General features: G+C 38.9%; 1 protein-coding gene, 1 long non-coding RNA gene and 1 other non-coding gene across 4 annotated transcripts; 2 read left to right on the top strand and 1 right to left on the bottom strand.

The window, feature by feature from the left end:
- The first annotated feature begins 50,561 nt into the window (after positions 1-50,561).
- LOC140183821 (uncharacterized) lies at positions 50,562-52,807 on the top strand. 2 transcript variants are annotated; one of them, XR_011880068.1, is made up of 2 exons: positions 50,562-51,889; positions 52,227-52,807. It is a non-coding gene; the product is annotated as an uncharacterized lncRNA (long non-coding RNA). The 2 variants fall into 2 exon arrangements; XR_011880069.1 differs by having other exon boundaries at positions 50,585-51,884.
- A 3,744-nt stretch (positions 52,808-56,551) lies between these two features.
- Positions 56,552-57,145, top strand: LOC112779312 (uncharacterized). The gene is made up of 2 exons (XM_025823559.1): positions 56,552-56,824; positions 56,915-57,145. The coding sequence occupies exons 1-2, from the start codon at positions 56,552-56,554 to the stop codon at positions 57,143-57,145; spliced, it is 504 nt and encodes a 167-aa protein (XP_025679344.1).
- A 13,187-nt stretch (positions 57,146-70,332) lies between these two features.
- Positions 70,333-70,439, bottom strand: LOC112793655 (small nucleolar RNA R71). The gene has a single exon (XR_003198357.1). It is a non-coding gene; the product is annotated as a small nucleolar RNA R71 (small nucleolar RNA).
- Between the last annotated feature and the right edge of the window lie 1,650 nt (positions 70,440-72,089).

Below are 72,089 nucleotides of genomic sequence, written 5' to 3'. Positions count from 1 at the left end.
TCCAAGTGAAAAGCTTGAGACTGAGTGGTTAAAGTCGTGATCCAAAGCAAAAGAGTGTGCTTAAGAGCTCTGGACACCACTAACTGGGGACTTTAGCAAAGCTGAGTCACAATCTGAAAAGGTTCACCCAGTTATGTGTCTGTGGCATTTGTGTATCCGGTGGTAATACTGGAAAACAAAGTGCTTAGGGCCACGGCCAAGACTCATAAGTAGCTGTGTTCAAGAATCAACATGCTTAACTAGGAAAGTCAATAACACTATCTGAAATTCTAAGTTCCTAGAGAAGCCAATCACTCTAAACTTCAAAGGAAAAAGTGAGATGCCAAAACTGTTCAGAAGCAAAAAGCTACAAGTCCCGCTCATCTAATTAAATTAATATTCATTGATATTTTGGACTTTATAGTATATTCTCTTTTTTTTATCCTATTTGATTTTCAGTTGCTTGGGGACAAGCAACAATTTAAGTTTGGTGTTGTGATGAGCGGATAATTTATACGCTTTTTGGCATTGTTTTCATATAGTTTTTAGTAAGTTTAAGCTACTTTTAGGGATGTTTTCATTAGTTTTTATGCTAAATTCACATTTCTGGACTTTACTATGAGTTTGTGTGATTTTCTGTGATTTCAGGTAAATTCTGACTGAAATTGAGGGATTTGAGCAAAACTCTGAAGAAGGCTGACAAAAGGACTGCTGATGCTGTTGGAATCTGACCTCCCTGCACTCGACATGGATTTTCTGGAGCTACAGAACTCCAATTGGCGCGCTCTCAACGGCGTTGGAAAGTAGACATCCAGGGCTTTCCAGCAATATATAATAGTCCATACTTTATTCGAAGAATGACGACGTAACTTGGCGTTGAACGCCAAGTACACGCTGCTGTCTGGAGTTAAACGCCAGAAAAACGTCATGATCCGGAGTTGAACGCCCAAAACACGTCATAACTCAGAGTTCAACGCCAAGATATGCCTCTACACGTGAATTCATCAAGCTCAGCCCAAGCACACACCAAGTGGGCCCCGGAAGTGGATTTATGCATCAATTACTTACTCATGTAAACCCTAGTAGCTAGTCTAGTATATATAGGACATTTATCTATTGTATTAGACATCCTGGATTGTATTTTGATCCTGTGATCACGTTAGAGAGGGCTGGCCATTCGGCCATGCCTGAACTCTTTGCTTATGTATTTTCAACGGTGGAGTTTCTGCACACCATAGATTAAGGGTGTGGAGCTCTGCTGTACCTCAAGTATTAATGCAATTCTGTTATCTTTTATTCAATTCTCTCTTATTCTTATTCCAAGATATTCATTCGTACCCAAGAACATGATGAATGTGATGAGTCAGATTACCCTCATTATCATTCTCACTTATGAATGCGCGTGATTGACAACCATGTCCGTTCTACATGCAACAGAGCTTGAATGCGTATCTCTTAGATTCCCCAACAGAATCTTCGTGGTATAAGTTAGATAGTTGGCGGCATTCATCTGGATCCGGAAAGTCCAACCTTGTCTGTGGTGTTCCGAGTAGGATCCTGGGAGTCCGGAAAGTCCAACCTTGTCTGTGGTGTTCCGAGTAGGATTCCGATCATGAATGACCGTGACGTGCTTCAAACTTTAACCTGCTGGGCGTTGGTGACAGACGCAAAAGAGGGATTCTATTCCAGTAGGAGCGGGAACCAACCGGTGATTAGCCGTACTGTGACAGAGTGCGTTAGCATAGTTTTCACTGCGAGGATGGGATGTAGCTATCAGCCATGGGTGATGCCTCCAGACTGGTTAGCTGTGCGAATGACAGCCGCACAGGTTATTTCCCCGTGAGGAATGAAAGTAGCCACAGTTGATGGTGAACCCCTATACAAAGCTTGCCATGGAAAGGAGTAAGAAGGATTGAGTAGAAGCAGTAGGAGAGCAGGCGTGCTTGAGCCATGCAGCAGCTGTATATACTTAAAAGATACCTCTACCAATGAATCTGCATAAGTGTTCTATCCCTTTTATTATTCCTTTTTATTTATTTTGAATCTAATCAAGTATCATGTTTAATCTGCCTGACTGAGATTTGCAAGGTGACCATAGCTTGCTTCATACCAACAATCTCTGTGGATTCGACCCTTACTCACGTAAGGTTATTACTTGGACGACCCAGTACACTTGCTGGTTAGTTGAACGAGATTGTGAAGACAATAAACAATGCCTTCAGAGTATACATCCTTTATAAATACATAACAAGTGATCACAATTTCGTCCACCAAGTTTTTGGCGCCGTTGCCGGGGATTGTTCGAGTATGGACAACTGACGGTTCATCTTGTTGCTCAGATTAGGTAATTTTCTTTTCAAAAATCTTTTTCAAAAATTTTTCTTTTATTTTTCGTTTTTCCAAAAATGTTTTTCGAAAAAATTTTATAAAAAATACAAAAAAATTAGAAAATCATAAAAATCAAAAATATTTTGTGTTCTTGTTTGAGTCTTGTGTCAATTTTTAAGTTTGGTGTCAATTGCATGATTTTTAAATTTTTCTTGCATTGTTTTCGAAAATCCATGCATTCATAGTGTTCTTCATGATCTTCAAGTTGTTCTTGACAGGACTTCTTGTTTGATCTTGATGATTTCTTGTTTTGTGTCTTTTGTTGTTTTTCATGTGCATTTTTGCATTCATATTTTTCATGCATTAAAAATTTCTAAGTTTGGTGTCTTGCATGTTTTCTTTGCATTAAAAATTTTTTCAAAATTATGTTCTTGATGTTCATCATGATCTTCATAGTGTTCTTGGTGTTCATCTTGACATTCATAGCATTCTTGCATGCATCTTGTGTCTTGATCCAAAATTTTCATGTTTTGGGTCATTTTTGTGTTTTTCATTCAAAATTTGATTTCAAAAATATCTTTTCCTTATTTCCCTCCAAAATTTCGAAATTTTGGGATTGACTTGGTCAAAAATTTTCAAAATTAGTTGTTTCTTACAAGTCAAGTCAAAATTTCAATTTTAAAAATCTTATCTTTTCAAAATCTTTTTCAAAAATCATATCTTTTTCATTTTTTTAGCATTTTCGAAAATTTCAAAAATATTTTTCAAAATATTTTCAAAATCTTTTTCTTATCTTTTTATCAAATTTTCGAAAATTTGCTAACAATTAATGTGATTGGTTCAAAAATTTGAAGTTTGTTACCTTCTTGTTAAGAAAGGTTCAATCTTTAAATTCTAGAATCTTATCTTGTAGTTTCTTGTTAGTTAAAGTAATTTTTAAAATTAAATCTTTTTTTCAAATATCTTTTTCAAATATATCTTTTTATCTTTTATCTTATCTTTTTCAAAAATTTTATCTTTTTCAAAATTTGATTTCAAAATATCTTATCTAACCTCCTATCTTCTTATCTTTTTCAAAATTTGATTTCAAATCTTTTTCAATCAACTAACTAACTCCTTGTTTGTTTCTTATCTTTTTCAAAACCACCTAACTACTTTTCCCTCTCTAAATTTTCGAAAATTCTCCCCCTCTTTTTCAAAAATTCTTTTTAATTGTTTTAAATTTTAATTTTAATCTCATCTTATCTTTAATTTTCGAAAATTACTAACCTCTTTTTCAAAATTATTTTCGAAAATCTTCTTTTCTTTTCTTCTTCTATTTTAATTATTTAATTACTAACACTTCTCTTCACCTCTCCTCATCCAAAAATCTGAATCCCCTTCTTCATTCTTCTACCTCTTTCTTCTTCTACTAACATAAGGGAATCTCTATACTGTGACATAGAGTATTCCTCTTTCTTTTCTTGTTTTCTTCTCTTTCTTATGAGCAGGAACAAGGATAAAGGCACTCTTGTTGAAGCTGATCCAGAACCTGAAAGGACTCTGAAGAGAAAATTAAGAGAAGCTAAATTACAACAATCCAGAAGCAAACTTTCAGAAATTTTCGAACAAGAGAAAGATATGGCAGCCGAAAATAATAATAATAATAATGCAAGGAGAATGCTTGGTGACTTCACAAAGCCAACATCCAAGTTGATGGAAGAAGCATCTCCATTCCTGCCATTGGAGCCAATAACTTTGAGCTTAAGCCTCAACTAGTTGCTTTGATGCAACAAAACTGCAAGTTTTATGGACTTCCATCTGAAGATCCCTATCAGTTCTTAACTGAATTCTTGCAAGTCTGTGATACTGTAAAGACGAATGGAGTTAATCCTGAAGTCTACAGACTCATGCTTTTCCCTTTTGCTGTAAGAGACAGAGCTAGAATATGGTTGGATTCACAACCTAAGGATAGCCTGGACTCCTGGGATAAGCTGGTCACTGCTTTCTTAGATAAGTTCTTCCCTCCTCAAAAGCTGAGCAAGCTGAGAGTGGATGTTCAAACCTTCAAACAAAAAGATGGTGAATCCCTCTATGAAGCTTGGGAAAGATACAAGCAGCTGACCAAGAGATGTCCATCTGACATGTTTTCAGAATGGACCCTATTAGATATATTCTATTATGGTCTCTCTGAATTTTCGAAAATGTCACTGGATCATTCTGCAGGTGGATCTATTCACCTGAAGAAAACGCCTGAAGAGGCTCAAGAACTCATTGACATGGTTGCAAACAACCAGTTCATGTATACCTCTGAGAGGAATTCCGTGAATAATGGGGTCCCTCAGAAGAAGGGAGTTCTTGAAATTGATGCTCTGAATGCCATACTGGCTCAGAACAAAGTGTTGACTCAACAGGTCAACATGATCTCTCAAAATCTGAATGGATTGCAATATGCATCCAACAGTACTAGAGAGGTAGCTTCTGAAGAAGCTTATGATCCTGAGAACCCTGCCATGGCAGAGGTTAATTATCTGGGTGAACCATATGGAAATACCTATAACCCATCATGGAGAAATCATCCAAATTTCTCCTGGAAGGATCAACAAAAACCTCAACAAGGTTTTAACAATGGTGGACGCAATAGGCTGAATAATAGTAAGCCATATCCATCATCTTCTCAGCAACAGACAGAGAATTCTGAACAAAATAATTCTAATTTAGCTAATATAGTCTCTGATCTGTCAAAGGCCACCTTCAGTTTCATGAATGAAACAAGATCCTCCATTAGAAATTTGGAGGCACAAGTAGGCCAACTGAGTAAGAAAGTTATTGAAACTCCTCCCAGTATTCTCCCAAGTAATACAGAAGAGAATCCAAAAGGAGAGTGCAAAGCCATTGACTTAGTCAACATGGCCGAAAGCACAAAGGAGGAGGAGGACGAAAATCCTAGTGAGAAAGAACTCCTGGGACGTCCTCCAAGCAAGAAGGAGCTTCCTAATAAGGATCCTGAGGAATCTGAGGCTCACACAGAGATCATAGAGATTCCACTAAATCTCCTTCTGCCATTCATGAGCTCTGACTATTATTCATCCTCTGAGGAGGATGAAGATGTGACTAGTGAGCAAGTTGCTCAATATCTAGGAGCTATCATGAAACTGAATGCCAAGCTGTTTGGTAATGAGACTTTGGAAAGTAAACCTCCCTTGCTCATTAATGAATTAGAAACTTGGATTCAGGAAACTCTACCTCAAAAGAAACAAGATCCTGGCAAGTTCTTAAATACCTTGCACCATTGGCACCATGAGCTTTGAGAAAGCTCTATGTGATCTTGGGTCAGGGATAAACCTTATGCCACTCTCTGTAATGGAGAAGCTAAGAATCATTGAGGTACAACCTGCCTTGTTCTCATTACAATTGGCAGATAAATCCATGAGAGAAGCTCATGGGATAGTAGAGGACGTGCTAGTAAAAGTTGAAGACTTTTACATCCCTGCTGATTTCCTAATCCTAGATACTAGGAAGGAAGATGATGAATGCATCATCCTAGGAAGACCTTTCCTAGCCACAGCAGAAGCTGTGATAGATGTCAACAGAGGAGAGTTAGTCCTTCAATTAAATGGAGAATACCTTGTGTTTCAAGCACATGGCAATCCCTCTGTGACAAAAGAGAGTAAGCATGAAGAGCTTCTCTCAGTTCAAGGTCAAGAAGAGCCCACACAGTCAAACTCTAAGTTTGGTGTTGTGAAGCCATAACCAAACTCTAAGTTTGGTGTTCAAACCCCATATCCAAACTCTAAGTTTGGTGTTGGGACTAGACAACATTGACTTGATTGCTCTGTGGCTCCATGAGAGCCACTGTCAAGCTATTGACATTAAAGAAGCGCTTGTTGGGAGGCAACCCAATTTTATTTATCTAATTTTATTTTATTTTGTTTCTTTGTTATTTTTGTGTTTAATTAGGTACATGATCATGAGGAGTCACGAAAAAATCAAAAAAATTAAAAACAGAGTCAAAAACAGAAGAAAAAAATTTTTCACCCTGGAGGACGCACGGGCCGGCGTTCAGCGCCCAGAAGATGCATCTGGCGGGCGTTCAACGCCAGAACAGAGCATCTTCCTGGCGCTGAATGCCCAAAACAAGCAACATCCTGGCGTTTAACGCTAGGATGCGCACGCAGAGGACAATCTGGCGCTGAACGCCAGAAACAAGCTTGAAACTGGCGTTCAACGCCAGAATCAAGCATCACATGGGCGTTTAACGCCCAGAACATGCACCAATGGGCGTTTGAACGCCAGAATGGTGCATGAAGGCAATCTACACGCCTATATGGTGAAGGAATGGTATTTCTTTTCACCTCAGGACCTGTGGACCCCACAGGATTCCCACCTCAGGATCTGTGGACCCCACAGGATCCCCACCTCCCTTTTCTTTTAATCCTATTCACACTCTCCTAATCCAAATCTCATTCCCAATTACCCCATGCACCACTCACATCAACCTCCTCTTCCCCATAAACCCCACCTACCCCCACTACATTCAAATTCAATTTCCCACCCATTCCCACCCAAATTGGCCGAAACCTCACCCTCCCCCCCACCCTATAAATACCTCTCTTTTCTTCTTCATTTTCCCACAACATAACCCCTTCTTCTCTACATAGCCGAACCCCCCTTCTCCCTCTCTACTCACATTTTCTTCTTCTTCTTCTTCTACTCTTCTTTTCTTCTTGCTCGAGGACGAGCAAATTTTAAGTTTGGTGTGGTAAAAAGCCTAGCTTTTTATTTTTCATTCACCATCAATGGCACCCAAGACCGGAGTTTCCTCAAAAGGAAAAGGGAAGGCAAAAGCTTCCACTTCCGAATCATGGGAAAAGGAGAGATTCATCTCCAAGAGCCACCAAGACCACTTCTATGATGTTGTGGCAAAGAAGAGGGTGATCCCTGAGGTCCCCTTCAAGCTCAAAAAGAATGAGTATCCGGAAATCCGACATGAGATCCAAAGAAGAGGGTGGGAAGTCATAACCAACCCCATGCAACAAGTCGGATTATTGATGGTTCAAGAGTTCTATGCTAATGCATGGATCACTAGGAACCATGATCAAAGTATGAACCCGAATCCAAAGAACTATCTCACAATGGTTCGAGGGAAATACTTAGATTTCAGTCCGGAAAATGTGAGGTTGGCGTTTCATCTACCCATGATGCAAGGTGATGAACGCCCCTACACAAGGAGGGTCAACTTCAATCAAAGGTTGGACCAAGTCCTAATGGACATTTGTGTGGAAGGCGCCCAATGGAGAGTAGACTCCAAAGGCAAACCAGTCCAACTGAGAAGACTGGACCTCAAGCCTGTAGCTAGAGGATGGCTGGAGTTCATCCAAAGATCCATCATCCCTACAAGCAACCGATCTGAAGTTACTGTGGATCGGGCAATCATGATTCATAGCATCATGATTGGAGAGGAAGTAGAGGTTCATGAAGTCATAGCCAATGAACTCTACAAAATAGCTGACAAGCCTTCATACATGGCACGGCTAGCCTTCCCCCACCTCATATGCCATCTAGGTTATTCAGCTGGAGTTATCATAGATGGAGATGTCTCCATTGAAGAAGACAAGCCCATCACCAAGAAAAGGATGGAGCAAACAAGGGAAGTCCCTCACGGCCCCCAAGGAGAACATGAGGAAGTTCATCAACAAATGCCTCATGGAATGCACTTTCCTCCCAACAACTATTGGGAGCAACTCAGTACCTCCTTAGAAGACTTGAGCCAAAACGTGGAACAACTAAGGGTGGAACACCATGAACACGCCCTCACTCTCCAAGAAATAAGAGAAGATCAAAGAGCTATGAGAGAGGAGCAACAAAGGCAAGGAAGGGACATAGAAGAGTTGAAGAACATCATTGGTCCTTCAAGAAGAAGACGCCACTAGAGGTGGATTCATTCCTTGTTCTTTATTTTCTTTCTGTTTTCGGTTTTTAAGTGTTATGTTTATCTATGTTTTTGTGTCTCTATTTCATGATCATTAGTGTGTAACCATGCCTTAAAGCTATGAATAAAATCCATTAGTCTTTCACCTCTCTTAAAAGAAAAATGTTTTAATTCAAAAGAACAAGAAGTACATAATTTTCGAAATTATTAGTGAATTTAATTTAATTATATTGATGTGGTGGCAATAATTTTTGTTTTCTGAATGAATGAATGAACAGTGCATATTTTTGATCTTGTTGTTTATGAGTGTTAAAATTGTTGGCTCTTGAAAGAATGATGAACAAAGAGAAATGTTATTGATGAACTGAAAAATTCATGAATTGATTCTTGAAGCAAGAAAAAGCAGTGAAAAAAAAAAAGTGGCGAAAAAAAAATAGAAAGAAAAAGCAAGCAGAAAAAGCCAATAGCCCTTAAAACCAAAAGGCAAGGGTAGCAAGGATCCAAGGCTTTGAGCATCAATGGATAGGAGGGCCCAAGGAAATAAAATCCAGGCCTAAGCGGCTAAATCAAGCTGTCCCTAACCATGTGCTTGTGTCATGAAGGTCCAAGTGAAAAGCTTGAGACTGAGTGGTTAAAGTCGTGATCCAAAGCAAAAGAGTGTGCTTAAGAGCTCTGGACACCACTAACTGGTGCTGATTCCTTTGTCCCCTGAGGGTGGGGTGATGTGTGGAAAACGATCCAACACAAAACTCACCGGCAAGTGTACCGGGTCGCATCAAGTAATAATAACTCACATGAGTGAGGTCGATCCCACAGGGATTGAAGGATTGAGCAATTTTAGTTTAGTGGGTGATTTAGTCAAGCGAATCAAGTTTTGGTTGAGTGATTTGTTTTTAACAAGAATTAAATGACAGTAAATGTAAAGGGGGAAGGGAGAAATGCAGTAAGATAAAGAACAGAAAAGTAAATGTGCAGAAACTTAAAGAACAAGAAAGTAAATGACTGAAACTTAAAGTGCAAGAAACATAAATTGCAGTAACTTAAATGGCAAGAAAGATAAATGACTTGAATATAAAAGGGAATTGAGGAATGGGATTGCAAGATCTAAACAAAGAAGAAGTAAAATGCAGCAATTGATTGAGCAGAATTTAAATCAGAAGCAAATAGCATTCAAACAGAAAGAAATAAAATGCAACAAAGGTTCACAGAAGAACCAAGAGTGAGTTATGATCTCAGGATCCCAAGGGCTTAGGTAGCAAAGCCTAAAACCCAATTTCCTTCCCAGATCTGAATTATCTAAGCAATTGATAGAAAATTAAAGAAGAAGCAATAGAAGAACAGAATTGAAATTGAATTAAGCAGAGAACAAAGTGCAAAGAGCTTGAATGGGAATTGGGACAGAATTTCTCCAATTTCACACACCCAAAACTCAGAAACAGAAGAGTAGAATTGCCCAAAGGAAATGAGGAAGGAGATCAATCAATTCTCCCTTGAACCTCTTAGTGCTCGGACAAGTCTCTCAAGAAAGTATTCAAAAGCTCTCAAAATAAAAGTAAAAATTCAAAGCTCAAGGTAAAGGTAGCAAAAAGGTAAAAGTCCTAATTACATCAAACTAACTCCTATTTATACACTTTCTATTCTTGGATAATGGGATTTGGATGGGCTTTTGAATTGGTGAAGAAATGAATTCAAATAAATTTTTAATTTGAATTTTGGCCCAAAAAGTCACTCCCAGGAGGCTGCCCTGCCCTTATGGAGGGCAGGGCAGAAAATTGATGCATGGTGCACAAGCTTGGTGCGGCCTTGGTGCAAGTTGGTGCTGCGTGGTGCGCGTTTGGTGCGAGTCTGGCGCGTCTGGCGCGAGTTGGTGCGATCAGATGCTGCCCTGCCCGCGCCAAGGGCAGGGCAGAAAAGTTGATGCGCCAGATTTGAGGAGTTGCGTGCGTTGGTGCTGCCAGGAAGAAATTTGGTGCGCCAGGAAGCAAAGTTGGTGCGCCAGGATGCGCGTTGGTGCGTGGGACGATGCCCTGCCCGCGCCAAGGGCAGGGCAGGAAAGCTTTGGTGCGCCAGGGGAGGAACGCGCGCGTCAGATGCTGCCAGGACGAGAGTTTGGTGCGCCAGGAAGCAAAGTTGGTGCGCCAGAATTTTGTGTGTGGTGCGCCAGTCCAATTGCTGCCCTGCCCGCGCCAAGGGCAGGGCAAGGTCCTTTCCTTCATGACCCGTGTTCGAAACTGGGAGGAGGCAAACACGCTACATTTCTTTCTTGGCTTTTTGGCACGGCAATCACCCTTAGTCCTTGGCTTCCTCATGGTCCCTTGTTCGAACCTTGTAGCATGCATGGGTGACCTTTTTTTCTTGATTTCTTTCCTTGAAGTGCCCGATTCTGCCCTCCACAAGGGCAGGGCAGAGTTTGCTTCTCTTGGCTCCAAGGCACCATTTTGTGCTCTGCCCTTGGAGTGGGCAGGGCAGAGTTGCCTTCCTTGGCTTGGTCACTTAATGCTGCCCTCCTAGAGGGCATTCTGCCCTTGTGGAGGGCAATGTTGCTTCCCCCATTAGTTGCGGCACGCTTCTCTCCTCTTTGGCCACGCTTTCCTTTTCTTGTGTTACGCTTCTTAGGCCACGCTTTTCATTTTCTTTTCTTTTCTTCACCTATAATAAACCAAACAACCACTCAAAGTATCACTAAATTCAAGAGGCTTATAAATCAATTAAAATTCAATTAAAATGAGCTCGAACCTCAATGATTAACATTAAATTCATGGTGGTTGCTTGATTTAAAGAATTTATGCATTTTCACTCCAAATCACTTACTTAGGATGCAAGAAAGTGCATAAATGCTAACAAAACAAGTGAAATTAGCTTGAAAAATGGGTATATGATGACTTGTCATCACAACACCAAACTTAAACATTGCTTGTCCCCAAGCAAGCATCAAAACTAAGAGTAAATGAAATGAATAAGAAAAGAATGCATATCCTTATTATGCAGATAGCAGAACTTGATCTATGGGGCATTTATGCAGACAATGACAACTCATTTATTGCTGCTGCTGCATAATACACATTTTGCATTAAAGGTTTGCTAGACTTGCTGTTATAAGACTCACCTTTTGATTACTCCCTTGCTAACTCTTCTTGGCTTATAATGCTTTAACAAGCTTATTATTCTTTTAGAGGTTGGGTGTCAAATGCTGCAGCATAGCCTTTGGCTTTATTTTCTTTTCTTTTGCTCAACATCTTTCCACCACAGACACTTGGCTCACTAATTCTTCCTAGGATCATTGATGCCCAGCATCTCTTTGGATCACTAAGTGCTTTGTATCTAAGTTGCTCTTTATTGTGGATTTTCAATTGGCCATCCCAAATCAGTTGATCTAAGTGACCGGGTTTCAAAATACCCCTTAGAATTTACTCATCCAAGCAGATCTCAGTACAAGAACACCACAGACATTTGTCCTAAGGTTCAAGCCATTGGTGTCCAACCTTTATTCTTTGTTTTTCTTGTCACTTTGGCTTTTTCTTCCCTTTTTCTTTCTATTTTTGTTACCAAGGGTTGTTTCATTCTTGATAGGAGTTTTTATAACAGCAAGCTAACTCACAATTGAATGAGAATGATATTGTGCAACACTTATTTCATGAGTCATGCATTTAATCAAACACATATGCCACCACCAACTTCCATTCATACTCATGCAACATTGGATATTTTACTTTTCAATTCAAACCAAACTCTTTTATTTAAGCATATGGGAGACAAAGCAATATTTAAAGCTGAATGATGGATACAAGCATTATGCAGACTTATCATTTTTAACAAACAATTTCACTTGCAACTAGATAAACACTTTAGCAAGACATACAATGGTTCCTATTTTCAAAACAACACACAGCAGCAAGGATTAAGTTCAGATACAACCTTTGAAGTTGCAGCCCTTTGATTCTTCTGTTGTGTTCTCTTTGAGTTAAAATGCATAGTGTCTTCAATTGTTGATTCATGTCCTGCATAATCCTCAAAGTTGCTTGCTTCTCAAGCTCTTGATTATATGGTTAGTAAGCATAACTGATTGTGGTTTCAGGATTTGTTTTGGTGTGTGAACACCAAACTTAATTGTTCTGCCACTGTCTCAGATATATCAAGTTAACCATATTTGAAACCATGTGTCCTTGCTAAAGGTTAATGGAATAAAAGCTGGAAAAAAAATTCAACAGTTGAATAATGTGGTTGATTATTTGGAGCTAGATTTATGCAAGAGGTAAGAATGTATTAAATGATGTTTTTGGTGGAACACCAAACTTAGAACTTTTCATTCTCCCCCAGATTGCCTTGGTGTGCAACACCAAACTTAGCTCCTTGCAATGCATACCAATTGTTCAACATTTTTATTGAAAAAGCTATAAAAAGAAACTACCTCAGGTTGGATTGCCTCCCAACAAGCGCTCTTTTATTGTCATTAGCTTGACATCTTCATTTTTGCTTCAAGAGGGATTCAGGTTCTGGACCTCCTTTTCTTTGTTCCATTGCCCACCTAGGTACAGCTTTGCTCTATGACCATTTGCTGTAAATTGACTCTTTGTTGCTTCATCTAGCAACTCAATACTCCCATAAGGAAAAACCTTAGTCACCAAGTATGGACCAGTCTCACACACTAGAGGTCCCCGGCAACGGCGCCAAAAACTTGATGGTGTTTTTGTGGAAAAATGAATTTCCAACACACAAATCCAACCGGCAAGTATACCGGGTCGCATCAAGTAATAATAACTCACAAGAGTGAGGTCGATCCCACAGGGATTGATGGATCAAGCAACTTTAGTGGGTGATTAGTTTAGTCAAGCTAACATTGATGAGTGAGGATTGTGGCAGCAGAATGTAAATAGCAGTGAATTTAAATTGCAGAATGTAAATAGGCAGGAAGCTTAAAGAACAAGGAGTGTAAATTGCAGAAACTTAAATGACAAGAAATATAAATTGCAGGAAATGTAAAGGGGATTGGGTGCAGGAAATTTAAAGGAAAGCAATAAGCAGCACTTAGAATAATTGCAGAATAATTAAATTGCATGAAAAGTAAAAGGACTTGGGTGCTGGGAATTAAAATTCAACAAGAGAATGTAAGGAGCAATCAAGCAGAAGAGTTACTTGCAATAAATCTTAAACAGAAAGCAGAATTGCTTGAAGAAGCAAACAGAAATTTTATTCAGTTTAATTGCCAAATGAGGTTGAAGATCTTAGGAAATCAAAGAGACTAGAGAACAAGTCTAGATCTCAATTCCTTCCTTGATCCAACCAAGAACAATTGCAGAAGGAAAGAAGATAAATGAATTGCAGAATTAAAAGAGAAGATGAAGCAGTATGTGAATTTCAATTATGCAGAAAAAGTGAACAAGAGATCTCAAGGTGAGAATGAAACAGAATTCCTCCAATCTCACTCAAGATTCAAAACAGAAAAGAAAACCAAGAGAGAGAGCTCTCAAATCCTAATATTCCCTAGTGGGTCTCGCCTTTTTCTAATGGAGCTCCTCCACAAAGATGAAAATGATGCCTTTATATAGGCTTTACAAAGTGAAAAATGAAAATGAAATTAAAACAAATTAAAAATAAAAATCCTAATTTAATTGATTCATGTGCCTTTGAGTCATGTTGAGTGGGCTTTGCTTGCTTTGGATTTGAGGAGAAATGGGTTTGGTTGGCCTTGATTCAATTTGTTGAAGAATTGAATTAATTTGAATTTTGGTTGATTTTGGCCCATGTTGCTCCCAGGAGGCTGCCCTGCCCTTGTGGAGGGCAGGGCAGAAAATTGGTGCTTGGTGCATGAGATTGGTGCGGCAATGTGCGCAGAATTTGCTTCTTGGTGCGCAAGGTGCTGCCCTGCCCGCGCCAAGGGCAGGGCAGGAAAAGTTGGTGCGCCACGGTGCGTGCTTGGTGCTGCCAGGATCGAAAATTGGTGCGCCAGAATCAAGGATTGGTGCGCCAGAATTTTCCTTGGTGCATAGGATGCTGCCCTGCCCTTGTGGAGGGCAGGGCAATGTTGCCTTGGTGTGTCTTGTGCGCGCACCACTTCCTTGACCGTGCCATGATGCTCTCCTCACTCCCCTTAGGTGCTTGGTTCGAAACTTGGTGAAAGCACTTGAGGATCAATTTTTTCTTGATTTTCCATGAAGAGCACGACATTGCCCTGCTCTCCAAGAGGGCAGGGCAGAAAATTGAGCGCCACATTGTTTTGGAGTGAGGTTCCAGCTTCGAGCCTTGGTGGAGGCACTTTAGTTTATTTTTGCTTATTTTTTTGCCCTTAAAGATGCCTCTCGTTCCTGCCGCAATTGTACGCCAAATATGGATTGCTATATATCGTTGGAAAGCTCTGAGTGTCAGCTTTCCAACGCAACTGGAAGCACATCAATTGGACGTCTGTAGCTCAAGTTATAGCCATTTGAAGGAGGCATGGTCATGCTGTGAGCGCCCAGATTTTACCTTAGCGAAATTCTTGCTTCCAATCCTCAATGTGCATCACGATTCTGCCCTGCCCTTGGCAAGGGCAGGGCAGTGTGCGTGCTGGCTGCTTCCTTCCTTGATTTGGTCATGGGCCACGCTTTTAAAAGCGTGGCCTAAGGCTCCAAAGTGTACCCCAACTTCAAAGTGTACCCCAAAGCTCTTTTTTTCTCCTTTTTTTGTGCTTTTTTGCTTCTTTTTCTTCTTATTTCCTACAAGATTTATAAAATTAAAATATCAAGAAAATATATCATTTAAGTACAAAAAGCATTCAATATTTAAGCACAAATCATCAATTTCTTGTATGAAAAAGCATAGAAAATGGGTATATGATGACATGTCATCACAACACCAAACTTAAATCTTGCTTGTCCCCAAGCAAGAAGAGAATCATGCAATAAAGATTGACAATCCAAGGTAAGAAGAATAGCAACTCAATGTTCATGGCAAGCTAGTTTTCTATGCATGCTACAATTACAAAAGAGATGTAAATGATTGATGCTTCTATCTAGCTTATTTTATGAAATCTTTTTCTTATAATTCTTCCTTGAAACAAGCTTTTGATTTTTTTTTTCTCCTTTTGGGTGCTTTGCCCCATGAGTTAATAACAAAGCTATGACTTCTAAATGCTTTGTTTTCAAGTATTACCACTTGATACATAAGCACCACAAGCATTTAATTAGAGGACTTCATTAAGCTCATTTTTTTCTTTTCTTTTCTTGACTCTCTAATCATTGATGCTCAGAGCCTTGAGCTTTGAGGGAGTGCTTTTGCACTTGAGCCTAGCCTTGACTTCTAAGTGTTTTGTTTTCAAGCATTTGGCTTGATACATAAACACCACAAGCACTTAGCAAATAAATTGCCATTGGTACTCAGAGCCTTCAGCTTTCTCATTCTTTCCCTTTTTCTTTTCTTGCCTTAATTGTATTTGCTTCTTCAAGGTTTTCATGATTTTAAAAGATTTCACAAAATGTACTAGATGAAAAACTTCAATTAAATAAAATCCAATGCAATTGAGCAACAATTAATCATACTAGCTTTCCAATACTTGTATGCACATGCTAAAATCTTCTTTAATTCCTTGTTTATTTATGATCATGATGCTTTACTGCTTTTGAACTCACAAAACTCAAGTTGGTAGTCATAATGGTACAGCACCATGTTGTAAATCAAATTCAAGCTATGCTTAGTCATACCACACATGCATACAAAGAAGATAATATGACAATCATGCAATTTAAAGTGCTAGAAACAAATGAGAGGAAAAGGAACTTTACAACCTTGTAATCCATCTTCTCTATTGTTGTCATTTTCCTCCCATTCTTCTCCTTCCCATACCAAATTACAATTAGAACAATGGTGGTGGGGTCTAAAATGGATCATGAATGTCTCACACAAAAGGATGTCAGTAGCATATGTGTTTAGGCAAGCAAGATTAAGAGTAACCATCAAGGCACAGAGAAATAAAAACATTATGATTGCAAACATAAGATGGTGTGCATGATACATTGCATAAAAGATAAGTGGCACACCAAACTTAGTGTGACACTTTCACATGGAATTAATGCACGTATCCAGTAAAGAGTGGAAACAAATTTTTTTGTTGCATAGCAACACCAAACTTAGAATGCAATCCTATGTCCATTTTATTTGAAATAAGACTAAATGAAACCGTTGTATGTTAAATATAATCACCAAGCCAAGAATCTTGTCATGAATAAAGGTCTTTTGGTGATGTATTAACAAACACAGTTAACAAAAGAAAGCATTAAAAACAAGTAAATGAATAAAACAAAAAGGAAACTGAAATGTTAAACCGAAAGAGAAAAATAAAATTGCAGAAGCATTATGATTATGCAAACAAGTAGTGTTGCTTGAATGAATTGCATAGAAAATAAGTGGCACACCAAACTTAGAATCTTGGTGTGTCACTTTCATTTTTGATTTGATGCAATCATCCAAAAAGATTGAAAACAATTTGTTGCAAGGCAACACCAAACTTAGAATGTAACCATATGCCAATTTATTGAATTTAAACAAAGCATAGAAAGAAATGTACCTACGGTTGGGTTACCTCCCAACAAGTGCTCTTTTAGTGTCATTAGCTTGACATGTTGTTCTACACTTTCTTCCTCTTTTTCCAGTTTGTTAAGAGGAATGACCTCAAATGGGGAGAAGATTCAGCTACTGTCCCTTGCCTTGGCCTTTCCTCAGCAAGCTTCCTTTTGCAAATGGCTTGATTGATCTTGCTTGCTGGATTAGGGACAGAATTGGTGCTCTTGTTAGTTGCCTTTACTTCTTTGAATTCAAGACTTGTTTGCTGTGTGATTATTGGAGTTTTGTATTCATCCAGGGCCTTTTGAATTGGTGGCTCCATGAGCTTTTCCTCTATGTACTTTTCTGCTTCACTTGAGTTTGACTTCTCTTGAGTATCCTCCTCACTAGCTTGTTCTTCCACTTCCTCTTTTACACTCAACATTTGCTTTAATAGCTCTTTCATGGAGGAGGTTTGTTGATTTTCCCAAGCTTTCTTCATCTCCTCTTCATACCTTTCAATCATGGATTCAAGTGTTGAGGTATTTTGGTCCAGGGAAGTTTGTGAAGGTTGTGAGTGTTCAGGTTCTCTTGTCATCTCAAGTGCAGTTTCAGGTTCAAATATTTCCACCACCTCTTTTTTCATTGAAATTTTACTTGACACAGAGGCTTCCTCATCTTGCCCTTCCTCTTTCCTTGTTGCACTCACCACTTGAGCTAACATTATTTCCATGTTTTTGAATGAATTTTCTTGCTCGTTCCATGATATCTGTGCCTCCCTCTCATATTTTTCAAACATGGTCTCAAGCTTTGAGAGGCTTTGGTTCATGGAAGTTTGTGTGGGTGGTGAGTTTTGAAAGAGGCTTTCTGTTGAAGCATGGTCAAGTGATGATATCTTTGGATGAATATCATATGGAGCATTAGAATTCCCTTCCCAGCCACCATTAGAATCATGACTTGCATCATTTTGTGGTGGAAAGAAATATCCCATATGGTTCTCTTGCTCATCTTGTGTTTCTGAAGCAAATCTCCATGAGTTGGAGTGCTCAGAATGTGTATTCTCTTGGTGATATTCCCAGCCATCATTAGATATTGGTGATGGTGGATGATATCCCATAAAATTTTGTTTGACCATAAGATGAGTTGAACTCCATTTGTATTTTGTAAACATCAATGAAATTTGAAATTCATGTCTCAGAGAAAGAATTTCTTAGTGAGGCAATAACTCAAACACCTTGGTTTCAATCTAAAACAGAAAACAAAAATAAAGAAAATGCTTGATCTAGACTTCTCACCCACTTAATCATTGTTGATCTAATCAATCCCCGGCAACGGCGCCAAAAACTTGATGTGTGGAAAACGATCCAACACAAAACTCACCGGCAAGTGTACCGGGTCGCATCAAGTAATAATAACTCACATGAGTGAGGTCGATCCCACAGGGATTGAAGGATTGAGCAATTTTAGTTTAGTGGGTGATTTAGTCAAGCGAATCAAGTTTTGGTTGAGTGATTTGTTTTTAACAAGAATTAAATGACAGTAAATGTAAAGGGGGAAGGGAGAAATGCAGTAAGATAAAGAACAGAAAAGTAAATGTGCAGAAACTTAAAGAACAAGAAAGTAAATGACTGAAACTTAAAGTGCAAGAAACATAAATTGCAGTAACTTAAATGGCAAGAAAGATAAATGACTTGAATATAAAAGGGAATTGAGGAATGGGATTGCAAGATCTAAACAAAGAAGAAGTAAAATGCAGCAATTGATTGAGCAGAATTTAAATCAGAAGCAAATAGCATTCAAACAGAAAGAAAATAAAATGCAACAAAGGTTCACAGAAGAACCAAGAGTGAGTTATGATCTCAGGATCCCAAGGGCTTAGGTAGCAAAGCCTAAAACCCAATTTCCTTCCCAGATCTGAATTATCTAAGCAATTGATAGAAAATTAAAGAAGAAGCAATAGAAGAACAGAATTGAAATTGAATTATGCAGAGAACAAAGTGCAAAGAGCTTGAATGGGAATTGGGACAGAATTTCTCCAATTTCACACACCCAAAACTCAGAAACAGAAGAGTAGAATTGCCCAAAGGAAATGAGGAAGGAGATCAATCAATTTTCCCTTGAACCTCTTAGTGCTCAGACAAGTCTCTCAAGAAAGTATTCAAAAGCTCTCAAAATAAAAGTAAAAATTCAAAGCTCAAGGTAAAGGTAGCAAAAAGGTAAAAGTCCTAATTACATCAAACTAACTCCTATTTATACACTTTCTATTCTTGGATAATGGGATTTGGATGGGCTTTTGAATTGGTGAAGAAATGAATTCAAATAAATTTTTAATTTGAATTTTGGCCCAAAAAGTCACTCCCAGGAGGCTGCCCTGCCCTTATGGAGGGCAGGGCAGAAAATTGATGCATGGTGCACAAGCTTGGTGCGGCCTTGGTGCAAGTTGGTGCTGCGTGGTGCGCGTTTGGTGCGAGTCTGGCGCGTCTGGCGCGAGTTGGTGCGATCAGATGCTGCCCTGCCCGCGCCAAGGGCAGGGCAGAAAAGTTGATGCGCCAGATTTGAGGAGTTGCGTGCGTTGGTGCTGCCAGGAAGAAATTTGGTGCGCCAGGAAGCAAAGTTGGTGCGCCAGGATGCGCGTTGGTGCGTGGGACGATGCCCTGCCCGCGCCAAGGGCAGGGCAGGAAAGCTTTGGTGCGCCAGGGGAGGAACGCGCGCGTCAGATGCTGCCAGGACGAGAGTTTGGTGCGCCAGGAAGCAAAGTTGGTGCGCCAGAATTTTGTGTGTGGTGCGCCAGTCCAATTGCTGCCCTGCCCGCGCCAAGGGCAGGGCAAGGTCCTTTCCTTCATGACCCGTGTTCGAAACTGGGAGGAGGCAAACACGCTACATTTCTTTCTTGGCTTTTTGGCACGGCAATCACCCTTAGTCCTTGGCTTCCTCATGGTCCCTTGTTCGAACCTTGTAGCATGCATGGGTGACCTTTTTTTCTTGATTTCTTTCCTTGAAGTGCCCGATTCTGCCCTCCACAAGGGCAGGGCAGAGTTTGCTTCTCTTGGCTCCAAGGCACCATTTTGTGCTCTGCCCTTGGAGTGGGCAGGGCAGAGTTGCCTTCCTTGGCTTGGTCACTTAATGCTGCCCTCCTAGAGGGCATTCTGCCCTTGTGGAGGGCAATGTTGCTTCCCCCATTAGTTGCGGCACGCTTCTCTCCTCTTTGGCCACGCTTTCCTTTTCTTGTGTTACGCTTCTTAGGCCACGCTTTTCATTTTCTTTTCTTTTCTTCACCTATAATAAACCAAACAACCACTCAAAGTATCACTAAATTCAAGAGGCTTATAAATCAATTAAAATTCAATTAAAATGAGCTCGAACCTCAATGATTAACATTAAATTCATGGTGGTTGCTTGATTTAAAGAATTTATGCATTTTCACTCCAAATCACTTACTTAGGATGCAAGAAAGTGCATAAATGCTAACAAAACAAGTGAAATTAGCTTGAAAAATGGGTATATGATGACTTGTCATCACAACACCAAACTTAAACATTGCTTGTCCCCAAGCAAGCATCAAAACTAAGAGTAAATGAAATGAATAAGAAAAGAATGCATATCCTTATTATGCAGATAGCAGAACTTGATCTATGGGGCATTTATGCAGACAATGACAACTCATTTATTGCTGCTGCTGCATAATACACATTTTGCATTAAAGGTTTGCTAGACTTGCTGTTATAAGACTCACCTTTTGATTACTCCCTTGCTAACTCTTCTTGGCTTATAATGCTTTAACAAGCTTATTATTCTTTTAGAGGTTGGGTGTCAAATGCTGCAGCATAGCCTTTGGCTTTATTTTCTTTTCTTTTGCTCAACATCTTTCCACCACAGACACTTGGCTCACTAATTCTTCCTAGGATCATTGATGCCCAGCATCTCTTTGGATCACTAAGTGCTTTGTATCTAAGTTGCTCTTTATTGTGGATTTTCAATTGGCCATCCCAAATCAGTTGATCTAAGTGACCGGGTTTCAAAATATCCCTTAGAATTTACTCATCCAAGCAGATCTCAGTACAAGAACACCACAGACATTTGTCCTAAGGTTCAAGCCATTGGTGTCCAACCTTTATTCTTTGTTTTTCTTGTCACTTTGGCTTTTTCTTCCCTTTTTCTTTCTGTTTTTGTTACCAAGGGTTGTTTCATTCTTGATAGGAGTTTTTATAACAGCAAGCTAACTCACAATTGAATGAGAATGATATTGTGCAACACTTATTTCATGAGTCATGCATTTAATCAAACACATATGCCACCACCAACTTCCATTCATACTCATGCAACATTGGCAGCAACAATCAATGGCCCAACAACAAGAGTTTCAAGCCAAGATTCTTGAGGGACAAAGGGAACTAACAACAGGACTTCAAGAGGCATATAGTAAAATGTTCTTGACCCAAGCCAAATATGGGGAGTATACTCACAACCTATATCAATGGAAAAACATTCATCACACTATTGGAGAGGTTAGATACGTGCAACAATCTGAGTGTAATGAGGATGTGCAAGCAAGGTTGGAGTATTTAACCCAGAGCATGCCAACACTGAATCCACAGATCAAATCATTCGAGCAATGCCAAGAACTGAGAGACCGACAGGCAGCAAAGCAGCATCATTGTATCCATAAGACAATTCAAAGATTAGAGGAAGTTGGGCTTTCAGGTCTCACAGATTCTGTTTGGGATAGAAGATGTCCTCGTGACGAAGCTCAAGATTATACACAGAAAAGGAAAAAGAAGAAGGGGGAATCCAGCAAATCCAAACGAATGGAGATACCTGACAAATAGAGGTGGTAAAGCTTCTTCTTACTATTGTTAAATAAGAGAGATGCATGTCTGAAACATGACATGCCTCCAAATGCTTTATGTTCAATTACTTCTTTTGTTTACATTGATAATTAATCAAGAATAAGCATCTTGTATAATAATTGTCATCACTCATTAGCTTGAATGCTGTGTTTTGTTTTCCCTTGCTATTTGAATAAAAGAAAGATATTTGATTTAGAAAAGTAATTGTTCAATGTTGCAAAAGTTAGAATGAGAGTTAGTGGTGGTATGTGTTTGATTGAATTGTTAGCTCATAGAATAAATGCTGCAGGATGACTTGTTTCTTGAAGCTTAAGCTAGTTTGCTGCTATGATCTTTCAATTATTGAAAATCCCTTGAAAATAAACCAAAACAGAAAGAAAAAGAAGAAGAAAAGCCAAAAGTTGGCAAAGAAACAAATAATAAGGCTAGACACCAATAGCTTGGACCTTAGGACATATGCCTGTGATGTTTATGTACTAGGATATGCTTGGACAAGTAAGTTCTAAGGAGTATTTTAAAACTTGGTAACTTAGATCAACTGATTTGGGATTGCCAACTGAAAGTCCACAATAAAGAGCAACCTAGCTACAAAACATTTAGTTATCCAAAGAGATGCTGGGCATCAATGATCCTAGGAAGAAAGAGTGAGCCATGTGTCTATGGTGAAGAAATGTTGAGTGAAATTAAGCCAAAGGCCACTACAACATTTGCCACCAAGTCTTTAATAAGCAATAAGCTCTTTATGCAAAAGAAAGAAGAAAAGATAACAAGGGAAGTGATCAAAAAGTAAGACATTGTAGCAGCAACCTTAGTGGACCTTTAAGGAGACATTGTTTGTTTGACAGAAAGTAAATAAATGAGCTACTTTTGATCTGCATCAAACCCCATAGACCAAATTCAACTATCTGCTTAATAAGAACATATATACTTATCTATTTCATTCTATCTTCTCTTGTGTTTGATGCTTGCTTGGGGACAAGCAAGTTTTAAGTTTGGTGTTGTGATGACAAGTCATCTTAACCTAGTCTCACTAGTCTTTTTCTTTGTTTTCATTAGGTTTTATGCACTTTCTTGTATTCTAAGTGATTTGGAATGGAAATACATGGTTTCTTTGAATCAAACAACCACCATATAATTGATGCTAAATCATGAGGTTTAGGCTAAATTTAATTGCATTTTAATGATTTATAAACCTTGTGAATTTGGTGATACTTTGATTGGTTGTTTTGATTAATTGTAGGTGAAGAAAAGAAGAAAAGAAGAAAATGTGGCCTAAAAAGTGTGGCTCAAGAAAGAAAGTGTGGCAAAGAAAGGAGGAAATGTGGCGCATGAAACCTTGAAGCTCACTCCAAGAGTACAATGCTCACTAAGTGAGCACTACACTCACTCCCATGGGACCAAGGCACAATGCTCTGCTCACTTTGTGAGCTGAGCACAATAGGAAGCCAAGAAACAAGGAAACGAAAAACAATGCTCAGCTCACCAAGTGAGCATTGTCGAAAGCATTGAGGAATAATTCAAAGAAAATAAGTTGCAAAATGCATGCCCCAAGACTTGAACCCATGACCAAGGGGGGTGAGGGAGGCGCTACTCACAAGGAAAATAAGCAAAAAATAGGCAAAATGCCACCTCCAGGATTCGAACTCAACACCTCAAGGAAGCAAGGAGCAAGGCACCACAAGAAAACCAAGGAAAAGCTCCAGCGCATGCATTCAGCAAGTTTCGAACCAAGGACCTCTCCTTGTGAGCGCCAATGCTCAGCTTACTTAGTGAGCAGAGCGTTACTTCTTGGTGCAAGGGGGCACATCTTGGCACGGCCAGGAATGAGTGGAGCGCGCAACAAATTTGGCACGGTCCAAGGGCAGCGCACAAATTGGCACCAAGGCACCAATGCTCAGCTCACAAGTTGAGCTGAGCATTCCCCTGATGCTTGGCACGGTGCAAGGCACATACACACAAGGCCTCAATGCTCAGCTCAACTTGTGAGCTGAGCATCCTCCTGGGAGCACATCTCAAATTGGGCTGAAATTCAATTAAAAATCCAACTTAATTCATTTCTTCACCAAATCAAAAGCCCATCCAAATCCCAAAATCCAAGAATAGAAAGTGTATAAATAGGAGCTAGTTTGATGTAATTAGGACCTTCTTTCTTTTTTTTTTAGAACCTCTAGAATCACTTTTGAATTTTTCTTTTTACTTCATTTTTTCATCTTTAAGCTTTTACTTTTGAATTGAGATCTGAGAGAATTGGGAAGGAGAATTGATCTCTCTTCTTCCTTGTTCTTGCTTGAGCACTCTTTACTTTTTATTTTGGATCTGGGGTGAAGAATTGAAGAACTTCTGTTTCAATCTCACCTTGTGATCTCTTGTTTTACTTTTCTGCAGAATTGAATTTCAATCTCTATTTACTGCTTCATCTTCTACTCTTTCTGCAATTTACTTTCCTTCATTTCTTTTGCAATTGTTCTTGTTGGATCAAGGAAGGATTTGAGATCTAGACTTGTTATCTAGTCTCTTCCACTCCTGAGATCTTCAATCCTCTTTTAAATTGCTGCAAATTAAGCATCGCTCATTTTCTGTTTTTAGATCTTCAAAGCATTTTTACTTTTTCTGTTGAGATCTATTTCCATTTAATCAATCCTCTACTCTTCTGTTTGTTGCAATTTACCTTTGCTTGTTTAAATTCTGCAATCCCAACTCCCAATTCCTTTTATGATTCAAGCAATTTACATTTCTTGCACTTTAAGCTTCAGTTATTTACATTACTTGCAATCTAAGTTTCTGTAATTTACATTACTTGCACTTTAAGATTCAGTCTCTTTACTTTCTTGCTCTTTGATTTACTGCAATATTCCCTTCTCCCTTTACATTCCAAGCAATTTAGCTTCTGTTAATGATAAACCACTCAACCAATACTTGATTCGCTTGACTAAATCAACCACTAAACTAAAATTGCTCAATCCTTCAATCCCTGTGGGATCGACCTCACTCTAAGTGAGTTTTACTACTTGATGCGACCCGGTACACTTGCCGGTGAGTTTTGTGTTGGATCGTTTTCCACACATCAATGGATACCACTAAGAAAAGGATGGAGCAAACAAGAGATCTCACTCATGGACATGAGCATGAGGAAATCCCACTCATCATGAAATCCCTGAGATGCCTCAAGGGATGCACTTTCCTCCTCAAAACTATTGGGAGCAAATCAACACGTCCCTAGGAGAATTGAGTTCCAACATGGGACAACTAAGGGTGGAGCACCAAGAACATTCCATCCTCCTCCATGAAATTAGAGAAGATCAAAGAATCATGAGAGAGGAGAAACAAAGGCAAGGAAGAGACATTGAGGAGCTCAAGCACTCTATAAGATCTTCAAGGGGAAGAACAAGCCGCCATCACTAAGGTGGACCCGTTCTTTAATCTCCTTGTTCTTTATTTTCTTGTTTTTCAAATTTTTATGCTTATGTTCATCATCTATGTTTGTGTCTTATGATCATTAGTGTCTTAGTGTCTATGCCTTAAAGTTATGAATGTCCTATGAATCCATCACCTTTCTTAAATGAAAAATGTTCTTAATTGAAAAAGAGAAGAATTGCATGAATTTTGAATTTTATAACAGATTAATTATTTTGATGTGGTGGCAATACTTTGACTTCTGAATGTATGCTTGAACAGTGCATATGTCTTTTGAATTTGTTATTCATGAATGTTGGCTCTTGAAAGAATAATGAAAAAGGAGACATGTTACTGAGGATCTGAAAAATCATAAAAATGATTCTTGAAGCAAGAAAAAGCAGTGAATTCAAAAAAAAAGATAGTACATGCGAAAAAAAAAGAGAAAGAAAAAAAAAAGAGAAAAAGAAATAATAAAGTTGTCCAAGGCAAAAAGAGTGTGCTTAAGAACCCTGGACACCTCTAATTGGGGACTCTAGCAAAGCTGAGTCACAATCTGAAAAGGTTCACCCAGTTATGTGTCTGTGTCATGTATGTATCCGGTGGTAATACTGGAAGACAGAGTGCTTTGGGTCACAGCCAAGACTCATAAAAGTAGCTATGTTCAAGAATCATCATACTTAACTAGGAGAATCAATAACACTATCTGGATTCTGAGTTCCTATAGAAGCCCATCATTCTGAATTTCAAAGGATAAAGTGAGATGCCAAAACTGTTCAGAGGCAAAAAGCTAAAAGCCCCGCTCATCTAATTAATACTGATCTTCATAGATGTTTTTGGAATTCATTGCATATTCTCTTCTTTTTATCTTATTTTATTTTCAGTTGCTTGGGGACAAGCAACAATTTAAGTTTGGTGTTGTGATGAGCGAATAATTTGTACGCTTTTTGGCATTGTTTTTAGTATGTTTTAGTTAGTTTTTATTATATTTTTATTAGTTTTTAGTTAAAATTCACTTTTCTGGACTTTACTATGAGTTTGTGTGTTTTTCTGTGATTTCAGGTATTTTCTGGCTGAAATTGAGGGACCTGAGCAAAAATCTGATTCAGAGGCTGAAAAGGACTGCAGATGCTGTTGGATTCTGACCTCCCTGCACTAGAAGTGGATTTTCTGGAGCTACAGAATCCCAATTGGCGCACTCTCAATTGCGTTGGAAAGTAGACATCCTGGGCTTTCCAGAAATATATAATAGTCTATACTTTGCCCGAGATTTGATGGCCCAAACAGGCGTTCCAAGTCAGCTCAAGAATTCTGGCGTAAAACGCCGGAACTGGCACAAGGATGGGAGTTAAACGCCCAAACTGGCACAAAAGCTGGCGTTTAACTCCAAAAAAAGTCTCTACACGAAAATGCTTCAATGCTCAGCCCAAGCACACACCAATTGGGCCCGAAAGTGAATTTTTATGTCATTTACTCATCTTTGTAAACCCTAAGCTACTAGTTCTCTACAAATAGGACCTTTTACTATTGTATTTTCATCTTTTGATCACTTTAGATCTCTAGATCATATTTGGACGTCTAGTTCTTAGATTATGGGGGCTGGCCTCTCAGCCATGCCTAGACCTTATTCTTATGTATTTTCAACGGTGGAGTTTCTACACACCATAGATTAAGGTGTGGAGCTCTGCTGTACCTCGAGTATTAATGCAATTACTATTGTTCTTCTATTCAATTCAGCTTATTCTTATTCTAAGATATTCATTCGCACCCAAGAACATGATGAATGTGATGATTATGTGACGCTCATCATCATTCTCACTTATGAACGCGTGTCTGACAACCACTTCCGTTCTATAAGCAAACAAGGCTTGAATGTTTATCTCTTGGATTTCTTAATCGGAATCTTGGTGGTATAAGCTAGAATTGATGGCGGCATTCAAGAGAATCCGGAAGGTCTAAACCTTGTCTGTGGTATTCTGAGTAGGATTCAAGGATTGAATGACTGTGACGAGCTTCAAACTCGCGATTGTGGGGCGTTAGTGACAGATGCAAAAGAATCACTGGATTCTATTTCGACATGATCGAGAACTGACAGCTGAATAGCCGTGCTGTGACAGAGCGCGTTGAACATTTTCACTGAGAGGACGGGATTGTAGCCATTGACAACGGTGATGCCCAACATGTAGCTTGCCATGGAAAGGAGTAAGAAGGACTGGATGAAGACAGTAGGAAAGCAAAGAGATGGAAGGGACAAAGCATCTCCATACGCTTATCTGAAATTTTCACCAATGAATTACATAAGTATCTCTATCTTTATTTTATGCGTTATTCATAAATCATTTATAACCATTTGAATCTGCCTGACTGAGATTTACAAGATGACCATAGCTTGCTTCATACCAACAATCTCCGTGGGATCGACCATTACTCTAGTAAGTTTTATTACTTGGACGACCCAGTGCACTTGCTGGTTAGTTGTGCGAAGTTGTGATAAAGAGTTGAGATTGCAATTGAGCGTATCATGTTGATGGCGCCATTGATGATCACAATTTTGTGCACCAATCCTCATTGAAGAGGACAAGCCCATAACTAAGAGGAAGATGGAGCAAACTAGAGAGCCCATTCATGGCACTCAACAAGAGCATGAGGAAGTCCCTCATCAAGAAATCCCTGAGATGCCTCAAGGGATGCAATTTCCTCCACACAATTATTGGGAGCAACTCAACACTTCTTTGGAAAGCTTGAGTTACAACATGGACCAATTAAGGGTGGAACACCAAGAGCACTCCATCATTCTCCATGAGATTAAAGAAGATCCCAGAGCTATGAGGGAGGAGCAACAAAGGCAAGGAAGAGACATAGAGGATATCAAGAGCACCATTGGTTCTTCAAGAGGAGGATGACGTCACCCTCACTAAGGTGGACTCATTCCTTAATCCCCTTGTCTATTTATTTTTCTGTTTTCGATTTTTATGCTGTAGGGTCTATCTATGTTTATGTCTTCACTACATGATCATTAGTGTCTAGTGTCTACGTCTTAAAGCTATGAATAACTCCATGAATCCTTCACCTCTCTTAAATGAAAAATGTGCTTAATTACAAAAGAACAAGAAGTGCTCGGATTTCAAATTTTATCTTGAAACTTGTTTAATTATTTTAATGCGGTGGCAATACTTTTTGTTTTCTGAATGAATGCTTAAACAGTGCATATTTTTTATCTTGTTGTTTATGAATGTTAAAATTGTTGGCTCTTGAAAGAATGATGAACAAAGAGAAATGTTATTGATAATCTGAAAAATCATGAAATTGATTCTTGAAGCAAGAAAAAGCAGTGAAAAAAAGTAGCGAAAAAAATTGGCGAAAAAAAAGAGAAAAGAAAGAGAAAAAGCAAGCAGAAAAAGCCAATAGCCCTTTAAACCAAAAGGCAATGGTAAAGAGGATCCAAGGCTTTGAGCATTAATGGATACGAGGGCCCAAGAAAATAAAATCCAGGCCTAAGCGGATAAATCAAGCTGTCCCTAACCATGTGCTTGTGGCATGCAGGTCCAAGTGAAAAGTTTGAGACTGAGTGGTTAAAGTCGTGATCCAAAGCAAAAGAGTGTGCTTAAGAACTCTAGACACCTCTAACTGGGGACTTTAGCAAAGCTGAGTCACAATCTGAAAAGGTTCACCCAGTTATATGTCTGTGGCATTTAAGTATCTGGTAGTAATACTGAAAAACAAAGTTCTTAGGGTCACGGCCAAGACTCATAAAGTAGCTGTGTTCAAGAATCAATGTACTGAACTAGGAGAGTCAATAACACTATCTGAAATTCTAAGTTCCTATAGATGCCAATCATTCTGAATTTCAAAGGAAAAAGTGAGATGCCAAAACTGTTTAGAGGCAAAAAGCTACAAGCCCCGCTCATCTAATTAGAACTAAGTTTCATTAATACTGTGGGATTCATTATATATTCTCTCTTTTTATCCTATTTTGTTTTCAGTTGCTTGGGGACAAGCAACAATTTAAGTTTGGTGTTGTGATGAGTGGATAATTTATACGCTTTTTGGCATTGTTTTTATATAGTTTTTAGTATGATTTAGTTAGTTTTTAGTATATTTTTATTAGTTTTTATGCAAAATTCATATTTCTGGACTTTACTATGATTTTGTGTGTTTTTCTGTGATTTTAGGTAATTTCTGGCTGAAATTGAGGGACCTGAGCACAAATCTGATTCAGAGGCTGACAAAGGACTGCAGATGCTGTTGGATTCTGACCTCCCTGCACTCGAAGTGGAATTTTGGAGTTACAGAGCTCTAAATGGCGCGCTCTCAATTGCGTTGGAAAGTAGATATCCTGGGCTTTTCAGAAATATATAATAGTCCATACTTTGCGCAAGTTTTGACGACGTAAAATGGCGTCAAAACGCTAGCTCTCTACCATTTTCTGGCGTCAAAACGCCAGAACTGGCATAAAAGTCGGAGTTAAACGCCCTAACTGGCACCAAAGCTAGCGTTTAACTCCAAGAGAAGCCTCTACACATGTGAAGCTCAATGCTCAGCCCAAGCACATACCAAGTGGGCCCGGAAGTGAATTTCTGCATCATTTACCTATTTCTGTAAACCCTAGTAGCTAGTTTCATTATAAATAGGACCTTTTCACTATTGTATTTTCATCTTGGAATCTTTGGGTCATAGAGAAATTTTGGATATCATATTTTCATATTTGGGGAGGTTGGCCATTCGGCCATGCCTGGACCTCCAGATCACTTATGTATTTTCAACGGTGGAGTTTCTACACACCATAGATTAAGGTGCGGAGCTCTGCTGTTCCTTGAGTATTAATGCAATTACTACTATCTTCTATTCAATTCAGCTTATTCTTATTCTAAGATATTCTCTTGCACTTCAACATGATGAATGTGATGATCCGTGACACTCATCACTATTCTCAACCTATGAACGCGTGCTTGACAACCACTTCCGTTCTACCTTAGATCGAGCGTATATCTCTTAGACTCTATTCCAAAAGATCGGAGTCTTCGTGGTATAAGCTAGAATTATTGGCGGCCATTCCTAAGATCCGAAAAGTCTAAACCTTGTCTGTGGTATTCTGAGTAGGATCTGGGAAGGGATGACTGTGACGAGCTTCAAACTCGCGAGTGTTGGGCGTAGTGACAGACGCAAAAGAATCACTGGATTCTATTCCAACATGATCGAGAACCGACAGATGGTTAGTTGTGCGGTGACAGCGCATTTGGACCATTTTCACTGAGAGGACGGGAGGTAGCCATTGACGCCGGTGAAACCCAACATACAGCTTGCCATAGAAAGGAGTATGAAGGACTGGATGAAGGCAGTAGGAAAGCATAGATTCAACAGGAACAAAGAATCTCTATGCACTTATCTGAAATTCTCACGAATGAATTACATAAGTATCTCTATCTTTACTTTATGTTTTATTTAGCCTTTTAATTATTAAAACTCCATAACCATTTGAATCCGCCTGACTGAGATTTACAAGGTGACCACAGCTTACTTCAAGCCGACAATCTCCGTGGGATCGACCCATACTCACGTAAAGTTTATTACTTGGACGACCCAGTGCACTTGCTGGTTAGTTGTGCGAAGTTATGAAAAAGAGTGAGATTACAATTGTGCGTACAAGTTGTTGGCGCCATTGTGTATCACAATTTCGTGCGCCACTACTATACGTACTAAATTTTACTTTAGAGGATGCAATACCATGCCATCTCTATTTTATGACTGAAGCATAAGACTCTGTATGGTAGGGTGTTACATTATGGTATCAGAGTAGTTCGTTCCTATAGAGCCTGAGGGACGGACTGACTATGCTTCTGTGCATTCTCTGTATGTGTATGTGCTATTAGTATATCTACTTGATATAACTGGCATAAATGTTATTGAGCTGCATTTGGGACTTTGAACCACAAAACTTCCAGTATTGAGACTGATCAACTTGATATCAATTGTTCAGTTTGTATAGGGACCAAATAGCGCCTCGTGGACGCGGTAGAGGCCGTGGGAGAGGTAGTACTAATCCTCAGGGGCCGAAAAACAACCCAAATAACCCAGTAGACTTTATGGCGGTGTTGGAGAACATGGCTGTTGCTATGCAGGCCACTGCGGAAGCTCTTGGGCAACAGATGAACAATCGTGGCAATGACGGAAGTGGAGCTTAGGGCCCAATAAAATTGGCAAACTTTTTGAAGGTTAATCCACCTAAGTTCAAGGGGACTACTAGCCCGACTGAAGTTGATACCTAGTTTCAGGCTATAGAGCAAGCACTGCAAGCATAGGTGGTACCTGAAGGGCAGTGTGTTGAGTTTGCTACCTATTTGCTCACTGGGGAAGCATCGCATTGGTGGCAAGGAGTCCGACATCTCCTGCAGCAGGGTGATGACTATATCACCTGGGATGTCCTCCGGGAGGAATTCTATAAGAATTACTTTCCAACTTCTGCCAGGACGGCCAAGAAACTTGAGTTGCTGCAGCTGAAGCAGGGTACTTTGTCTGTATCTGAGTATACCGACAAGTTTGAGGAGCTATTCAGGTTTTCCCTTATGTTTCAGGGAGCTCTGGGAGACTATGAGGAATTGAAGTGCATTAAGTATGAAGGAGAACTCCGAAGTGATATCTTCAGCTCAGTAGGACCAATGGAGATCAGAACTTTCTCAGAGTTGGTGAACAAGAGTAGAGTTACTAAAGAGTGTGTGAAGAAAGCAGCTACAGAGAGGGAAAGTCACAAGGGATCATTCCCACAGAACCGAGGGAAAAACTTTGCACCTATAGGTCTGCCTTTCAAGCGGGGAGGCTCTTTCAAGAGGCCCAACAACAACAACTCCCAAGGGAAGAGATTTGGGAAGCAGCTTCAAAGTGAACAAGCTTGTGCTAGGTGCGAAAGTCACCATTCGGGAGCTCCGTGCAAGGCCAGGTAGGGCTTGTGTTATTCTTGTGGTAAGGTGGGACACAAAGCCACAAACTATCCGGATAAGCAGAAACAAGGTACAGGAAAAGCACAGCAGACTGGTCGGGTGTTCACCGCTTCAGCTATAGGTGTCAAGGGATCCGAGACACTTATCCGAGGTAACTGGAAAATGGCTGGTCAAACTTTAAATGCTTTATTTGATTCGGGAGCAACACATTCATTTATTGCATTCAAAAAAGCTAGTGAGTTAGGACTAAAGATTGTAGTTTTAGGTTATGACCTAAAGGTGTATAATGCCACCCACGAAGCCATGGTGACTAGGCTAGGATGCCGCAAGTTGCATTTAAGGTCAAGCAACGTGATTTTGTCCATAATTTTATCTGCTTGCCGATGATCGGTCTTGATCTTATCTTAGGATTGGACTGGTTATCTGAGAACCATGTCCTGCTCAATTGTTCTGCAAAGTCGATGTACTTTATGCCGGAAGATACAGAAGGATCAGTTGTATTGAATAGTTATTACTTGAATGCTATGATGGTGAATTATTCTGGGATTGAATATTAGGGTATCTTGTTGTTAATTGCGGGTGTTTTGGGTGATGATCAAAGATTGGAGCAGATTCTGGTTGTGTGTGAGTTTTCGGAGGTGTTTCCCAACGATATTGATGAATTTTCACCTAATCGAGAGGTTGAGTTTGCTATTGAGTTGGTGCCTAGGGCTGGACCAATCTCAAGTGCTTCTTATAGAATGACACCGCTAGAAATGGCCGAGCTAAAGTCTCAGTTAGAGGATCTGTTGGGTAAGAACTTTATCCGACCAAGTGTTTCTCTTTCAAGCGCACCAGTGTTACTGGTAAAGAAGAAAGACGGGAGTATGCGGCTTTGTGTGGACTACAGGCAGCTGAACAAGGTCACAATAAAGAACAAGTACCCACTTCCAAGGATTGATGATCTTATGGATCAATTACAAGGAGCTGGGGTTTTCTCCAAGATCGATTTGCGATCCGGTTATCACTAGATAAGGGTGAGGGGAGAGGATATCTCTAAGACCACTTTCAGGACTCGTTATGGTCATTACGAGTTCACTGTAATGTCTTTTGGATTGACAAACGCTCCTGCAGTGTTTATGGATTATATGAACAAGAGTGTTCCGTCCATTTCTGGATAAATTCGTTGTTGTCTTTATCGACAACATACTGATTTATTCCAAAACTGAAGAAGAGCATGCGGAACACTTGAGGACCGTGTTGCAGCTACTAAAGGAAAAGAAACTCTATGCGAAGCTGTCCAAATGTGAATTCTAGAAGAGTGAGGTGAAATTTTTGGGTCACGTGGTGAGTAAGCAAGGGATAGCAGTAGATCCATCTAAAGTGGTGGCGGTATTGAATTGGGGGCGACCAACCTCAGTGGCAGAGATAAGGAGTTTTCTGGGTTTAGCTAGTTATTACCGAAGATTCATCAAAGGCTTTTTACATATAGCTTTGCCATTGATAAGGTTAACCCGCAAGGACGCGCCATTTGTTTGGACTCCTAAGTGTGAGGAGAGTTTTCAGGCGTTGAAGCAAAAGTTGACCATTGTACCTGTGTTAGTGTTACCTGAGCCAAATGAGCCATTCGAGGTGTACTGCGATGCCTCATTGAAGGGTCTAGGGTGCGTGCTAATGTAGCATCGTAACGTGGTGGCGTATGCCTCATGTCAGCTGAGACCTCATGAGGTTAATTACCCTACGCATGATTTGGAGCTTACTGCGGTTGTGTTTGCGCTAAAGGTGTGGAGTCATTACCTCTATGAGGTTAAGTTCCAAGTTTTCTCTGATCACAAGAGCTTGAAGTATCTCTTTGATCAGAAGGACCTTAATATGAGACAGATGAGGTGGATGGAATTATTGAAGGACTACGACTTTGAGTTGAATTACCATCCGGGGAAGGCGAATGTAGTGGCAGATGTGTTAAGTCAGAAGTCGTTGTATGCTTCTTGGATGATGCTTCGAGAAGAGGAGTTGCTCAAGGAATTCGAGAGTCTGAAGATTGGTGTTCAAGAAGTGTCTGGGACTCTGTGTTTGTGTCGATTACAAATCTCGAGATTTTAAATCCAAACTCCTAATGGCTCATGAAAACGATAACGTATTACCGAAGGTGTTACTGGCCATTGAACAAGGGAAACAGTGGAGAGTATCAGAGGATAAAGATGGGCTATGAAGATTCAAGGGTAGGATCATTGTGACGGATGTTGGCACTTTACGGCAAGATATCTTAAAGGAAGCACACAAAAGCGGATTCTCCATTCACCCGGTAAGTACTAAGATGTACCATGATTTAAAGGCGATGTTTTGGTGGTCGGGTGTGAAGAATGATGTGGTGGAGTATGTCTCGAAGTGCTTGACTTGTCAAAAGGTGAAGATCGAACATAAAAAACCTTCCAGGACGTTGCATCCTTTAGAGGTTCCGCAATGGAAGTGGGAAAGCATTGCGATGGACTTTGTGTCGGGATTACCAAGGACCAGGGCCAATTTTGATGCTATCTGGGTAATTGTGGACTGACTGATGAAGTCAGCTCACTTTTTACCCATTCGGATGACTTACACCCTTGAGGAGTTAGCACGGTGATACATAAAGGAGATTGTGAGACTTCATGGTGTATCTACTACTATAATCTTTGATAGAGATCCTCGTTTCATTTCGAGGTTTTGGAGTACATTTCAGAAAGCTTTCTGAACCCGATTAAGCTTGAGCACGACTTACCATCCTCAAACAGATGGTCAATCCAAGAGGATGATCCAAACTTTGGAAGATATGTTGAGGGCTTGTGTTCTGGATCAGCCGGTGAGCTGGGATCATTATATGCCGCTAGTGGAGTTTGCATACAATAATAGCTACCATGCGAGCATCGGAATGGCTCTGTATGAGGCTCTATATGGGAGGAAATGTCAATCTCTGCTATGTTGGTATGAAGCTGGGGAGAAAGGCATGTTGGGGCTGGAGATGATAGTTGAGACCACTGAACAAGTCAAGAAAATCCGAGATAAGATGCGTACTGCGTAGAGTCGTCAGAAGAGTTACACCGATCAGAGGCGGAAGCCCTTGGAATTTGAGGAAGGAGACCATGTTTTCCTTAAGGTAAGAAAAAGAGAAAAACAAAAGAAAAAGAAAAGAAAAATAATATGGAAAAGAAAAAGAAATAAAAGTGAAAAAAAAAAGAGAAAAGAAAAGAAAAAAAATGTATATAGAAAAAGAAAGAAAAAGAAAAGCAATAAAGGGGACAAAATGCCCCAAAGTGAAGCTCAATAAGAATCAATGCATAAGTGTTGTGAAATGAATAGAAAATGCATAAGTATGTGAAAAAGTGAGGAATGGGTAGTTAGATTAGTACTTAATTGTATAGGTCATCATATAGGTTAGGTGGGAAAGTTTAAGTTAATCAAATATTCAAATCCTAAGTCCACTAGCCATATATGATTCTACCTTGACCCTATCCCCATTACAACCTAAAGAAAAGACCTCATGATACATGTATGCATGCATTGAATAATTGTTGATTGTTAGAAGATAAACAAATCTTGGAAAGCATGATTAGGGGAGAATTGAGAGAATCAACCCCAAACACCGAGCGACTAGAGTGCAAACACTCCCGGTGAGGGTTCGATGCTCAACTCCTTGATTCCCGGCTTTCACGAGCGTTCTTCTTGCAAGTCTATGTGAATTTCATGTTTATACTTCAAATTGGTAGGACTCATGAATCGTTATATGATCTTGGCCCTACTTGTGCGTATATGTCTTGGAGGATTGATTTATTTTTAACCAAGTAAGTAAAACCATTTTGCATTTAGTTGCATATAGTTTAGGTTGCATATAGTTTATTTACATTGAATAAATGTTGATGCCCTTTGCTTTCTCTTGGCTTAAGCATGAGGACATGCTTGGTTTAAGTGTGGGGAGGTTGACAAACCCCATTTGTAGGGTCTATCTTGTATTGATTTTTGGGGATTTTATCACCTTTCACCCACATTTATTCAATAAAATAGCATGGTTTTGTATATTCTCCTTTAATTGTGCTTAAGAGTGAAAACATGCTTTTTAGATCTTAAAATAGCTAAATGTAATTTACCTTGATTCCATTAGATGCCTTGATATGTTTGTTAAGTGATTTCAGATTTAGGAGGCAAAGATTGGATCAAGGGAATGAAGAAAAAAGCATGTAAAGTTGGAGAACTCATGAAGAAATGAAAGAACCGGAAAGCTGTCAAGCTGACCTCTTCGCACTTAATTGACCATAACTTGAGCTACAGAGGTCCAAATGATGCGGTTCCAGTTGGGTTAGAAAGCTAACATCCGGGGCTTCGAAATGATATAAGATTTGTCATAGTTGCTACAAGTATGGTGGCGCGCACGCGCAAAGTACGCGCACGCGCCGTTGCTGCCTCATAGTTCACTTAAAGCAAAACGTGGCCAGCGAATTCTAAAGCCTTGTGGGCCCAATCCAACTCATTTCTGATGCTATTTAACCCAAGGAGTGAAGAGGGAAACACATGTTAGTTACCATTAGTCATAGTTTAGTTTTGGAAGTAGTTAGAACTAGTTTCTAGAGAGAGAAGCTCTCACTTCTCTCTAGAATTAGGATTAGGATTAGGTTTAGTTCTTAGATCTAGATTTAGATTCATCTTCTTCTACTTCTATCTTCTCAATTCCTTGTAGTTACATTCATTCTTCTCCTACTCTTTTGGTGTAATCTCTTTTATGTTGTTCTTATATTTTGTTGTAGATCTACTTTTGTTTCTTCTACTTTCTTTCCATTCAATCCAAGGTAATTCATAATAAATGTGTTTCTTTTAATTGTTGATTGTTAATTCTTTGCAATAATTGTTGTTAGATTTCATTCTTGTTGTCAATTTACTATGCTTTTCTTGTGTGCCTTCCAAATGTTTGATGAAATGCTTGGTAGGATTTTAGTGTAGCTTTTGTTCCTCTTGGCTTTGGTTGAGTAATTAGTGACTCTTGAGTTATCTAATCCTTTTGTTGATTGATAATTAGAAGTTGCTAATTGATTTGAATACCTCTAAAGCTAGTCTTTCCTTTAGGAGTTGATTAGGACTTGAGGAATCAAATTGATTCATCCACTTGACTTTCCTCCATGGCTAGAGGTTAACTAAGTGGGAGCAATGGATGATTTGTTATCACAATTGAGGAGGATAACTAGGATAGGACTTCTAGTTCTCATATCTTGCCAAGAGCTTTATTAGTTGTTAGGTTATTTCCCTTGCCATTTATAATTCTTGTCTATAATCTCAAAAACCCCAAAATAACTCACAACCAATAACAAGACACTTTATTGTAAATCCTAGGGAGAACGACCCGAGGTTTAAATACTTCGGTTATTAATTTTAGGGGTTTGTACTTGTGACAAACAAATTTTTGTATGAAAGGATTATTGCTTGGTTTAGAAACTATACTTCGACGAGATTTTATTTGAGAAATTCTAAACCGTCAAAAATCCAATCATCAAAATGGCGCCGTTGCCGGGGAATTGCAATGGTGTTGTGTTATTGGTTATTGTATATATGTGAATATTGTGAATATGTTTGCTTTTGTTAGCTCTTGCTAGTTTTAGGATTTAATTTCCTTGCTTCTTATTTGATTTTGTTTTCATTTTCCTCTTGCTATCATGAATTCTCATTTTGGCTATGAGTGTGATTACAACTATGTTGTAGGAAGTGGAGATTACAATGAAGAAATGTATCAAGGATGGAACCATCAAAGATGGGAGGAGCCTTAAGGAATTGATCACTCCTATTGGCAACAACCTCCGGACACGTATAGGTATAACTTCCATCCTAATGCATGTCAATTTAACGGCTATGATGACTCTTCTTGTGACACTCAACAACCACCATCATATGCCTATGAATCTCATCCTCAACATGGACCTCAACCATACTCACAAGCCTTTCCATACCAAGCACCTTCCTATGATCCATACCTATCATATAACCAACCATCCATATCATATTTTTATGACCATCATGAGCAAGAACCTTTAGAACCACCACAAACCTATCTAGATTACTACCAAGAACCACCTCAATACACGCAATCTCCACAACCTTACCAAGAAGAACCACCTTCCTATTATGAACCCTCTCTCCAAAATAATGAACCCCCCTATCCACCCCAAGCCCCAATAGACGATTCTCTCACTTTGTTACTTCAAGGACAAGAAGCCATGAAGCGGGATACACTTGAGTTTGTGACCAATTTGACCAAGGTGGTGCACACTTTAGCCCACCAATGTTTGAACACTCAAGGTACTTCCATGACCACATGTGAAAGGTCAAAAGAAGAGCAAAGTATGAAGGAGAAATCGGAAAATTCGGTGGAAAAGGAAGAGTCAAATTTTGTGTTGAAACAATTGGAGGAGCCAATGATCATTGAAGAAAAGGAAGAAGTGGTTGAAGATCTAGGGGATGTTGAAAGTCCATGGGAATGTAGCATCATGGAGAACTCTCCCAAGAAGCTTGATATTGATGTTGAGGAGGGTGCGCAACCTCCAAGGCATGTCATAGTTGAAGACTTGGAAGAAGCTTACCAAGAGATGGATTCAATCATGGAGGAATTCCTCTCTACAATGGAATCCTCTCCCATTGGACATGAAGTTGAAACTACAAAAGAGTGTGCACAACCTCCCAAGGATAACGAAAATGGCATGGTATATATTGAAATTGAAGAATATGAAGAGGTTGATCAAGAGATGAACTCATTCATCAATGAATTCCTATCCAAAGTTGAATCACCTCCCATTAAACAAGATGAAGCTCTTGAAGACAACACCAAGCCACGTAACAAAGGGGATGAGGTTGAAATTGAAGAAGCTTGTGAAGAGGTGGAAATAACTAAAGAAGAGCCTAAAGAAGTAGACCTTGCATTGTCTAAGTGTGGGGAGGTCTCCCTTCCCAAGTCACCATCCAACACAACATTCAAGTGGGTAAAACTTCTATCCCTAAGCTTTACTTTCTCACTTGAATATGGTTTGATTGAAACGGATGGACAACTTAGAGCTCTTTGTGGACTTAAAGGAAAAAGAGAATTGTGTAGTGGTTGGAAAATTGGTATAAAGCTCACTAAGGTCAAAGCTTTAAGATATAGGGATTATGATGAGACAAGAACCACTTTGTATGGGTCTAGAAGGAAGAATTGGTGGACTAAAGAGAATTCTATGTGTCGACCGCCCTTATGTGAACCACCCGTACGGAAGAATCATGAAACTCAACTCACGGATGGGTGTGAAAATAAGAAATGGGATCCCGGTTCGCTATGTGAAGAACTATGGGGACTCATATCTTGGGTGGAACTTTGCCCAAGCTTGATGAAGATGGTTGGAAATTCTGTCAACCAATTGAGGAGCAAAGATCCTTGGAGATTCAAGGATGAGTACAAACATAAGCCACCATGATAATAAGCTTCTCAAATGTCCAACTTAAGGACTTAAACTAAAAGTGCTAGGTGGGAGACACCCCACCATGGTAAACTCTTTCCATCCTCTTTTAGTTTTGTTTAATAAGTGATTTGAGTTGCCATTGTAGGTAGATTTTCATTTCATATTGATTTGTTTGTGAAGATTGGATTGTTAGTATGTTGTATTCATTAGTAGTAGATGAATAAATTCTAAAATCAAATTGCATTTTTGTGAATTGTTTGATATTTGATTGAATAAAGAAGAGTTTTGGACATTATAGGGAACTCTTGGGCATTTTTTCTGCTTTTTGGGCAAAAAAAAAAAAGCAAAAAAAAAACTAAAAAAAAAAAAGGGGCCATCGGCGCGTAGGCACGCTGTGCGCGCGCGCGCACATTGCACTTCTGCAACTTCTGGTACAAAAACCAGAGAGTTGTGCCCGCGTTGTGCCCGCATTGTGCTGGGAGCCCAACCTCATCCACGCGTAAGCGCGCCGTGCGCGTGCGCGTGGATCGTCCCTACCTCATCCACGCGTAAGCGCGCTGTGCGCGCGCGCGCGGATTCTCCCTGCTGCATCCACGCGTAAGCGCGCTGTGCGCGCGCGCGCGGATTCTCCCTGCTGCATCCACGCGTAAGCGCGCTGTGCGCGCGCGCGCGGATTTGCACCCTACTTTTCTCTCTCCTCCTTTCTCCTTCTTTCCTCTTCTCTTCTTCTTTCTTTCTCATTTTTTTTTCTTCTTCCTCTCTTGAAAGATTTTTTTTCTCTTTTCTCTTTTAATAAAAAAAAATAAAAAATAAAAAATTTTTTTTTAATAATAAAAAAAAAATATAATAATAAATAAATAAATAAAATACTAAAAAAAATTTTTTTCTTCTTCCATTTTCTTTTGTCTATTACATTTGCATACTTTTATTCTTTACATTCTAATTTTGTTTCTATAATTTGTTCTCATTTTATTTTCTAAATTTCTCATTTTAATAATGGTGTTGAAATCTCTCACTCAATTGTTGAGAATTTCTTGCATTTGTTTTGGTGCTTCATGACTTGTTACATTAATTGTAATATTTGACAACACACAAGATTAGTGCTTTAGTCTTTCCTAATTCATTACCCTTTGTTTTTTTTTCTTGTACCGCTTCATCATTGAATTAGGATAGAATCAAATGCTTTCATGCGTATCACTAATCTTGTTTGTGTCAATCCTTATTTGATCTTGATGCTCCATATACTCTCCATGCTTTAACTTCACTCTTGCATCAAGTATTAGTTGATATGCCCTTTGCTTAAATTGTTTTCTTACTCACATGTTGTAGCTACCATGTAGTAGGGAATCATACTCTTATTTGGCATTAGCCCCCCGCCTATGTTCTAATTGCTTTGATGTCTTTGTTATAGGCTTAATTTTCTTTCTTTTTCTCTCCTTCTAGGTTGGCCACCAAGAAGGAAAGGAATGAGAAAGCTTCTAAATGGGGCAACAAACAAGTTCATCCGCACAACCCTTCGAAGAAACTCATCAATTGTAGCAACCCGTCCACCTTGCTCTTCTTTGCATGCACCGAGGACGGTGCAATCTTCAAGTGTGGGGAGGTCGTTCGACCGATCTCCATGGGTAAAAAAAAAAAATTTCCTTTTCAACACCAATTCTTAGTTTTCTTTGTTAGATTAGTTATTGCATTTGCATGATAGGTTGCATGTTAGTTAGAATTTGTACATATTTTTACCACTTCTTTCTTATTAAGACTACTTGGTTAGGATGATAATTTCCTTCCCAAGAAACCGTTTTAGGGCAACCTACCAATTTGAAAAGAAAATTTGTGGAACTTGCTTGAAAGAATGTATTTTGGAACATGGTTTGAGCTAAGAACACAAGCAAGTGAGATTTGAGCCTAATGATGTGGTTACATCTTATAACCACTTATTTTTCCTTCTTGTGTGTATTATTCTCTTCCTATGATTGTGATCTTTGCTTTGTTTGAGTCTATATGTCCATTATTCTTTGTATTCATGCATTTATATGATTGAGGCCATCATTTCATTAGCTCACTTACCCAAATAGCCTTACCTTTTATCTTCCTTTGTTAGCCAAATTTGAGCTTATGATTAACCCACTTTGTTCTTAATTTAGCACATTACAAGCCTTAAAGCGAAAAACAATAAAAGTCCTTATTTGGATCTTTGATTGGCTTAGGCTAGTGAGTGTGAGGTGAGTGTCATCCAAGAGTGGGAAGACTTTGGGACATTGGTTGGGATAAAAGGGTGTTTGTGTTTTGTATTTTTATATTGGGTAATTGGGTACATGATCATGTATTGATTAAATGTATAGACCTTATGCATTGATGTTCTTGTATATAGTTTGAAAAAAAAAAGAAATAAAAGTTAAAAAAAGAAAAAAAAAAGAAAAAGAAAAAGAAAAGAAAAGAAAATGTATATAGAAAAAGAAAGAAAAAAGAAAAGCAATAAAGGGGACAAAATGCCCCAAAGTGAAGCTCAAACAATAAAGAATCAATGCATATGGAATGTGAATCAAAAAGGAAATGCATGAGTATGTGAAAAAGTGAGGAATGGGTAGTTAGTTTAGTACTTAATTGTATAGGTCATTATATAGGTTAGGTGGGAAGGTTTAAGCTAATCAAAGAACCAAATCCTAGTCCACTAGCCATATATGATCCTACCTTGACCCTAGCCCCATTACAACCTAAGGAAAAGACCTCATGATAATTGTATGCATGCATGAAATAATTGTTGATTGTTAGATGAAAAACAAATTTTGGAAAGCATGATTAGGGGAGAATTGAGAGAATCAACCCCAAACACCGAGCGACTAGAGTGCAAACACTCCCGGTGAGGGTTCGATGCTCAATTCCTTGATTCCCGGCTTTCATGAGCGTTCTTCTTGCAAGTCTACTTGAACTTCATTTCATACTTAAATTGGTAGGATTCATGAATTGTCATATGACCTTAGCCCTACCCGTTTATACATGCTCTTGGAGGATTGAATTATTTTTAACCAAGTAGGTAAAACCATTTTTGAATTTTAGTTGCATATAGTTTAGGTTGCATATAGCTTATTTACATAGAATAGATGTTGATGCCCTTTGCTTTCTCTTGGCTTAAGCATGAGGACATGCTTGGTTTAAGTGTGGGGAGGTTGACAAACCCCATTTGTAGGGTTTATCTTGTATTAACTTTAAGGGATTTTATCACCTTTCACCCACATTTATTCAATGAAATAGCATGGTTTTGTATATTTTCCTTTAATTGTGCTTAAGAGTGAAAACATGCTTTTTAGGTCTTAAAATAGATAAATATAATTTACCTTGATTCCATTAGATGCCTTGATATGTTTGTTAAATGATTTCAGATTTAGGAGGCAAAGATTGGATCAAGGGAATGAAGAAAAAGCATGTAAAGTTGGAGAACTCATGAAGAAATGAAAGAACCGGAAAGCTGTCAAGCTGACCTCTTCGCACTCAATTGACCATAACTTGAGCTACAGAGGTCCAAATGATGCGGTTCCAGTTGGGTTGGAAAGCTAACATCCGGGGCTTCGAAATGATATAAATTTTGCCATAGGTTGCTTCGCATTCAGGGGCGCGCACGCGCACTTTGCGCGCGCGCGCCGATTCTGTCCATGGCCACTTTAATGAAATCGTCCCCAGCGGTTTTAGGAGCCTTGTGGGCCCAATCCAACTCATTTCTGATGCCATTTAAGTCAAGTATTGAAGGGGAATCAATAGACTTTAGGTACTTTTGATCATTAGCTTAGTTTTAAGAGTTAGAGTTAGTTTTAGAGAGAGAAACTCTCACTTCTCTCTAGGATTAGGAATTAGGGTTAGATTAGGATCTCATAATTCTAGGTTTAATTCAAGTCTCCTTCTACTTCTACCTTCAAGTGGTGATTGCTACACTTTGGTTCTTCTCTCTATCCCTATCCTCTTGTTGTAATTTCTCTTATTTTGTTTCTAGGTTTTGTAGTTGAGATATTCTTGTTCTTTTGTTTTCTTTTAATAATGCAATTTGAGATAATTCATGTGATTGTGATGTTGTTGGTTGTTGTTTTGTTAATTCTTTGTAATTGTTGGTTGTTGATTCCTTTTATTCTTACAAATAAAAATGCTTTCTTTCATTACCCTCCAAGTGTTTGATGAAATGCTTGAGAAGATGTTAGAGTAGGATTTTATGTTCTTGGCTTGAGAAGGTAACTTAGGATTTCTTGAGTCACTAGTGTCCAATTGATTGCTAGTTGATAGCCATTAACTCTAGCCTTCATTAATCTAATTAGTGGAAAGCTAGGACTTATGGACTAGGATTGATATAACTCACTTGACTTTTCTTTGTTAATTGATTTAAGGATGACTAAGTGGGATTAATCCTTGCAACTACCATACTTGTGGCTAGTGATAATGATGAAGACCCTTGACAACCAAATCTTGCCAAGACCATTTTGTTAATAAAGTTTTCTTACCATTTACTATTCATGTTTCTCATCTAAAACCCCAAATATAACTCACAACCAATAACAAAACACTTTATTGTAAATCCTAGGGAGAACGACCCGAGGTTCAATACTTCGGTTTATAAATTTAGGGGTTTGTTACTTGTGACAAACAATCTTTTGTATGAAAGGATTATTGTTGGTTTAGAAACTATACTTGCAACGAGAATTCATTAGTGAAATTCTAGACCATCAAAAATCCATTCGTCAGTAGGTAGGGCAATTAAAGCGAAGAAGCTGAATTCTCGGTACATTGGTCCATTTCAAATCCTAGAGAAGGTTGGACCGGTGGCGTATCGGATGGGCCTACCACCTCATCTTTCGAACCTGCACGATGTGTTTCACATGTTGCAACTTTAGAAGTGTACTCCTGATGCTAGCCATGTGTTAGAACCTGAATCGGTTAAGTTAAAAGAAGATTTGATGCTTCCAGTGGCTCCGGTCAGAATTGACGATACTAGTATCAAACGGTTGCGTGGAAAGGAGGTTTCATTAGTCAAAGTGGCATGGAGTTGAGGCGGTATTGAGGAATACACTTGGAAACTCGAGTCAGAGATGCGAGCTAACTACCCGCACTTATTATCAGGGAATTGAATTTGAATTTTGTGGGCAAAATTCCCTATTAGGTGGGTAGAATGTAAAACCTGGGTTAATTAATGACTAATTAACCCATAAATGAGAATTTATTCTAGAAGGCCAAAAATGTGATTTTTATGGTTTAATATGATAGAGGAGATTTAGACGAGAATTTCGATACTAATTTTATAGAAAACGGACTAAGATCGGATCGAACGGGCCAAACCGGGCCAACCGGGCCAACCGAACCCATATTGGGCCCTTGGCCCAACATAACTAAACCTAAACCCTAATTTTCAGCACTCTCTCTCCTCTCTACACACTCACACACGCTGAAATGAAAGGGAATGGGGAAGAACACTCTCTCAAGTTCTAACCCTTGGTTGATTTTTAAACCACCATAACTTTTGATCTAGAGCTTCGATTTTCGCACCGTTTGCTGCCACGCGTTCACCGAAAAGAGCTCTACAAAACCCACTACTTTGTTCTTGATGTAAGCCACGATTTTGGTTAAGTTCTTTATCCCTTAATTTTGAATTTCATGGAGAAAAGTGTTGAGATTTTGGGCTCTTTGATGTTATAGGACTCAACTCTCTTGAAGGAGAAGATTAATCTTGTCTCCCTAAACCTTGGGTGTGGTAAGATTCTCAATCCTAGTGTAATTTGTTATTCTATGATATTTGGGTATTGAGATGTTGTGTTTGGGTATAATGATTGTGGCTTAGGTAGTGTGTATGTGAATATTGGAGCTTGATTAAGATTTTGGAAAGCTTGGAAAAGGGCTTTGGTGTGCCAAAAATATGTTTTTCGAGGTGTTGAGACCTTGAGAACTTGTGGCAAAGTGATTTGGAAGTGCTCCGATTGAGGTATGGTCTCGGTTTCCTGTATCTAAAATGTAATGTGGTGGGAAAACTTAGGCTATCGACCCTAAGATAGGCATTGAATTATTGATGTTGTTGAATGGTTGAGATATATTATGTGGTCATATATGTGATTATGATTATTGATGCCTTGATGGTATGATGCATGAGAGATATGCATGTTGTGATATATGCTTGATAATTGATTGAGGTTGAATTGTGGGTAAAACCATGTTGATGGTGAGTATGATGTTGGTTATGTATAACGATGCTTGATTGGAAATGATATTGTTGGAAATTGGGATGAGGAAGGATGTATGACATGTTAATGTGTTTGTAATTTAACCATTTGATTGAGATGGGTTAAAATGGTGGGATGGTGGTTGTGAATTTGATGAAAATGGAAATGTATGAGTTGAGGTGGCTTGAGGTTGATTTTTGGTATGTTTTGGTTGATTTTGAAAAAGGTTGAACTTGGTTTGTTTTGAAAATGGCACTTTGTGGTTTTTTATGAAAATATGATTTTTGAGCATATTTTGATGGAGCATAACTTGGACTCTGGATTCCCGTTTTGTGGCAAACACTTTTAGAAATGAAATTGGATCTGAGATGTTCATGCCGTTCGAAGAACGGGCAAAAAATGATTTGAAACGAAGGAGTTATGTCCGTCGGAAGATTGGGGTTTGAAACTGTAAATTCTGCAGCTTTTAACTTAGTAAAATTTTTGGCTGAATGCACCCCACGCGTAGGCATGACTGACGCGTACGCGTCGTTTTCGCTATCCACGCGTGTGTGTGGCTGACGCATACGTGTCGATGTACTGCACCAAATGTCCAGCCAACTTCCCGGGAGTTGTGCGAGAATTGTGCTAGTTTTGTGCGTGGGGCACAAACGCACCGACGCGTACGCTTGGCTGACGCGTAGGCGTTCCTCAGCTTTTTTGCATCCACCCGTGCGCGTGGGCGACGCACACGCGTGACCTTGTTTTCATCCCAAAGTTGATTTTTGAGTTTTAAACGCCGAATTTCATACTTCTAAGCCTCCGATCTCACCCCTTGTGTCTTAATTCATTATGATATGCCTAGCAATGAGAAAGGATCTAGGGGATGTGGTAACTTGTGAATGAAGAAAGGGGATAACTAATGATCAATGATGATCAAAGATGATTGTATGAGATACGGAAGGTGGCGGTGGAAGTGCTGTATGTGCAAGAGCCGAAGGGCTGTAATTGTTAATAAATTGGCTGGTTTTGGATTGATCTATGAGCCGGATGGCTGAGTTATTGCCGAGTTACGGCGGAGCCATTATTGAATTATGGCTGAATATTATTGCATATATGCTTATTGAATGAAATGTGAATGTTGCACTTCCACTATCTGAGATACGAGTTTTCTTGGGTGAAAGCAGTGGCTAGCCATCACGTGCTTCAGGTGGAGACTCAATACTCTGCTGACCCTATGTTATATGTGTGGCCGAACATTGTGAAAGTTCTAGATGAGCTCACCCCCGTGAATATACACCAGTGAGGGTGTTGGATATGAATTATGATTTATGTTATGAATAACTCAAGTTGGGGATGCCCGACAGAAGGATAGTCCAATGGTTAGCTACCAGGACATGTCGGGTTGGCTTTATAACTGACAGATGAGACTCATCAGCCATTAGGACAGACATACATCATATGCATATTATGTGAATTGTTTGGAATTGCCTAATTGACTGCATATTACTTGCTAATTGTCTAAATGCCTTATCTGTTTCCTATTTGTATATCTCTTTATCTGATGTAATTGTGTTTGCGATACTATATTACTGCTGGTGGTTGGGAGGTCTGAAGGATTTGGAAAGGAAAGTATTAGATACACTGAAGATCTTTAATCAGTTGCCATTTATGGTTTAGTCTGTTTATAAGCTTTGATTTATCTGTTGGAAGTGCTAGGATTGCCTTCGGCTTTCCCAGGACACTACATGTTAGATTGTGGGCACTGTTACCAAACTGAGAACCTCCGGTTCTCACCCATGCGGATTTTGTGATTTTCAGATGCAGGTCGTGAGGCTTCTCGCTGATGCATGCTGGAGGCTTCTGGATTAGTGAAGATTCCTTGGTTCTCGAGACTTTATTTTGGTTTTATGTTTTCTCTTAGATACTTTTATCTCCACTAAATAATACATATTGTGTTGACTCCTCTTAGAGGTTGTCTTGGAGAACAGGCTTGTTCTGTCCTTTGGGTTTCCTTTGGGTTCCTTACTTTACATATATGTATATACTTCTATGTTCGGACTGGTTATCTTCGTAACCGGATCTTGAGTTTTGATATCCACACTTTTGGCACTCTTTTGTATATATATTCTTGTGTTAGCTTATCATTTGTCCGTTGCGTTATGTTATCGATCGGAGTATTGCACTTTTCAATTTACGATTTTGTCTTACCCCTTTTTTTCAAAAGCTCCTAGTTTTAATCATTTTCTCACTACTATACGTACTAAATTTTACTTTAGAGGTCGTAATACGATGCCATCTCTGTTTTATGACTTAAGCATAAGATTCTGTATGGTAGGATGTTACAATACACATTAAATTATTTTAAATTTTAGATAACGAATGTTAAAATTAATTATTAATAAAAAATTAGACTTTTTCATATAAAAATAATAACTAAAAATCTTATTATTTGATTTTTTATCTATAGATACTTTGGTCTTCTTAGTCAGAGATTTTTTTCAACCTACGATTTTTTTTTTATAAAAGTAGTTTGATTTTATAAATTTTTTGTGCCATGCATAATCTATACTGTTAGATCAAAATGAATCGTAATTTTAAAAAAATTTATATTCTCGTAATATTGTTACAAGTAAAATTACTAGTTTATTAGTAAACTAGACACATTCTCATAAATTAGTTAATTTTCTATTAGGTTTTTTTAAGCCTGTTAACATAAATATGTAAATATTTTAATTAAAAATATTTATTAAATTTTTAAATATTTTGTTTTATTATAAATAATTTTTATATATTTAAAAACATTTTTAAAATTTAAATGTTATTATAAATATTGAATTTAATATATTAGACTGTGTTTGTTTTTTTAGAATAAGACAAGACAAGATATTAAAAACAAGACATAAAGAATAGAGACACAGAATTTAGTGTTCTTGTATTCTATTTGATAATAAAATAAAACAAATTATAAAAATCTAATTTATTCTCATTTTTTATTTAAAAGAATTAAAAAAAATATAATAATAAAAATTATAATTATAAAAAATTAATAAAAATAATAAAAAAAATAAAACATAAATTGTATTTTTTATTAATGTTTAAAATACATTTATTTAATATTTTTAAACATAAAATCTCTTTTATATCTCATCTGTTAAATATAATTTTATATCTTAATATTCTTATCTCAACATAATTTTATATTTTAGTATCCTTATCTCAATATCTATCCAATAAACACATGCAGTGTTACAAATTATAGTCGTGTCGGTGTTAGGACATTTCTAACATATTAAAACTAAAAAACGTTAAAATACCAAAACTTTTAGTATAAAAAATTAAAATATTAATTAATATTATTTTATATAAAATAAAAAATATTAACCATCTAATATTTTTTTACATAACTTAACCGGTGTTTTCAGTTTTCAAACTTTCACCCCTATTTGGAAGGGATTTTTTATTTTAATAAATAAAATAATTATAATAATTATTAAAATAAATAATTTAAAAATTTTACCAAAATAAAAAAGTATTTATTTTGATAAATATTTTTTAAATTATTTATTTTAATAATTATTATAATTATTTTATTTATTAAAATAAAAAATCCTATCTAAAAGGGATAAATAAAAAGGAATGGAAATGAAAAATGGGAAGACGTGGCAGTGGCATGCCCATTGGAAAGGTAACAAGGTATATGGAATTGGAAGAATGAATCAAAAAGTGGGGAAAGGACTAACGTGGTTTTGTGGAGAATTGGGAATGGGCAAGCATCACTCTCACCCATCCTACCCCGCTTAAGGATAAAACTTTATCTCCACCCGTTATCTCTTTTTCCACCTTAGCTTTTTGTTCCTAATTCTCCTCGTTTAGATTTCTAAAACACATTAATGAACAGAATTTAGCCAACACATTCGTTTCTGACACAATTTTTAACATACAAACATTAAGACATACATAAACAGTCAAATATCATGTTAAAACTATAAAATAGTGTAATTTTAATTTTAGTACTCAAATAAAAAAAAAACAATGCAATATCACTTATTTTAAAAAAAATTAAACTATTTAAATATCAAAATTAAAATCATATTATTTTATTGAGTCCAGCATTTAACTGTATTTTATTGGCATTTATACATCAAAAAATGTTTTAAAAATTAATACAAATTATGTTTGTAAAATTTAAAAACTAAATAAAAATAATTAAAATTTTAAGAATTAAATTAAAAGTCGTGTTCAGGAACTAAATTAAAAATGATCCCAATAAATATTAGAATTAATAATTGGAATCGATTTGACTACGATGGTTGGTTATATTTCACGTGACTTATTTTTCAAGATGTAAACCTGGAAATGATGGTATATAGGGCGAGTGAGTTAGGCAGCAAGACTCGTTACAAATATCTCCCGAGACAAACACGCACACTGGACTCCAGATCCACGAAACACCTTTTTTTTCATTTTCTTCCTCTTTTGTCAATTTATTTAACATTTTTCTGTTTAAATAATATTATAATACCACTTTTTATATTTTTTTATTAAGTAAATAATAAAAATAAGTATTAATAGTAAAATTATTTTACACTACAAAAAATATATTAAAAAAATATAATATTGTAAATATTATTTTTCTTTCTATTTTATTTCACGTCAAGACAATTATAATGAAAATTTTAAAGTAATTAACAATTACCAATAATATTTAATATTATTTCCTTTAAAATAATGCTAGTGGGTGGGTATTTGATTTTTGAGCCACAAACTCATGCCTTAAACGTTTGCACATGCATTCTAGGAACAGAATATAAGGGAGTATATTCTTTGAAAATCTAGGAAAAGCAATCCTCATCTTTCCGGTGATGATATCCACAGAGAGAAATTTAAGCAACTAAAATATAATAACTAATCATTGCTAAGATAACAGCACTACTATATTAAGATTTTAAAATTAAAATACTGTACAGAGAAGGAGGCCAAATTGTATTTCTCTTGCTTGTTTTTCTTTTACAAGTATACAGATTTTTTTATATAATAAATATGTTTTTTTAATAATTTATTAGGACTAAAAAAGAAAACAAAAAACAGAAAAATAAAAAAAAAAAAAAAGAAAAAGAAAGAGAGAAATAGGGCAGGAGGACGAACACTCCTTAGCCACTATCTTAAATAAGTATATGTTCTAAATTACTTGGAGGATGAATTCAATCAGCATCCATTTGGGTCCAAAGTTTCGCCAAACTATCTACTACTCCGTTTGCCTCGCACTGGACTAGAGCGGACAGCACCATCAAATAAAAACTTTTTGAATCAAGATTTCACGTTCATCGGAGACTTTCAAATGGTTAACAAGGAAGAAAGCATCCGCCGAGTCCGTTTCACATTCAACTGATGTAACTCGCTGCTTATGTGCTATACAATAGCCCCACCAAATCGTCCAAAGTTCAGTCCTGAAAACACTAGTACCAAGGACTGAACCTGAGGAACCAAACATATACTGTCTAGAGCTATTCTTTAGGATACTCCCCTCATCGGCATACACACTCTCATCACAGTTCAGTTTCAAAGCCATCAGCTGGGACACACCAAGTTGTTATTGATGCATCGAAGAGATGATTATTAGCAAGGGCATTTGAAGGACACATGCAAGTCATGAACAAGCAGACGAGCCCGAAATGCCACCTCCAAAGCAAAGGAGACAGCACTATCCTCGCCAAGATTTACCTTTAGTCAATCCGCCATGCTCAAACCAAGAAACAAAGACTGGTGCGTAAACCCTAATAACAACTACATTGGTCGAGAGACGGTGCAGTCCTCAAGCAATGTAAGCGTTGTTTCAGCCAAGTTGCGCTGCTACCTAAGCTCAACAGTAGGAAGACAGGAATGAAGATACAACCATATAAGAAGCCGGATTTTTTCAGAAACCCGTAATTTCCAAACCAATTCCAGTTAAGAGTGGTGTCACAAAGAACTAATCTCTCCAAAACCCAAGTATATCCAATCTTCGTCGAATACATACAGCATAGAAGAGGGGATATCCACACCCAGCCTGGCTCTTGAGAGGAGTTCAGCTCACAGTTACAATTCAATATCTCTAGTTTGACGTTATCAGGGATAGTAGATTAGATACGCCAGAGATTAAAAAAATTGTTAAAAAACAATGTATCATTAATTCGAAGGTCAACTTCATTATATCAATAATCTCCACCTTCAAACCCACCGCACCAGTAGGAAGCCGAAGATAGAACCAAAAAGAGTTAGACATAAGTCCACATGTCCAATTAAACCCGCTGCTTTTAAGGTAAATTTACAAGTATGAGACGAGGACACATTATTAACCAAGTCAAGCTAAGGAGAGAGCCCCTCTTCGTATATTTATGTCTCAAAAGGTGAGGTAATACTCAAAATGGTTCTAAAATTTGATTTTTTATTCAATTTAGCTTTTCAATTTTTAATTAATCCGAATTATATTCTAAAATTTTAAAGCATGTGATGCCTAGGCATCTTAAGCTAGTACAAGCCTTTTTCATTAGTTTTCATTTGGTTTTATGTACTTTCTTAAGCAATAAGTAAGCTTTGGATGAAAAATATATGCTTGTATTGATTCAATTAAACATTATTAATTATGTGCAATTTCATGAGATTTATGCAAGACTTACTTGATGCAATGAATGATGCATTATCTTATGATTATGGCAATACTTTGATGCATTTTGTTTGGTTGATGATAGATAAGAAGAAGCAAGGACAAAGAAAAAGCAAAGGAGACAATGTTGGTGGCCAAAGTTGCTGGCTCACCAACGTTGCTACAAACGTTGCCTAAGGAGGAGGACTAAGCAACGTTGGTGGCCCTAGTTGGCTCACCAACGTTGCCACGAACGTTGCTTATATAAGGGTGAGCAACGTTGGTGGCCAAGATGGCTCACCAACGTTGCTACGAACATTCCATGATGATCTCATTTTCAATGGCACCCATGCAAGCTTATGAACGTTAGTTAACTAACGCCCATGTCAACGTCACTAAAAGCCACTCCTAATTTACTTCAACAAAGGTCAAAGCCCACATCCAAAGACTTGAAGATTGATTGGGAAAGTGTATAAATAGGATAGATTTTGAAGTAGAAAGAAGGCTGGGAAGCAGGGACCCTAATTGGGAAACCCTGATATCATTTTCTTTTGTACTTTTCTTTCTTTTACGGACTTTCTTTTCCTTTTTGTTTTGACTGAGCAATGATGAACTAAACCCCCATTTCATTAGAAGAGGAGCTCTATTGTAATTCTCATGATTAAATGAAATTCTTATTCTTTTCAATCCGCTTGTTGTAGCTAAAGGATATCTTCTATATTGATTGTGATTCACTCACTCCAGAAGGGGGTTTGAATCAATTGAATGCTTGTGTGAGCCTTGGAAGGGGAATCATAGGCATTAGAATTAGAGCTCTATCCTTCACAATTCTCTTGACCAGCACCATTCGAGAGGAATTGAGGTCTTGAGAATTTGTGTGGTTTATGGATAAGAGAATGCACTTAACCTCTTCTCATGACAATTAGATCAAGGAATTGGCAAGATTGATTGTGATTAGAGAGATTGGATTGCCAAGGAATTGGGATCCAATTAATTACAATCCGCCATAGATCTACTTCATATGATTGAGAATGAAGTTAATACCCATTTGATTCATGATCGATTATAATATCTCCAATCCCTAATGAATCTTTCTATTTGATTTTCTTCAATTTAGATTACCTTGAATTCAATTTAATTGCAATTGTTTACTGCTTCTTTTAGTTTTCTCAACACCCAAGTCCCCCTTTACTTTTCATGCACTTTATGTTTCTATTGCCATTTATATTTGTGCCTTTACTTTCTTGCAATTTAAGATTCAAGTTATTTACATTTCTTGCAATTTAAGATTCAACTCATTTAAGTTTCTTGCACTTTAAGCTTTTGCCCATTTACTTTTCAATATTTAATTCTCTAGTCCTTTACTTTCTAGCATTTATGTTTCCAGTACTTTACATTTTGTTGCTCTACTTTCATTGTGGATTTACTTTCTGCTCATTCAATTTCACCAAACCCCTTTCAATATTAGCTTGACTAGACTCATCACCCAACTAAAATTGCTTGATCCATCAATCCCTGTGGGATCGACCTCACTCATATGAGTTTTACTACTTGACGTGACCCGGTATACTTGCCGGTAGTTTGTGCAGATACGTTTTCCGTCCATCAGCGTGACTCAAGTTGGTCCCTCTATCCATTTTCATCACAGAAAAATAACGTGGCTCAATTAAACGATGTCATTTTACAATTTATGCATAAATGACATCGTTTTACTCCCCCTTTTTCTTCTTCCGCCTTAATGTCTGAACCTCTCACTTTCGTTGTCGCCGCCATTGCCATCACTTTCAAAACCTTCAATGTTTGATTCTATATGGCTTGGGAAGACTAGATGCCATCTGAAGTATAGAAGACGACTTCATAGGTTTGCCCAACTTGAGGGAAGTGAGGATTTTGTATTGCAATAGGATAGAAAGGTTGATGAAAGCTGCGACACTTGCAAAATTCCTAAAACTAGAGAGTATAAAAGTGTTTTGTTGAAGACAAAGGGTGGTGGTGGTGAGGATGTTGGAATTGGAAATTATTTCGGCCCAGCCCATCAGTGACCAGGGTCCGGGCATGAGCGGCCAACCCAACGGGTCGCTCAACCCGAGCTAGGAGGTGACTTGCCTTCATCTCCTCCACGTGGAACCTGGATAGCTAACAAAAGTTTCTAGGAAGGTAGACCTAGCCACAAAGGGTCCACCCGAATACGAACTATAAGAGGGGAGGGACCTACCCCTCCCACTGGTACGTTACCCTAATTCAAATACACCGCCTTCTTGTACAGACCCTAACTTGAGCATTGGAGTCCTTGCAGGTGGTTCTCACCCGTTGTCTAATCAACGACTAAACCAGGCTCCAGTTTCTCAGCTTGCGCTCAGGTCCTAACCTTCTCAAATCTCTGCTCCATCAACCCACCAACCTGATCCGTCAAGCAACCGAGCAGAAGAACATTGGCACCGTCTATAGGGACCTGATGTGAATAGATTTCCTTCTGGGAGAAGAAGGAGATAACGTGCGCGAGGTGGAAGAAACCCGCCTGATGAGTAGGTTAGCTTCCGTCGCGTCTTCCCATGAGCGCATAGGAGTAGGTTCCCGTAGAGACGACCCACCCTCTAGCTCCCACGAGAGACGCCCTTTTGGCGGCACTGGTGAAGACAACACAAAGATAACATAGGAGCTGCGCCACTGGGTGCAAAACCTCGAAAGAGATTTAGTGGCGAGGGATCGCTATTGCCCAGAGCACGGAAGAGACTCTCATCGTAGTCTATCTCGCACCCAATCTCCCCCAAAGAGGTGGGAACCACGGGAAGGAGCCCCCAAAGAAACAACAAAAGAACACAAACTAACGCTCGATCACATACTACCCAAGACTGGTTGGAAGAACATGAAGAGACCCGCAGGGAGAGAGCGAGAAAATGACGGGACCTCATCATCAGGGGTGTGACCCCTTTCCATCCCTCGATCCTCAAGGTCTGGCTGCCAAAGAACTTTCACAAGCCTACGGACATGAGGTACGACGGGACCAAAGACCCACAGGAACACCTAATAGCCTTTGATGCCAAAATGAATTTAGAGGGTGTTGGTGACGCGGTCCGATGCCAAGCTTTCCCTGTAACACTGGCGGTCCCAGCAATACGGTGGTTTAATGCGCTCCCGCAAGAGTCCACTACAGCTTTTGCAAACATATCCCGCAACTTTTTGGCATAGTTCACCATACGCATTGCCAAGGCCAAACACCCAATCAACCTGCTGGGTATCACACAAAAAGCTAAGGAGCCGACCAGAAAATTTCTGGATAGGTTCAACGATGAGTGCCTAGAAATCGATGGGCTGACCGACTCCGTAGCCAGTCTGTACTTGACGAATGGCTTACTGAATGAAGACTTCAGGAAGCACCTTACCATCAAGCCCATCTGGACCATGCAAGAGATCCAGAATGTGGCCAGAGAATACATTAATGATGAGGAGGTTAGCCAACTGGTGGTGGCTAATAAGCGGCTACCGACCAGCCCACCTCCTCGCCAACCCATGTATGCAGATAAACCAAGAGAGATACCGAAGGAAGGGAAATCAGGGAAGCAGCCCAAGCCATTTTCTCGAGTGGAGAAGTTCACAAACTATACCTCCCTCACGGCCCTCACAGTGGAAGTCTATCAACAGATTGCGAACAAAGGCATCTTATCAAAACCCTAGCAGCTAAAGGACAAGACAGGCAGGAATAAAATCTTGTACTGTGGCTACTATAAAGGATTTTGCCACAAAACCCAAGACTGTTTCGACCTAAAGGACGCCTTAGAAGATGCCATTAGTGAAGGCAAGTTGACTAAGTTGCCCAGTTCATAAGAGAGCCGAGAAGAAGAGAACATGAACGATCTGAGGAGGACCGAAGCTGCACCGTGAAGCCAAGGCAAGTGATCAATGTAAATCCTTAAAATGCCCCGACGGTAGTCATTAATGAAAATCCTAACAATGCCCCGAGATGCACCCCCGAAGTCAAAATCGGTAGCAAAGAAGGACGCTAAGTCCTAACTGTGTCAACGAGAAATCCCAAAGCCCCATACAAGGAACCTCCCGCGATAACCTTCGACCCGAAGATCGGTGGTGCCATGATCACCCCAAGAATCTGCCCATGGTGATCACGGGCTTGGTTAAACGAATTCTCGTTGACGCAGGAGCCGACTCCAATATTTTGTTCAAGAACATGTTTGACACCTTGGGGCTCAGAGAAGCCGACCTCAAGACCCACTAGCATTGGGTCATTGGTCTGGGTGACAATTACATAAGGTCGGACGAGATAATCTGTCTCCTAATCTGCATTAGAACCAGCAAAAAGAAGAGGTAGGTAATGGCGGAGTTTGTTGTTCTGAGAGACTCCACAGCCTACAATGTCATCCTTGGAAGAAAACCATCAATGAATTCTCAGCGGTCAAATACACCAAGTTTCTAATAATGAAGTTTGTGGCTGACAATGGATCCATTGTTTCCATCAGGGGAGACCTAAAAACGGCAATCGCTTACAATAATGCCAGTCTTTCTTTGAGAAAGAGGTCAAAAGAGGCATCTGGGGTGTTCCTGGCTGATTTAGATGCAAGAATAGACGACAAGTCAAGGCCAGAACCCCAAGGCGATCTAGAGAAATTTTGGGTTGCCAAAACGGCGAAAAAGTTCACTTTCATAAATAGAAACCTCTCGCATGAGCTAAAAGGACCCCTCATAGAGACTGTCAGAGCAAACAGTGACCTATTCTCTTGGACTCCGGCCGATATGCCAGGGGTAGACCCTAAGTTTATGTCTCACTGACTTGCCGTAAAGGCAAATGTTAAGCCGGTAGCGCAGCGGCAAAGGAAGATATCACAGGAAAGGGCTAACAAGGTGGCCAAACAGGCGGCCAACCTATTAGAAGCAAGATTTATTAGGGAACTAGAGTACTTGATGTGGTTGTCAAATGTGGTTCTCATTAAGAAGGCCAATGGAAGATGGAGAATGTGCGTCGACTACTCAGATCTCAATAAGCCGTGTCCAAAGGACTCTTTCCCCTCCTGAACATCGACGCCCTGGTAGACGTAGCAACAGGATACCATTTCCTAAGCTTCATGGACGTGTACTCTGGCTATAACCAAATCTCGATGCGTCATCCTAACGAGGAGAAAACGACGTTTATAATGCCAACTAAGACCTACTGTTATAAAGTAATGCCATTCGGACTGAAAAACGCAGTAGCTACCTACCAGAGGATGATGAACAAAGTTTTTAACATCATCGACAACTCAGTTGAGGTATATGTCGATGATTGAAGAGAGAACTTTTGTGTGGTCTAGAATTTATAATAAATTCCCGTTGCAAGTATAGCTTCTAAACCAACAAAAGTCCTTTCTTACAAAAGTTTTGTTTGTCACTTAAGCAAACCCAATAAAATTGATAACCGAGTATTTAAACCTCGGGTCGTCTTCTCAAGGAATTGCAGGGAGGTATGACTTATTATTGGCTATGAAAAAGGCAAAATTTTGGGTTTTTAAAGATGAGTAACAAGTAATTTAAATGGTAGGTAAAATAAATAAATAACTGTAAAATAAACTTTTGGCAAGGTATGAGAAATTGGAAGTCCTATCCTAGTTATCCTTATCAATGATGATGAAAATTGAATCTTAATTCCACTTAGTTAACCTTTGCTAGTGCAAGGGAAGGTCAAGTGACTAATTAAGTTGATCTTCAAATCTTAGTTAATTCCTAGGAAAAGATTGGGATTATAGAAGATCAAGCTAATTAGTAAAGATAGTGGTTATCGATCACGTTGAATCTAATAACTCCTGAGTTACTGATTTCTTAACCAATACCAAAAGGAGAAAAATCTAAATTATTTATATAAATAAAAGACAGCAATCATAAATCTGAAATACCTCAATTGCATTAATAAAAGCAGTCAAATCTAACATGGAGAAGTTCATAAGCCAAATAGGCAACATAAGTAATACAAGCATCAAAATATCTGAAAGTAAAAGAGAGATCAAAAGTAAAAGGAATATTGAACCTGGAGCGCAGAAAAATTGTAAGTTGAAATAATAAATCCTAAATTCTTTAAGAGGAATCCTAATCCTAGATCCTAAGAGAAAGGAGAGAGCCTCTCTCTCTGAAAACTACATCTAAATTGTAAAAAGTGTATTATGAAAGCATGATTATGAATGGATGCATTCCCCCATTTTATAGCCTCTAATATGTGCTTTCCGGGCCGAAAACTGGGTCAGAAACAACCCAAAAATCGCTAATTTTGAAATCTGGTACGTACAGGTCGCGGAAAAGTGATGCGGAAGCGCCGTCCACGCGTTTGCGTGGAATGAGATTCGCAGATGCGACATGGACGCGTCATCCACGCGTTCGCGTCACTTAACTTTGGAGCAGCTGTAGCAAATTATATATCATTGCGAAGCCTCGGATGTTAGCTTTCCAACGCAACTGGAACCGCGTCCTTTGAATCTCTATAGCTCAAGTTATGACCGTTTGAGTGCGAAGAGGTCAGGCTGGACAGCTTAGCAGTTTCTTCAACTTCTTGTATTCCTTCCACTTTTGGATGCTTCCTTTCCATCCTCTGAGCCATTCATGCCCTGTAATCCCTGAAATCACTTAATACACATATCAAGGCATCGAATGATAACAAGAGAGGATTTAAATAAAAGAAAATAAAAGGCAAAGAAGCATGTTTTCAGTCATAGCACAAAATCAGGAAGGAGAATGTAAAACCATGCAAATCATATGAATAAGTGGGTAAAGAGTTGATAAAAACCACTCAATTGAGCACAAGATAAACCATAAAATAGTGGTTTATCAATTATGTCTAGTAAAAATAGCTGAGCCGAGTAACCTAGTTGGCAACCTCGAAGTCATCTTCGAGGCGCTTCGGAATCACAACATGAGGCTCAAAACCCTTAAATGCGCATTTGCCATGGAAGCCGGGAAGTTTTTGGGCTTCATGATAACACAAAGGGGGGTAGAGGCCAACCCGGACAAATGTGAGGTCATCCTTAAGACAAATGTAGAGGCTGGCGGGGAGGCTCACAGCCTTATCTTGTTTCCTCAGAGCATCGGCAGCAAAAGCCCTACCTTTCTTTAATCTGATGAAAAAGGGAATAGCCTTCGAAAGGACTCTGGCTTGTAAGGAGGCATTTAACCACTTCAAAAGAATACTTTCAGCATCCCCTGTTCTCGGCAAGCCAAAAGAAGGTGAACCCTTGTTCTTGTATTTGGCAGTGATGGAGCAAGCCATGGTGGCTGTCCTCATTCGAGAAGAAGACAAGATCTAGTAGCCAGTATATTTTATCAGTAAGGTGCTCCAAGGGGCGGAGCTAAGATACACCAAGCTGGAGAAGCTAGCCTATTCCCTATTGATCTCGTCTCGAAGGCTGACGCAGTACTTTCAAGGTCACCCGATCATTCTGAGAACTGACCAAGCCATTCACCAAGTTCTACAAAAACCCAACTTGGCAGGCCGCATGATGACATGGGCGGTCGAATTATCCTAGTACAACCTGTAATATGAACCTAGACATGCAATCAAGACCCAGGCAAGGTCAGACTTTCTAGTAGAAGGGACGGGGAATGCGCCCGGGAACACGGATACATGGTGGAAGCTCCATGTTGACGGAGTCTCCAACCAAGCGTTTGGGGGAGCAGGGATAATGCTTGAAAGCTCAGCGGGAGTGATTTATGAGCAATCAATCAAGTTCAACTTCCCGATTTCCAACAACTAGGCGGAGTACGAAGCCCTAATAGAAGGCTTAATTTTAGCCAAAGAGGTCGGCACATTGAAAGTTGAAGTCAACATCAATTCTCAAATTGTTACCTCCCAAGTCAACAGGAGCTACCAAGCCAGAGATTTCCCACTTAGGAAATATTGAGAGAAAGTGAAGAAGCTATGTAAGGATTTTGAAGAGGTACCGATTCAGCATGTACCCAAGGAAAAGAACGCCAAGGCCGACCTCTTGTCAAAACTGGCAAGCATGAAACCCAGCACGGGAAACCGATCTCTGATTCAGGGATTAGCAACGGGGCCATCGGTAGCCCTGTGCGTAACCCAAGTGCTGAAGCCTCCTTCATGGATGAATCTAATTCTTCACTTCTTGGAAGGTGGTGAACTCTGTGAAGATGAGAAAAAAGCTAGAGCAACGAGAAGAGAAGCAGCTAAGTATGTGGTGATACAAGGGCAACTTTATAAACGAGGACTCAACTAACTTGTGCTGAAAAAATTAAGGAAAATGTAGTCATCCAAATTGCACGTGGGACAAGCCCTCCCACAGTATGTATTCCTGATAAACCACAATTTGATGGTTTATTTCATATTGAAATGAGTAGATTTTATCAACTTAACCCACATTTATTCATTGAAATAGCAAGGTTTTGTGAATTTCTCCTAAATTGTGCTTAATATTAAAAATGTGCTTTTTTGGCCCTTAATTTGCTAAATTTAATTCACTTTTATCCCATTCGACGCCTTAATATGTTTGTTGAGTGATTCCAGGCTTACAAGACAAGTATGGATTGAAGAAGTGAGGACAAAAGCATGCAAAAGAGGAGGATTCATGAATGGAGTTTGGAGCTTTTCAGGGTCATGCGTGTGATGCCAGGGCATCTAGGCCAGTTTCACTGACCTTTTCTTTACTGTTTTAAGGTAGTTTCATGCATTTTCTTAGTGAATAAGGCAAGTTTTGGATGAAAATACACTTACACCTTGATTCAAGCAACTATTGTGAATTTCACATGATTTCATGAGGATTTTGCTAGAATTGAATGATAAATTGATGATGCATAATCTCATGACTTTGGCTAGAGCTTTGATGCACTTTATTTGCTTGATTTCAGGACAAAAGAAGCAAGGAAGAACCACGTTAGTGATGATTGGATTTTTGACGGTATAGAATTTCACAAATGAATTCTCGTTGCAAGTATAGTTTCCAAACCAATCAAAAATCCTTTCATACAAAAGATTGTTTGTCACAAGTAACAAACCCCTAATTTTATAAACCGAAGTATTCAAACCTCGAGTCGTTCTCCCTAGGAATTACAATAAAGTGTCTTGTCGTTGGTCGTGAGTTATTTTTGGGGTTTTGATAAGAGGCATGAAAGATAAATGACAAGAAAGTAAACTAACAACTATAAAAGGCTCTTGGCAAGGTGTGAAAACTGGAAGTCCTATCCTAGTTATCCTTCTCAATTGTGATGAGAATTGTTCATTGCTACCACTTAGTTAACCCTTACTAAATAAAGGACAGTCAAGTGGATGAATTGACTTGAGCCACAAGTCCTAGCCAACTCCCAAGGAAAGACTAGCTTTAGTGCACTCCAAACCAATTAGCAATCTCTCCAATTACCAATCAACAAAGGAATTAGATAACTCAAGTGTCACTAATTACTCTACCTAGGCCAAGAGGAACAAAATCTACACTATATCTAGAAGAGGCATTTCAACAAACACATAAAAGGCAATAAAAGTAAACAACATAAATTGCAAGAATTAAAGAGAGATCTAACTACAAAGGCAAGAGATCAACAATAGAAAAGCAAAGAAGAACAATTATTATGAATTACCTCTTATTGAATTGAAAGAAAATGGAAGGAACAATAGTAGATCTACAATCAAAGTATAAGAACAACATAAAGGAAGTTACAACAGAGGAAGATGAATGTAACAACAAAGAATTGAAAGGTAGAAGTAGAAGAAAGCAAAGATTAAAACCTAGATCTAAGAACTAATCCTAATCCTAATCCTAATTCTAGAGAGAAGTGAGAGCTTCTCTCTCTAGAAACTACTTCTAAAACTAAACTATGACTAATGGTAACTAGATGCCTCATCCCTCTTCAATCCTTGGCTTAAATAGCATCAGAAATGAGTTGGATTGGGCCCACAAGGCTTGAGAATTCGCTGGCCCACGGATTGCATTAAGTGAACCAGGTGGCAGCAACGGCGCGTGCGCGTACTATGCGCGTGCGCGCCACCATACGTGTAGCAACTATGCCAAATCTTATATCGTTTCAAAGCCCCGGATGTTAGCTTTCTAACCCAACTGGAACCGCATCATTTGGACCTCTGTAGCTCAAGTTATGGTCATTTAAGTGCGAAGAGGTCGGCTTGACAGCTTTCCGGTTCTTTCATTTCTTCATGAGTTCTCCAACTTTTCATGCTTTCTTTCTTCATTCCCTTGATCCAATCTTTGCCCCCTAAACCTTAAATCACTTAACAAACATATCAAGGCATCTAATAGAGTCAAGGTGAATTAAATTTATCTATTTTGAGTCCTAAAAAGCATGTTTTCACTCTTAAGCACAATTAAAGGAGAATATACAAAACCATGCTAATTCATTGGGTAAATGTGAGAAAAGGTCTACAAAATACTCTAAATTCAATACAAGATAAACCGTCAAATTGGGGTTTGTCAACCTCCCCACACTTAAACCTTAGCATGTCCTCATGCTAAACCAAGAATGAAATAAGGGATATGACACTTATTCAAAGCAAAGAAACTATATGCATGCAACTAAATGCAAAAATGATTCTACCTACTTGGTTAAAAATAAATCAATCTCCAAGACATATATGCACAAGTAGGGCCAAGATCATATAACAATTCATGAGTCCTACCAATTGAAGTATAAACATGAAGTTCACATAGACTTGCAAGAAGAACGCTCGTGAAAGCCGGGAATTAAGGAATTGAGCATCGAACCCTCACCAGAAGTGTTTGCACTCTAGTCGCTCGGTGTTTGGGGTTGATTCTCTCAATTCTCCCCTAATCATGCTTTCCAAGATTTGTTTATCTTCTAACAATCAACAATTATTCAATGCATGCATACATGTATCATGAGGTTTTTTCTTTAGGTTGTAATGGGGCTAGGGTCAAGGTAGGATCATATATGGCTAGTGGACTTAGGATTTGAATCTTTGATTAAATTAAACTTTCCCACCTAACCTATATAATGACCTATACAATTACGTACTAATCTAACTACCCATTCCTCACTTTTTCACATACTCATGCATTTTCTTTTCATTTCACAACACTTATGCATTGATTCTTATTGAGCTTCACTTTGGGGCATTTTGTCCCATTTATTGCTTTTCTTTTTTTCTTTCTTTTTCTATATACATTTTTTTCTTTTCCTTTTTTTTCTTTCTCCCTTTTATTTCTTTTTTTCTTTTCATTTTTTTCTTTTTTTCTTTCAAACTATATACAAGAACATCAATGCATAAGGTCTATACATTTAATCAATACATGAGTATGTACCCAATTCCCCAATATAAAAATACAAAACACAAATACCCTTTTATCCCAACCAATGTCCCAAAATTTTCCCACTCTTGAATGACACTCACACTCACTAGCCTAAGCCAATCAAAGATCCAAACAAAGGACATTTATTTTTTTCGCTTTAAGGCTTGTAATGTGCTAAATTAAGAACAAAGTGGGTTAAGCGTAGGCTCAAATTGGCTAACAATGGTTGATAAAAGGTAGGCTATTTGGGTGAGTGAGCTAATGAAATGATGGCCTCAATCATATAAATGCATGAATACACAAAATAATGGACATAAAGAATCAAACAAATCAAAGATTACATTCATAGAAAGAGAATAATGCACACAAGAAGGAAAGATAAGTGGTTATAAGATGTAACCACACAATTAGGCTCAAAACTCACTTGCTTGTGTTCTTAGCTCAAAAACCATGTTCCAAAATACATTCTTTCAAGCGAGTTCCACAAAGTATTTTTTCAAATTGGTAGGGTGCCCTAAAACGGTTTCTTGGGAAAGAAATCATCACCCTAACCAAGTAGTCCTAATAAGAAGAGGGTAGTAAAATATGTACAAATTCTAACTAACATGCAACCTATCATGCAAATGCAATAACTAACTAACATTGGTGTTCAAAAAGAAAATTGTTACCCATGGAGATCGGTTAGACGACCTCCCCGCACTTGAAGATTGCACCGTCCTCGGTGCATGCAAAGAAGAGCAAGGTGGACGGGTTGCTACAATTGATGAGCTCCTTCAGAAGGTTGCACGGAGGACTTGTTTGTTGCCCCATGTAAAAGCTTTTCCTTTCTCCCTCCATGGTGGCCAACCTAAAAGGAAAGAAAAGGAAAGAAAATTAAGCCTACAACAAAGATATCAAAGTAAGTAGAACATAGGCGGAGGCTAATGCCAAACAAGAGTATGATTCTCTACTACATGGTAGCTACAACATGTGAGTGAGAAATCAATATAAGAAAAAGGCATATCAACTGATACTTGATGCAAGAGTAAAGTTAAAGCATGAAGAGTATATTGAGCATCAAGATCAAATAAAAAGAAGTGGGTCATGAAAGACAATATGAGGTCATATCAATGCACAAGGACACAAGGGTCATACAAGATGAAGCATTGATTTAAAAGTTTCATCACCCAACAATATCAAACAAGTCAAGAAGCACCAAAATAATGCAAGGAATCCTCAACAATTGAGTAGGAAGATGCAACACCATTATTAAAATGACTTAGAAAAAAAAAATGAAAACATGCTACAAAAACTAAATGAAAATGGGAAGAGTAGAAGTATGCGAATGTGATAAGCAAAAGAAAATGGAAGGGGAGAAAAAACTCTTTTCTTTTTTTTTTTTTATTTTTTTACCGACGCGTGCGCGTCATGCACGTTTACGCGTCGATGGGTATATTGGTCGAAGGACGCGTACACGCCAGGTGCGCGCACGTGTGCGTCGAGTTAGGCCGGAGGCATAATGTTGGCCCAAAAGTGGCACAACTCTCGGGTAAAAGTACCAGGAATGTGGATCGTGCAATCGACGCGCGCGCGCACAGTGTGCGTGCGCGTGCATTGCCAATTTAAGATCATGTGCGCGTACGCGCCAGGTGCGCGCACGCGTGCATAGACTTGTGCCTTAGGCCCAATGTTCGCACAGTGCAGGCCTAACTCTCGGGTTTTTTGGCTGGAGGTGAAATTTTGCATCCACGCGTACGCGTACAGTGCGCGTCCGCGTGGATGGTCGAAAAATGCTCAGGTGCGCGTACGCATTATGTGCGCGCATGCGTGGATGGTGTTCTGTTTTTCAAAATTTTTTTTCTAAGTTCTTACACCAATCCAAGCCTTTCAATCCTCCAAATAGCTACCAAAACACCCTAGAACCTTATTCAACATACTATACTACTAACTAAACTCAATAAAACAATAAAAACAAGAAATTAAACTAATTCTACCAATATTTACAAAAGATAAAAATGAAAATGAGAATCTACCTACAATGGCAACTCTAAGTCACTTATTAACAAAACTAAAAGAGTATGGAAAGAGTTTACCATGGTGGGGTGTCTCCCACCTAGCACTTTTATTTATTGTCCTTAAGTTGGACTTATGGGGAGCTCCTTATCAAGGTGGCTTGTGCTTGTACTCATCTTGGAATTCAAACCAATGCTTGGTTCTCCATTGTGCCCCAAGATTCTTCATGGATTGAGCCAAGTGTTGATGGAGTTCTTCACAAGCTTGGGGCTCCCAAAGTTGATCCTCTTCTTGTAATCTGGGATCCCACACTTTGTTTTCACACCCGTCTTGAGGTTGATCATCATTATTAGTCCAATCGGGTGGTGAGTAAGGTGAATTCTCTATACAGTGGCCAACAATCCTCCTAGACCCATCTATTTGAGCACTACTCCAACCTTTATATCTCACGTTTGATGCATCAACCATAATAAGCCTTGATTTGCAACGCCCACCACAAAACCTTTTCCGCTTATGCTTCATCCCACAAACTTCCCTAAGTTGGCCATCCGTTTCAAGCAAACCATATTCAAGTGGGATAATGAAGCTAATAGAAATGAATTTCACCCACTTAAATGAAGATGTAGATGGCAACCTAGGCGAAGATGCTTCCAAAGTTCTTGACAAAGCATAACCAACCCTCGTTATTCTATTTCTAGGGACTTTCACCTCTTCACAAGATCCCTTGATCTCAATCCTTTGTTCAACAATTTTATCTAAACCTTTTCCTTTACTCAAATCATAATAGGGAGGGTGAGAAAAATTTACCTCCTCAACGCTTTCAAATCCAACCGGAGAAGGTTCTTCATGCTCAAAGGATTCTTTACCACTAAGACTTGATGCTTGATCTTTATCACCAAGGAAACTCAATCCTTTCTCTATCCCATCCAAGTCTTCATATGGAGTATGCCTTGGAAGGTGTGCACTTTCCTCCCTAGCATCAATTTCAATCATCTTGGAGGGGTTTTCTTCAACTCTATGTTCCCATGGAGGCTCTGCATCTCCTAAGTCTTCTACCACTTCTTCCTTGTCTTCAACAATTAAAGCTTCCTCCAATTGTTCCAATACAAAGCAACTTCCTTCATTTCCCACCGGAGTTTCCAATCTCTCCTTCATGCTATGTTCTTCATTCAATTCTCCGCATGTAGCCATGCGAGTTCCTTGAGTGTTCAAGCATTGGGAGGCTAATTGATTTGTTACCGCATCCAAGGCGGCCATGAAATTTTGCACATCCCTTTTCATCTCTTCTTGCCCTTGAACAAGAACACCAAGGATGTCATCCATTGGAGGTTGGGGTGGATGGAAGGATTCATCATTTTGGGGGAAGGGTTCATAGTAGGAAGATGGTTCTTCTTGGTAGAGTTGTGGTGGTTTAATATTCTCCACTCTTTCCACTTGTTGCACAACACACTCCATGGTTGCTTGAAATTGATCCAATGCTTCTTTGAGAGGATCCCTTGACTCTTGTTCCTCTTGGATAATATGATTAGGATCATGTGGCTCTTGGATCAATGGATAAGAATATTCTTCCATGGGAGGTTGTGGTGGAAGGTAGAATTCATCTTGTGGTTGAAAATTTTCATTTATTGGAGGTGGTTCATCTTGGTAATAATATGGAGGAGGTGGCTCTTGAAAATGTTGATGTTGGAGTGGTGGTGGCTCTATGTGTGGTTCATATTGCTCATATGGTTGTTGGTAGGATGGATATGGATTAGGGTCATATGAAGGTGGTTGATAAGAAGGGGCTTGTGAGTATGGTTGAGAGTTATGTTGAGGATATGGATCATAGGCATATGGTGGTGGTTCTTGAAAGTCACAAGGAGATTCACCATAGCCATTGGGTTGATATGCATTAAAGAATGGCTCTTCTTCATAGTGCATTGGTGGAGGTTGTTGCCATGAGGATTGATCATATGCATATGGCTCCTCCCACCTTTGGTTATCCCATCCTTGATACACATTATCATTATAGCTCTCATCACCTACAATATAATTGTAATCATACTCATAGGCAGCCAAAGTGAGAATTCATGCTAGCAAGAGAGGGCAAAAACAAAAAATAATAACAAATAAAGAGAACAAACTAAAAACTAACAAAGAAGCAAAAAGCAAACATATTCACAATATTCACATATATACAATAACCAATAACACAACACCATTACAATTCCCCGGCAACGGCGCCATTGCAATCTAATTAACGTGACCACTAACGTGGAATGGTAAATAGCTTACAACGTTAAGGAGAAAAGTGATCACCAATAACGCCTGCGAAGCCATCATAAGCCCACGTTAATTGCCATGTTAACTAAGTTAACGTGGTAGTTAACGTGGAGACAAAAGAAAGCTCCAACGTTAGTGGTAAACGTGAACACCATTAACGTTCCAAGAATTGGCAATGAGCCACGTTAAGAGTCACGTTAACTTAGTTAACATGAACTCTAACGTGGAAGAGAGGAACAATCCCAACGTTAGTGACACTCACCTTTGTCACTAACGTTGGATCAACTAGCATTGCCCACGTTAGTGGTCACGTTAAGACCACTAACGTAAAAGTTAACGTAGAGCTGAGATTGATGAGCCAACGTTAGTGACACTTACCTTTGTCACTAATATTGGAAGATGGCATTACTACCACATTAGTGGCCACGTTAACTTAGTTAACGTGAGCTCTAACGTGGAGAGTAGGGGCACTTTGAGCGTTAGTGACAAAGGTAAGTGTTACTAACGCTCTCGAAGGTGAGGCATAACCATGTTAAGAGCCACGTTAGTTATACTAACGTGAACTCTAACGTAGGACAAAGGGTTATAAGCCAACGTTATTGGGAAAGATGAGTCCCAATAACGCTAGCAAAGATTTACAAGGCAACGTTAGTGGTCACGTTAGTGCCACTAACATTGGAGTTAACGTAGGCTATATGGGGTTGGAACGTTAGTGAAAATTGTGATTGCCACTAACATTCTCGAACCCACAATGTCACTTAACGTTAACTTCACTAACGCCCTTGCCTAATTCATACTCTTTGCAAGCTGGGCCCACTAAAGATTGGAACTGCTTCAACTCAAGATCCAAAGCCCACATCCAAGACTTGAAGAAATCACTAGAAGATCAAGAGGAGTAGTATATATAGGAGTAGTTTTGAACTATAGAGGAGCTTGGCACTTTGGAGAACTACTCCTTGTATATTTACTTTTCTGCACTTTTAGCTAGGATGTATTATTTTCTGCCATTTTCCATTTCTAGTGCTATGAACAACTAAATCCCTTTCATTGGGTTAGGGAGCTCTGTTGTAATTTGATGGATCAATTATAGTTTTCATTCTCTTCTTCTTTCTTCTCTTTTGATTTACTAGAAAGCTTTCGATCTTAATTCAATTGGTTAGTTGTCTTGGAAAAGAAACTCTCCATAATTGGATCTCCTCTGAGCCTTAGAAAAGGGATGAGGAGATCGTGCTAGAAATGCTTTCTCATGTTGGACCAAATTGGGGTCTGGGTGGATATAGTGACATGTAATCCTCCTAACACTTTGATTTGGAAATACATGTGGTATAATCAGTGACTATACTTCATCTCTTCCCATGAGCAATTAAATCAAGGAATTGGGCAATTGTTCAAGCTTAGAGAGATTGGATTACCAAGGAATTGGAATCTAATCACCTAAGATTGCCAAGGAGATCAATAGATGCATTGATTGAGGAAGAGATGAAAATGAACTTGATCCGGAGAATACAACATCTCTTGAGCCCAATGAATTTCCCATTTCTGATCTTACCCATTCTCTTTATTTTCTGTCATTTATTTTCATGCTCATTACCCCAAATTCCAATTTAAGATTCTGCACTTTAATTTCTGCTATTTACTTTTCCATCATTTAATTTTCTGCAATTCTCAAACTACACTCTGTTTAGCTCAACTAGCATACTCTTCCAACTAAAGTTACTTGACCAATCAATCCCTGTGGGATTCGACCTCACTCTATTGTGAGTTTTTACTTGACGACAAATTCGGTATACTTGCCGAATGGAAATTTATTGAGAGACAAGTTTTCGTGCATCAAGTTTATGGCGCCGTTGTCGGGGATTGATTTTGTATCAACAATGGTTAAGTTGGAAGCTCACTAGATTGAGCATTTTTCCTTTGTTTTTTTACTTTATTCAGTCATTTATTTTCACTTTGTTTAACTTCTTCCTTATCCTCTATACCCTCTCTATTTTTCTTTCTTTCTTTGTTAGTATCTACAATTCTGCTCACTAACCCACTAACTATTTGATAATTTGCATCACTCACACTAACAATCACTCTAACAAGAATAACCTCTTCATTTTATCTCTTGCTGCGTGTTGTGTTAGTTGTATGACAGGGAGAAGAGGGGGAACCTCAACTTCCTTCAATTCAGAACCTGAGAGAACCCTCTGGAGATTAAGGAGGGAAGCAAGAGGGAAAGGAGTTGTTGGTACTGAGGAAGAGGAAGAGTACTTTGAACCCAACATGGAAGAGAACTTGGAAAATAATCATGAAGAAGAAGCTCACAACCATGCTAGAGAAGGCCCTGCAAATTATGCTGGGCAAGAAAGGAGACTTCTAGGCTCCTACATCAATCCAAATCCATGAAACTGTGAAAGTAGTATCCAGAAGCCCACCATACATACCAACAACTTTGAACTAAAACCCCAGCTCATCACCCTTGTTCAGAACAACTGCTCATTTGGAGGAAGTGCTCAAGAAGACCCCAATCAACATCTAACCACCTTCTTGAGAATTTGTGACACTGTGAAGTCTAATGGAGTCCACTCGGATATCTATAGGCTGCTGTTGTTCCCTTTTTCACTCATGGACAAGGTATCCAAGTGGCTCGAATCCTTTCCAAAGGAGAGTTTGACAAATTGGGAAGATGTGGTGAAAATTTTTTTGGCAAGATTCTACCCTCCTCAAAGAATTAACAGGCTGAGAGCTGAGGTGCAGACTTTTAGGCAATAAGATGGTGAGAATCTCTATGAGGCATGGGAGAGGTTCAAGGACTTAACAAGAAGATGCCCACCAGATATGTTCAATGAATGGGTGCAACTTCACATTTTCTATAAAGGTCTTTCCTATGAGTCAAAGAAGGCTGTAGATCATTCATTAGGGGGCTCTCTAAAAAAGAAGAAAACCATTGAAGAAGCCATAGATGTCATTGAAACAGTAGCTGAGAATGACTACTTCTATGCCTCTGAAAGAAGTAACACTCGAGGAGTAATGGAGCTGAACCACGTGGATGCATTGCTAGCTAAAAATAAGATGATCACCAAGAAACTAGCAGATCTCACCAAGAAGGTGGAGGAAAACCAAGTTGCAGCAGTCATCACTTCATCACCAACTCAAGAAGGAGTGAATATAGGATTGGGAACAAGCCAACTATGTTGGAAACTTACCTAGACAAATCCATGACCCATACTCCAAAACCTACAACTCTGGATGGAGAAATCACCCCAATTTGGGTTGGGGAAATCAACAAGACCAAGGTCAAGACCAGAGATGCCATAACCTCAACTCCAACAACAATGTAACTCACCAACATACCTCACAGAGATCCCATCAACACACACCTAACCACCTTTCTCAACCACCTAATCTCAACCCACCATCACTAACAAAGGATAGACTTTCAAAGATTGAGACTCTACTTGAAAATCTATGTAGAGAAATTCAAGATAGTAAAGCTTTCCGGGAAGAAGTGCAATCCAACATGCAGAATCAAGATGCTGCCATCAAGAAACTTGAAACACAGATTGAGTTCTTATTCAAGCAAACCCCTGGACACAATAATTACAGCAACATTAACTCAGCACCAAGGGAGGAATGTCAAGCCATCACCCTCAGAAATGGGAAGGAATTGAAGGAGATCCACAAGAAACCACCAGAGAAGAAAATGGATGAAGAAGACAAGGGACAAGAGGGAGCTCGAATCTCCATCCCTATGTCACACCAAGAAGGAGAAGCGCTCAAACCATGCCTTTCAAAAGCTCCATACCCCCAGCAGTTGCAATTAAAAAAGAGGGGAGAGGATAACCAATTCTCAAGATTCTTGGAAATCTTCAAGAAACTACAAATAAACATACCCTTTGCTGAAGAAATAGAGCAAATGCCACTCTACGCCAAGTTCTTGAAGGAATTGATGACCAAGAAGAGAAGCTGGAAGAACAATGAAACTGTGGTACTCACCGAAGAATGCAATGCCATCATCCAACACAAATTACTCCAGAAATTGAAGGACCTTGGGAGCTTCCAAATCCCTTGTATCATAGGGAAAATCACAGTGGAAAAGGCTCTGTGTGATCTAGGAGCCAGTTTAAATCTAATGTCCTTGGCAATGATGAAAAAAATGAAGATAGAGGAAGCCAAACCAACAAGAATGGCCCTGCAACTAGCAGACAGATCATTCAAGTTTCCCCATGAAATAGTAGAAGACTTGTTGGTGAAGGTGGAAGACTTCATCTTTCCAGCAGATTTCGTAGTATTAGACATGGAGGAAGGAGCTAAGACTTCCATCATCCTGGAAAGGCCATTCTCGGCCACTGCTGGAGCCATTATTAATGTCCAAAAGGGTGAACTGGTCCTTAGATTACATGAGGAGAAAATGACATTCAATGTGTTTAAGGCCATAAGTTACCCACACAACTCATTGGGAGAATGTATAAGGTTAGATTCGGTGGAGGCTT

Source organism: Arachis hypogaea, chromosome 3, assembly GCF_003086295.3.
Source record: "Arachis hypogaea cultivar Tifrunner chromosome 3, arahy.Tifrunner.gnm2.J5K5, whole genome shotgun sequence".
NCBI lineage: Eukaryota > Viridiplantae > Streptophyta > Magnoliopsida > Fabales > Fabaceae > Arachis > Arachis hypogaea.
The sequence above is the reverse complement of the archived record's forward strand: the minus strand, read 5'-3'. Positions and strand labels throughout refer to the sequence as shown.

Excerpts from the sequence above, each read along its gene's own strand:
- LOC112779312 (XM_025823559.1), top strand. The coding sequence starts at position 56,552 with ATGAAGTTTGTGGCTGACAATGGATCCATTGTTTCCATCAGGGGAGAC. Across the intron at positions 56,825-56,914 it reads AAGGACCCCTCATAGAGACT|GCAAATGTTAAGCCGGTAGC; the intron begins GTCAGAGCAAAC and ends CTTGCCGTAAAG.